This window comes from Rissa tridactyla, chromosome 22 (assembly GCF_028500815.1).
Source record: "Rissa tridactyla isolate bRisTri1 chromosome 22, bRisTri1.patW.cur.20221130, whole genome shotgun sequence".
Classification (NCBI taxonomy): Eukaryota; Metazoa; Chordata; class Aves; order Charadriiformes; family Laridae; genus Rissa; species Rissa tridactyla.
The window spans coordinates 809,828-878,190 of record NC_071487.1 but is presented as its reverse complement, the minus strand read 5'-3'; the positions used below and the strand labels follow the sequence as shown (position 1 = coordinate 878,190).

Genomic DNA, 68,363 nt, shown 5'->3' with positions numbered 1-68,363 from the left:
GCCCTCCCTCCCCCCAAGTTTTGTTTTCTTTTTTTTTCTTTCTACCAATGTTTGCTCGAGCTGCCCTTTTCCTGGGTTCCCAGCCTGGGGGCTATGGCACAGCAATGTCTTTTTGTGGGGTAGATTCATCCTGGGTCTCTAGAGATGCTCCTTTGGCAATCCAGCCCAAATGGCCGTGCCCAAGGAAGCTCAAGCCTTCCTGAGACGCTCAGAATACTCCAATACAGGATGACAGATGAAATAAAGCATTTTTAATGTTTCAGGATGTATGGCTTTGTCTTTAGGATTTGGATCTGGGTTTAATCAACATAGTATCAAAGTATTAAATCAACCGTATGAGCATTAGCTCTCGGTTTACTCTAACGGGACATTCAATTCCTCCCTTCTGAGGTGCACCAAGACAGGAGAGAAGAAAGCCTCCAGAGAGAGAAAAGCGTCCAGGTTACAACAAAATGCCATCTGAGCATGAGACTGAGCTACGTGCACATCCCTGGTCCCATTTCCCTGACCCTCACCGTGACACAGCTCCAGCTCGGCCGGCCGCAGGCTGCACACCTGCTCCCTCGCAGCCGCCAAGTAAATGAAAGTTGTTTCCCTCCCTGCGCGCAGCGAGTGAGAAAGCTGCCTGTGCTGGCCACGGGTTGGGCTTTGTTTTTCACTCAGCGCTTTCTGCTTTTCTATAAAATACTGTCCTGGACAGTACATATGAGGTGCTGCAATTGTTAATGTTAGCTTGGGTCCAGTTTCCTGACTGATGGAGATTTATAACATCATAACTCATCTTTTACTGGTACTTCGTTTTTAGAGCAAGCACAGTTAAGTCATTGCATTCTGACTAAATTACATACGTATAACCTCTCTCTATATATAACTTATATTTACATGCGTGTGCACACACACACACACATATACGAATGCAAGGATTTTATCTGAGCGGCGCACTGGAGGACGGTTACCGTAGGAGAAGGGCTCTCGACTCTGTAGACAGAGACCTGTATGCAAAAAGAAGCTATTTAGCCATAGTGCATGTTTTCAGAATTAAATGTTTCAATATATTTTTTGGGGAAAAAAACGCCACAACCCCCCTTGTTGTATGTGTAAATATGTATCATGTGTGTATAACTACCATCGCTAGCTGAGCAACACATGGCACAAAACAAGCATGCTCCGATTAAACCTCCCGAGACAGCCCGGCCAAGGCTCCCGCCTTACAAAGGTGGGAGATGGCAGCACAAGGCAACTGCCCGCGGGGTTACCCCACCGCCGGGACGCTCAGGAGCTGGCTGTCCTGAGTTCATCTGGATGGGTTTGTTTGATTGGGCTTTTTTCGCTTGGAAGCCAATCCCATGCCTCCTGGGATGCTGTGGTGCGGGGAGGGTTGCTACGAGATGCGATGCCGACGCCGTGCCTTTTCCATCATGCCACTGCCTGTGCCTTTGGCCCTGTGGCGGCGCTTCCCAAGGAAATGGGCTCGTGGCAGCAGAGGAGCAGCTCAATTTTTCACCCCAGATGCTTCGGAAAAGGGATGATCCTGCAAAGCGTGGCCCAAGGAGCCACTGGCACCAGTGTGGCCATGGGATCTCGGTGGCAGGGGGAAAACAGGCAGCTTCGGGGTGATAACGAGTCTTCTCAGGGACACGGTGCAGGCTAAGCACTGCCTTGTGTATCGGCTGTTTGGCTTGGGTTTTGCCAAAAGCACAGCTGAGTTTTAAACTCCTCCACATTTTCATATCAACTGAACAAGTCGTTAGAAACCACCGAAACTCAAACCTCTACGAAAGCAATGGTCCTGTGAACCGTGAGCTGCTGTTACAGCACCTGATGCAGGAGCTGAGCTGACACAGCGTAAATCGGCGTGACTATTAGAAGTACTCCTTCTTCCTTTGGATTTGGTGGGTGCTGCTGTGGCTGGGCGAGATGCTGCTGGAAGGACATGAGAGCCCCTGTCCTTGCAGCGCCTGGGTGCCAGGCAGAAGGACCCTGGCGTCACCTCCTCCTGTTGGTGTCCTGAAAGTTCAAATAGCCTTTCCTGCAGAAAAGGAGTTCTTTGAATTTATTGTCCTCTTTGAAACTGCAGTCTGAGCACACACAAAACTCATTGCATGTCTCCTTGAGCTCTCAGCCTTTGCTGTCCCTGGCAAGGCGCGTATCGTACAGATGCTGGCCCTACAACAGAGATTCAAACCCCGCCAGGTTTAAAGGCGAGTGGTACGCGAGCTCTTTAGGGCACGGACTGCCCTGGGGTTCTCTTCGGCACTTGTCCACTTTGTGGTGCAGGGGGGGCTTTCCTGTGCTTGGGACTTCTCCATATACCAGCGCAAGTCAGTGCCAATAAAATGATACGAATCAGGGCAGGTCAATACTAGGGCCGTTTAAGCAGCGCGTCATGCCGTATCGCCGTATGCAATAGCGTATCTCAGCTTTGCAGCGCAGGAACCGGCGGGTGAAACTCTCTGGCCCCTCTGGTGTGGGTCGGAGCAGGAATCACAGCGCTTTTCCCGGGCTGCAGAATCTCTCTCCCCCTCCAAATTACTCTTGGCTTCTCCACTCGCGCAGCTGGTAAGGACGTGCTATGAGGCAACCCCTACAGGCACTTTGGATTTTGAAATGTGCTGCTCAGTGAAGCAAGTTAGTTGTTGTCACTCCCCCACCCCCCCGCAAAAAAAAGTCCAGGAATAATATCTTAGAGCCAGAGCGAAGTCTGCCAAGGAACGAATGCCCTTGGGTGGAGATTACTGATATTGTATTTGTTATATTAGGCAGGAGATGTCAAACCATTCTTTAAAATAAGCTACAGTAAACAAGCTGGGTAGCTGAGCCCTTCAAATGTTTCATTACTGATGAGTTTTAACGTTAAGAGCTTCTATCGTACAAATCTTGATCAAGGGAAAGATAAATGTGCTGTTTTTTAGCATTTCACTACAAACACGGTGTTTGTGCCAACTGACACAATGATTAAATATGATCCTCTCTTCTCAGAAATGAGGAGAACTGTAACCGCACCGAGCTCTCCGCCGCTGATAGGAGATAAAAGAGTCAAATCGTGTGTGGTTTCCTTCAGACCAAACTTGTGGCGTAGCGTTTCGTGAATGATGGTGTCCAAAGTCAAAATAATCTGTTTTGCCCAAAGGTATTTTTACAGAAGACTGTAAGAGTGTATTTTTCTACAGAAACAGTTCATTTATGCTCTGCACCGAGCTCAGCATTGGCTCTTTGTTAGCGCAAATGGGGTTAAACGCCCCAGTACGGGAATGGGTATTAACAGGTGCCCAGTTGCTTTCGGTCTAACGATGTCTAAAAAGGCAATCCAGCTAAAACAAGCTGGAGTTGTAGGGGTCTTTTTGTATTTTTTTTTTTCTCATAAAAATTAATATTCAGGACATTTTCCCCCCACCGCGTCCCAGCCCCTCTCCCCGCTCCTGGGTGCTTTTGGCTCCTGCTGAGCGGTGCCACCGACAGCCCAGAGACGGGCTCAGCCCAGCCCCGAGCACCATCGCGACGGCTGCGACAGTGGCCCCGTGGCTCGCCCCTGCTGAAGCCACCGTGCTGGTCAACACAGAAAACGAAAAGCAGCTGTTTGTTTCTCTTCAAGAGTATCAGAAAAACAAGAAGATGGTCTCCTCCCCGTGCGGGCCAAAGGCCTTCAGCCTTTTCACTTTCAGCCACGCTGACGGCAGTCCTTCCCTGCCTTTCTCTAAGGAGCTTTTCCAATTTATTTCATTGATGCTCTGCAGGCCCGTGGGAATTAGCTACAACTATCCTTCCCCTGTTGTAGATCAAGATAAAAGCAGTGACGGAGCCACCCAAAAAAAAAAAAGAGGCGAAGCATCGCAGCCCCAGACACCTCGCCACCCTGAGGGTGCTACAAACTTTGTGCTTTGCAGCCTCTCGAAGCCCTGCAGAAGGTTTGGTTTGCTCAATCTAAATAGGGTGCCTCACCCTTCTTGTGAGCAAAGCGCAGCCGTACTCGCGTTTCCTTCGGAGACAGCACCGACTCCGCGCTGGTAGCTCCAGTTAACAGCAACAGCTTTTGCCAGGCTCCACCACAATGCAAACCTTTGCTCGGCACAGCTCGGTCATGCCCCATTGCACAAGCTCCAGCAGGTTTATTCCAAGCCCTTTAAGCTCTGCTTTTTAGGACACGGGCTTGGTGCAGTGCCCTGCTTGCAAATAGCCTCTTCTGCAGCAGCTGGGCAGCCTGGGGACCAGCACTCCCTCCGCCAGAAAAAGATCTTGGTGCAAATTTGTTGTGACTGGCACCTGCTAATTCCTCCTGCGCCCTGAGATGGCCCCGCATTTGTGATACAGTCTTGAAATGTTTCCCCTGCTTATGGCGCTTTCTAATGGCTCTGAGCTGAAGGCTGTGGCTGATGGGATCCAGCATGGGGCACGATTAAATGTTGGACCATAAAAAGCTTCCCTTCAGAAATGTACTAGGGATGCAGGGAAAAGCAGCTGTAACATTTACGTTCGCTCTCACTCTGTGGGTCTGCAGAGAGGAGGTGGTCGGAAGCCAGCAGACGTGAGGCCAGCATCCCCCACGCAAGCACGAAGCCAGCAGCTTCTAACCCATGTGTCAAAGGATAGGGTGACCAAAGTGCCGGAGGGGGAAAGGGGAAAATACCTGGTATTCAGTCCAAAAAAAGAGGCGATATTTCCAGCAGTGGGCTGTGTATGTGGACGGAGGGCAGAGAATGGAACGTTTTTGGTACCAGCTGCCCAAGAAGGCATGGGACATACCGTGTGCCGTCATGCCTTCCCACGCCGCTGGCTTCCCCCGTGCCCTCGCACGACCGCCACTCTCACCCGGGATTTGTGCAGGAAACGTGGGTGAGAAGTTCTCCGAGAGCAGACGTAATCCTGCCGCGGGCTGCCCACGGAGGCACCCGGGCACCAGCCTCCCTCCGCGTTGACTCAGCGCCCGGTGCCCCGCTCTCAGCCGGGGATGTCCCATGGCACCTGCAGGAAATTCAAACTGAGAGTGGAGGTGTGTGGCTTGTTGCGAGGGCAGGAGCTTTGATGAGCTCAGCAGGGGAAAAAAACCTCGAGGAAGGATTACTCTGAAGTTTTGGAGGCGAGGGACCACTACGGTCCTTTATAGCATCACCTTTAATAACATGCACCGCACAGAGCCCACCCCACGGACACGAGCCGCAGCTCCGGGACTGCAGCTGTTGGAGAAGGTGCATCTTTTGGAGGAGATACCCCCATCTTCACGCAAGGACCTCTCAGCTCTGCCCCACATCAATTCTTCCAGCAGCAAACACGCGCACGCAAACACACACACTCTTCTGGAAGCAAACGCTTCTTTTCTAACTTGACTTTGCTGAGCTTTAACTTCCAGCCATTGCAGCTGCTGTTTCTTTTCTCTGCCGAATTCATGTTCCTGCCCCAATAAAAAAAAAAAAAATTAAATCTTGTGCTTGCTACAAAAAAAATTTCACTTCATTAATCTAAACCCCTCTGGCTGTACTGTCACAAAACACTGCTTGGAGAAAAGAAAGCTGCTTCAAGAGTGCTGCCTCGGAGAGCTGGGGTACTCAAACGCTGGAGTCAGGAGACCAAAACGTTCCCTCCTTCGCCGCCACCTCCATCGGTGTGTCGCAAGAGTGAGCCAGAGGGAGGAAAAAACCCTCTTACAACGTCCCATCTATGCACTGTGTCAGTCCCTCGGAAATAACTCCTGTTGTCACCAGCCCCTGATATTTTTGGTATTTGACACAATACACGGAGATAAGTTTGGGGACAGAAGTTTGCAGAGCAATCCAGAGCCATGGCATGGGCCAGGGATGCCGCGGTGCCACGTGGAGCTTTGTGACCAACCAAGTGCTGAAATGGAAAACAAAATCCCCACTTTCCCCGTGGCAGAAATCAGTTTTAGCAATAACAAAACCGATCCCTTCGCCCATCTCTACCAAAGGATTTGCTATACAGCAAGAGCAGCCATTTCTGAAGGCAAGGGATGTTTAACAAAAATTGTAGTAAGAGTGAAAGTTAGAAAAATCTGACTTTGGGAGCGCTAGAAGAGCAGCCATGGGTTAGTGCAGTAAAGGTTGCGTAGTGCTGTTTATTCTGAAGGATTAAAACAACCCCCCAGTTATTAAAATGTCTCATTATGCACTTTTTAGGACAAATTTTGGGTTATCGTCGTGCTGGGGGTTTGCTGTTGTCGTTTTTCCTTCTCGGTCGTTACAGTTACTTTGGATGAAAACAGCGACGGCAGCCACGGAAAAACCGCTCCAGCTTTATCAAATGGTCCGAATGAGGTTTGCTATAATCAGCGAGTGGTGTAATTCTGTACGGAATATTAATTGCGATATTGGCCCCCTTCCAGCTCAGCTCTTTACAGCTCCATTTAAACGCTATTTGCTCTGATCTAATACTCGTTATAGCCGTTGCTGGACTTTTTGCCGTGAGACAGAAGGGCTGTTCCTTTCAACACATAGATCATTCAGTGCATGGAACGCTTCTTATTTCAGAGCCCAAATACAACATTTTATCATCTAGTGAATCTGAAATTTGCTTGGAGGGAGCTCAATCCCGCACCATAGAAGTCTGCGAGTATTTAATGAAAGCTAAACAAGGCCTGCATTGATATGATTTATGGATTCGTTGTTTATTTGCTAAAGGCTTCTTTACAAGGCTTGTATCACCACGTTCATTACTTTAAATATGTCCATCTGCACTCAAATAATAAAAATATACGTACGAACTGTAACGAAATACCACCCTGAAGCATGCAGGGCAAGAAAAATCATTCATGCTGCAACTATAGCAACTACTAAAATAGCAAAGCACACTGATTTCTGCCATGAACCTGTTCCTAATGTCCAAAAGACACTGTGTGCTGCGAGCTTTATATACCAGCTCCCAAAATATCCGAGTCCTGATAGGATGAGAAAATACTGTCATGTTCTTGCACCAGGCCAATTACAAAGCTGTAGTTCCTGTGCTGGTAAAGATGTTTCCTGTTGATAACGCAGAAGGACAACATCGCACTTAGCTGCTAATGTTATCTGGGACCCTTGTGACCTCTTGGAAACTTTAACAATTGTAGAGTTCACAACACGTAGAAGCGCTCTGTCTTGTGCTTTTGTTTTAATAAATAAGCCAGCAAGAAAATAAACACTCATTCTGGAGCCATGCGCTCGCTCTTGGCCTGGGAGCAATTAGAGGTGGCCGGAGCCTCGAGGGCTCCGCAGTATTCGCAAAGGGTTCCTACCTCCGCCACGGGGCGCTGCTCGACTCGCGGGTCCTTTTCCAAGCAAATGCGGTGAAAAGGTGGAATTTTACACTGTAATATTTTCTGTTGTCAGTTTTAAACATTCCTTTTCCACGTATAGACTGGCTTTTTATGTTTGAAGATTAAAAAGCAGATTTCATTTGTTTATAAGATTGGCATTTCTAAACAGACCTCCTTATGTCCCCCAGACCTTTTATCCAACTTTTACACCGAAGGCTCTTCACACTCTTGCTGTCTGCGTAGCTTTGTGGCATCTCCTTGGCCAGACGGCGGCAGCGGCCGATACGCAGCCTGGAATGCAGCACTGCGGAGCTTTAAGGAAGAGCTTCTTGAAAATACAAAACTGCATCTGGATTTGGGTATTATGTCACCTCTTAACAGTCTATTTCTAATGCACAAGCGAGATCTCCCACCTGACACCCAACTGGTATTTGCCAGCCCACTCACAAAGCCCTTATGGTAAAACCTCCTAAATCTTGACAGGACGAGAAACCCAGGACCTCTGCTCACTCCTGGACTGTGTGGGACGCAGGGATCTCTCGTCGCCAGCAGGAGCAGGAGCACATTTACGCTCACCAGAACATGGGGAGGAACCAACAGCTTCTACAAGCTCTTGAACTAAGGCTTAAAGTGGAAAAAACCCGGAGTGATTTGGAGCACAGGCTTGACTCCTGGTTTGCCAACAGTGCAATCCAGAGTCTGCCCCTCAGGAATCACTCTGCGGAGCCTTCCCTTGCGACCCACCGGGTACGTCGTGACTTGTAACCCAGTGGCTCGAAGATTCGTAAATAAGAAATGTACGGGTTTAGCCTAGTCTGCCTGATTTCCCTAGATATTCCTCTGTCCTTCAAAAGCCATGGTGGAACCACCATGCTGCTTCTGAGGGTGTAAGAAAGTCTCAGATCAGAAAAGAGTTCTTCTTAGCTTAATGGAAAAACATTTTTAAAGCCTTATAATTGAATACTTGGGCTTTAGTTCTGTGCTAAGGGCGAGTCCTTTCAATGCTGCTCTTCACCTGTACCTGCCCAACTGGAAGAGCAGAGATAAAACTAGTCAGCGCTTTTTTTCTTGCTCAATTGTTATTCCTGCTGGAAAGAGGCAGAACTTCTTGCAATCGTTTCCTTTGAGCAGTGCTTATTCACAGCAAGTCACAGTGGGAGAGGGTGGGAGGCAGAGTTCATTCATTTTTGTAGCATAACATAGAGCAGATTGTGTTTGGATTTCACTAGATATTTGTTGTTCTACATTTCTTTGCTTTATATTGGAGAAGGGCCTGCAACAAAACTTTGATCCAAGGTACAAATCCACAGCCAAGATTTGAACTAAGCCTACAAAACTTTCTCCAGAACAGGCCGTAGCCCAGCACGCTGACTTTGGGAGCGTCTTGTTCTTCACGTTGCTGATCATTTGATTCGGGCCTGTTTCTGCTTATTTATATGACCGTCAGCCTGCAAATGCACTTGGAGGCTCCAGGCTCTAGTCCGTAATTTTTTTGAGGATAACCCAGAGTAATTCCACCTCCAGCACCACCAGTTGCATCAGCGCAAAGCTGCAACTGCCCGGGCCGCCAACAGGACCAGAATGAGCATAAAGAAACGCTGGCAGCTTCGAGGGAGAAGGGGAAGGAGAGAGAGGTCATAAGGTTAAGCTGGGCATCGTTTCTGATATTAAACTCAAAATTATCCAAATCCTCTGGTTCAGCCCGTCTGCCAACAACCACGGAGCGGCAGAACAGCTGAAGTGGGAGAAGTGGCTTTCGTCTTCCCCTGCGATGCCATTGATCTGGCAGGGCTATTGACGACCCCCGTCTCAGATGGCCGTTTGCACCAAGTTCCTGTGAACTTAGCCCGGAACACCTCCTAATAAAACAAGAATCCTTCATTTTCAGAACAAACACAACAGAGTTTTGCTACAACTCCCCATCTTTACAAACACATTACGTTTTCCCATTTAGGAGCTGGTGCGCAAGGAAGAGAGCGGGACACGCTGCTGCCCCGAGCAACGGTGACGTCCTGGAGAGCCCAGGGCCAGAGCTGGCCACGGACCCTGCGCTGCCCAAGCCAAAGAGGTCGAAGCTCCAGCCCAGTTCCCCAGCCCCGGGAGGGGAGGAAATACAGAAGGACCCGAAGTCTTTAACTATTGCGCTAATAACAACGCGAAATAACTACAAAAGGGAACCTCCTGCATCTGACTGGGGCGAGCGCTGTGACTAACTGTGCTTTCCTAAACGCTGAGTCAAGACAACGTGCCGTAACTGCAAGAGAAACAAGTTCTATCTGTGTGCCGGGAGGGCATGACTTATATGACACTCCGGCTTGCACAAAATTCACTGGAAAAAAGGTTTACGATCGTTCACGATTTCAGAACAGGTTCTCCTGTAGCATAAGTGACATCGGTGTATAATTAATTACCACAGCAATTAAGATTATGCGTATTGTCCCTTAACTTCGCTCTCTCACGCTATTTTCTGCAAGGCCATCAACCCTCGCAGTGCCAGGGCCGCTAAATTACAAACAGCAGTGGGTGTCAACCACAGAGGGGAAAAAAAAAAGGCGCTGAACGAATTGCAACATACTGCGCTTGGCACAGGACCGAGAGAGAGGTGCCAAGGTTTAGCCCATTTCTTGTCACAAAATACAGTCAGAAACAAACAGGTGCAAGCGCTTAACCCAACCCAAACCCACTGTGGCTAAAGTCACACTGTCTCTCGTTCCGTGTAAGGATGTTTTAGAAGACAAAATCAGCTCAGATTAGAGTCGGGAAGTAAATATAAGCAGTTTGAACAGTATACAGGCATAAAAGGCTGGCAATGAGGAAGAGCAGAAACACATAAAAGAAAAGCAATGAAAATCTTCCCAGCTGGAGGACAGAGGTGGGACGAAGCTTTTCCAATGCACCCGTTGTACGTGGTTGGGTGGTAGGTTCTGGCTTCTTCTATTGAGACAAAACTAGTTTTCTCTAGAGGTAATTAAGTGGGGGGGGAAAAAAAAGGAAAAAGAAAAAAAACCCTCTCTCATATGTTGTATCAAACAGGAGCTTTCAGACCATGAGCTGTCTTAACTCGCGCCCCAGCAACGTCCACCACCACCAGTGTCCGACTCGAGCTGCGCCCGTGGCGTGAGCGTGGCCCATCCCTGCCCTTTGCGCCGACGGCCTCCGCTCCGCAGCGTCGCCATCGCCAGCCACGCGAGAGCAACCCGAGCGAGCGCCTTACGAGAGAACTGTCAAACCAAACTAAGTTGTTACAGAACTCCAAAAATCATACCGCATAAGCCTAAAAAAATAATATAGAGAGAGTTTTTGAGTTTTTTTTTTTTTTTTTAAATGAGCTCACCGGCACTAAAACGATACCTTCCAAAATCCAGAGACACATTTTGTACCCAGCGTTCGAGTGAGCGACTGCGCTAAGTGACGGGCGCGCTCGCGATGCCATCTGCCGGCAGAGCCGGCCGCGGCGGGGAGGGGAGGGCAGGGGAGGGCAGGGGGGGGGCCCCGGCAGTGCTTTGTGCCAGCGCTCACCCCGGGAAAGCCCAGGCGCCCGCTCCGCGCACCCCGCTGCGGGAAGCCCCGCTGCCCAGTTCCTCCGGGGGGAGCGCCGCTGACGCCCCCAGGGGAACAGTTACCTGAGCAGTTCGCGATTAAACAACGCGTACGTGAGCTTAGTTTCGCATGCTGGGGAGGGAGGGGGGCGACGCTTCCTGCTGCTGAAGGAAAATAAGCTGCTTCCCAGCCGATTGCAGAAAGAAGCCGGCGGAGATTTAATCACTGCGGGCTTAGTGCTAGAGCGGAGATGTGTTTTCGGAGCCACCGAAGAAGTTTAGTCTTTTACTGTTCCAAATTCCAGGTAACAGAGTTAGGAAACCACACCGGGCTGAAAACACAGATGAGATACTTTACCACTTATTTGAATTATGCAAATTGTCTTTTAAAAGTATTTTATATTCGGCACTTACCTGTACCATAGTGGCAGACCATCAAATTTACATTTTTCCACATTAGGCAGAGAACAGAAAGGTTTAGCAGTTGCTCCAAGAACAAAACGTACCAAACCCAAAGTTACTTCTTGAACAAGAGCTTGTGCTGGAATAACGTCCCACCTCTCCATTCCTGCCCTCCGCCTGCGGGAGCTCCCAGGGACCCCCCATTGCTGCCCGCTGAAATAGCACCAATTTTATGCTGCATGGGCAAATTTTGGAGACAACCCACCAAAGAGCAAGTGAGGCACAACTGATTCCAAGAGGACTTTTTGCCCTTTATTATTTCCTGGACAAGCACAGCTGATGCCCCATCATCTAAATCAAGTCAAATTGCAACAAAATATGAGAAAAACACTGTTCTGGTCTGCAAGATACAACTTTCAACAGAAATATAAATGAAGCTATTAAAAGTCACATTGTACAGGCAAATAATTAAAGCGAACACTTTGAAGAACAGAGTCATCAGAAAGCGATTTGTCAACCAGTTACAGTTTTAATATAAAAGTGTTGAGTCCAGTCATAAGCTTAATCGTTCAAATGAAAACGAGTAGCGGAACCAAAATCTCGAACAAGACGATTTAGTTTGTTTCAGCGTCAAGCTGGTGGGGTGACAACTACAGTAACCCTCCTGCAGAATCGCCGCGTCCACACCTACCGTTGGCCAAGCAGCTCTGCTCGTTGCCCAGGGGCCTTCCGAGGTCAGGCCTTTCCGAGGCAGGTCTTCCTGAAACGTTACAGCAGCTGCATCTCAGGGCATTTTAGTTGATTTTTTGCTCATAGTATCTACTGTACGCACAGATATCTCTACATAGCCTACATGGATTTTGTGGGGACGAGGACTTCTCGATCTTGAGGGAGAGTCAAGGACTGTCAGAGTGGTGTGGAGAACCCTGCACACGGTGTATTACATCACGTTTGTGGACATATATTTAGATTTCGGTGGTTTAAGTTTAGCGTGTCAGGAGTACTAAATTCAACCCAAAACATTCTAAAAAATTGTTTAAAGAAAATACTGATAACCGTCAAAATTTTTCTGAAAAATCAAAATAACTATGTACACCCATGCCAATCTTAGCTTCTCAGAAAAAAATGAAACGGCATGTAAAAAAAAAATAATACCTTTAAGTATAACATTCTGAACTGTTACCCATTCTGCCAGGAAGTTATAATACTAGTTGCTAACAACTGGAAAAGACTGAGAAAGCAAGCATCCCCCTTAGGGCAAACAACGTTAAACAATTCTAGCAAACTATAGCAAAAAAGGGAAATATTTACCCTAAATTAACACAAAGGCAAGCTGGAAGAAAGATGGCAACGGTATTTTTATCAGCCTTTTCATAAACAACAATCAATTTCAGGAAGAGGTTGGAGTATATTACTATTATCTGGAAAAATAATAATAAAAGCCCCATCTTCCTACCAAGTTTCATCACCTCCAAAATTGTTCGGTCTTTTTTCTTTTTTAATTATTAATCTAAGGTCTTATGCCTACACATCACAGTTTTGAACTTGCCTTACGAACAGAAATTAAAAAGAAAAAAGCAAATGCTAGTCAATCGGCATGGGGTTTGCATGCCCCAGGGGTATCGGAGGGTTGAAACTCTTCGGTCTGCACTTCGACTGCCTCGAGCTCGCAATCATCGTGCTTCCACAGAGATGTTCCCAGAGACATTTACTTCTGCGCTCTCTTGTTCTCGGTTAACTTAGTCTTTAACACACCCATATTTTTGTTCCCAAACCCTTCAACTTGAAATTGTTCTGTCAGATTAACTGGTTTGAAACCATGCAAAAAGAGCAAATAGCATTTTTCGACTTCAGATAGTTTCAACTCATTCTGTAAATTTTTATAAGTTAACAGCTTTGAATGAGTTAAGGCACCCATATGCCCAGAAAAAAAATAAATACCTTGGGCTAAATACAACTAAGTGTTCAGCAGTCATTTAATTGCACAATCGTCTCCCTAATTTGTAGCGTAACGCTGCCAACGTCTTTAGAGATCCTATAACACGAATAGGAGAAACTTTGCGAATGTAACGGACGAGGCATTGACAAGACATTCTCAAGGTTCGGTCTGTATTCCTGGCTCCTCAAGGTAACTGCTACTCCTAATGTAATTAGCATTTAGCAGCAAGATCAGCATGTTCTAAGAATGAAATAAATATTCACACAATCAACACTAATGGTTCAAATGCTCAAACACATTATTGAAAACAGTAAATTTCCAATCTTTCGCCTGCCAATCCAAGACTGCAGAAACGAGACCCTTGGCAACAACATTCACAGCTCTCAGGACCACAGAGGCTTCTGCAAACAAATTCTAGGCCTGAAGTTTTGTCGTCTGTGGTGCTTGCGAGGTGCTTTACTGTGTTCGAAGCTGGTAGTCTGTAAAGGGAGAAAAACCCCAAAACCCCAGTTTTAGTAAGTTGTCTCACTGAGGGCAGTAAAGCAGATCAGCACGTCGGGACGAAGCAATATGAAATAAAACCAGATCTTTGTGTAGAATGGCCATGAAAACGGGCTCTAAAGCTACCGAGGTAATTGCAGGCATTCATGCTTCCAAGTCAGGAAGAAGTTAATTAGCAAAAACAACAAAAAGCAAAGACCTCAAACCCCCACTGCTTTTACTTGCAAACGATTGAGTATCTTTTAGTAGACAGTGTCTTACACACCTTAGAGCTGGCAGAATGATACGTGTGAGCAATTTCTTTTTAAATTCATACTCCAAAAACCTCACTGAATCCCATCTTAATTACAAAATACTTCAGCAGCATTACTGAACTATCCCACTGGGTCTTTTATTAAGACACCAAAAAAGGTGACTGGAAAAAGCAGCACACCTTAATCTAACATGTGTCTAAACCGTACAGTTTAGTACTCAAGAATACGAGCAAACCGGTTTTGTGTGTTTCAGTCTGTAGGTGTATGCTGGAGAAACAAAAAGCGCAAGTGGGAGACGTCTACAGCTTACTGCTTTCCATTTACCTCCATTCTGGGTAATGTAACGGACCCAGGGGAGAGCCTGATAGCCGCTCTTCTCAATTATCTTTAAGTAGCGAACCTGGAAAGAAAGAGATGTTAAGAAATAAAGTCAACTGGCAAAAAATATTTTTGGGGTCAAAAATAATTTTTATGGATAACATTGAACAGGAATCACCAAGAAGATGAGAAAAACTCGTGTGTTCAGAGCCTTGCATGTTAACTTCGCAGCATTTCTATTGCCAACTACTAACCTGGATTCCTGAAGTGGTGAAATATGGAATCTCAAACTTCACACTAATGGGAGGTTTTCCTTCCTTATCTTCAGCTTCAACACTGGGAAGTCCAAAGTGAGCTCTCATCAGGTATTCTTTTCCACCCTACCCAAAAGGGACAGATGTGGTGTGTTTTTTTTTCCTTCTTGAAACAGAAAATAAAAACCCTTGCAACGATACAAATGTCAAATTGCTGAACTCCACTGTTCACTTCAGCTCTTCTCTAGGGCTTAAAAGTGAGCGCTTGTTTTTATTTTAAAAACAAAACACTTATTTTTTTTAAGATGCAGATCAAATTAAGACCAGATTCGTACTCAAAGACAAGAGGAAAACAACAACAACAAAAGTTCATTTTTTTGGTGCCACTGATGCAATGCTGACAGGGCGCTGCACTGCCGCACCACGAGCGTTTGGAAGAGCTCATGCTCATGGAACCACCCAAGAAGCACAGCCTGACAAACGAAAACAGCTGCTGCTAGATCTAGGCCAAGGAATTACACCATCCACAGACACAGCTCAAAAATCTGCTCCCTAACCCAGTTCTGAAAAATCATCCCAGTTAAACAAAAAATATAAACAGTTTCTTAAACACGTATTAGCGAGTTCCAAGCCCTCAACCAAGGGAAAAGAGGAAGAGGACAGTACTACTCCTCTGATACCATTAGAATTTGCTTTAGTCTGAATGTTCACAAAATATTAACACTAAGTAATTATTACACTATTAGGCGATAAGACTAAAAATAACACTTACTGGAAAAGATTTAATGGACCAGACGATTTCGCTGTTCTCTGGAACCCATTTGACACTTCCAACAGTGGTTTTAAACTTTGGCGAGTCTGCATCATTTGGAACTGGAATGTGAATCTCCACATTGTTGGCCGTTGATCTACGCTTAAATTGACTTTTTGCCTGAAGAAGAAAAATCGGAAAAGCAGCATTATTTCCATAATACTGGTGAGTTCAGAGAGCTGCGAGAGACACAATTCCCCTCCAGCCCTATCGACACTCTGAGAAACAGAACCGTAACGCAGAAATTGTAACTTACAAATCAAGTTTTCAAAAAGATGTGAGTCCCACAGAAGTACTAAATACTTGTACAAAAATACACATAGTGCTGGCCAAGCTTTGAAAAGAAATGAAGAGAGAAGACTAAAATCAGCCATAATGAGTTTAGAACTTCTGACCTTGATCATGTACTCGATGCGGCTGTGGGAATGTTTTTCAATCACGGACTCAATCCAGATCAGTGGTTTTACCTAAGGGGGAAAAACACCTCACAGCTGTAGGTTTTACTTTGACACAGTCATTAAAGTGTTGCTTCTCCACAAAGCTACACTCCACACGTGAACCCCACAGAAAACAGAAAGCCTGTGGTGTTCGAAATGATAAAACAACTTGTGTTTTTATTAAAAAAAAAAAAAACCCAAAACACATGAACAAGCATTGATGTACCAACGACCAAGTGTTATTACAGGAATTATAGGCTTAAAGAGGTATGTCTCAGACTAATAACAAACACTTGCATTCCAAAATATTTGGTAATTTAACACACTAGGGCTTGAACTATCACAAGCCCTAAAAATGACTCTAATTCAAACCACCACTCTTAAAATAAAAAATTAATCTTAAAATTTTCATCTGTTGTTTCCTGTCATGGTTGCATATTATAGACCTTCTCTGCATTGAATTTTTGCTTTTCTAAAAGGAAAGCTTATCCTTATTACTGTGGCTAGCAAGCTCTAATGAAATTAAATGACATAAATACTGGTGCTGTCAGTGCAGCAATTCATTGTGCTTGACATTTCATCATGTAGTTAGCTTAAAAAAAAAAAAAATCATCACAGGAACAGTATTTCAGAACCAGTTTCAACAGCAGTTGAAAAGGCAGAGAGTTAGTGCCAAGTTATTTTTAAACTCATTCTTACTTCCTCCAAAAAGAGTGAGCACAAAGCTTTGCTATGAACGGTTGAATTGAAAACTACTCTAAGAAAAAAAATATAAATAAAATCAAGAAAAAGCTATTAGCAATTTTGCCTACAATCTAAAACATTCTCATATAATAGAATCCTACAGTCGAGATCCATACATCCAGACTTACGTGGGTATTGAGACGATACGACATGAGTTCAAACTCTCCATCAGGCGGAATGAAAGAAATTGTCCTGTCGTTTTCAAAGCGAGAGAGACGAACACACTGGTGAAACTTTACATCTTCCAGTTCTACTGATTTACTTTTGCCACCTAGCAGAAGATACACATTTCAAGGTGCTACTCAATTTACGCCCAAAGTCTCATCCCAGCCAGTTCCACAGCAAAGCAGCCGTCTGCTCACATTCCTCTCTTTGGCCAATATCCTCTGTAGCTTGCTACGGGTCTGTAGGACTAGAGAAGTCCCAATGAAGAAGAGATGAGGAAGCCTAGATGGTTTCCATGTATTACCATGGTATTTCACCTGTGCTTGGTACTGTCACACAAGACCTAATGTGGTTTTCTATACTGACAAAGGGAGTATTTCTATCATCTTCGAACAAATCCTTTCAGCTGAACCTCAAGCATCCCAAAATGTAAGACTGCAGATAACATCTTTCACAATTACTGAGACATCACCGAAATACTCACGGCCTGTATTATCAAAGAGAACTTTGTCGTTTAAACCAAGGCGCAGCTCTGGCATTCCCGAGAGAAAGACTCGCATTTTAATGGATCCAACTATCTCACTCCGCAATACGTTTCCATTGGCACTGACCTGAACAAAATAGAAGAGAAAGGTAAGATTGCTCTGATGTGGTATGTCGTGACACCAAACAACACTCCCACCCCATCTCCACATCCCAGGTTTTCTTGGATGTCTTTCTTCTAAGAAATTAATCCAGTAGAGCAGAAATAGGTGACAGGCACAGATGGAGCAGGAAAGGAATCATAGAATCGTTTACATTGGAAAAGACCTTTAAGATCATCAAGTCCAACTGTTAACGCAGCACTGCCAAGGCCACCACTAACCCATGTCCCTCAGCGCCACGTCTATGTGTCTTTTAAATCCCTCCAGGGATGGCGACTCCACCACTTCCCTGGGCAGCCTGGTCCAATGCTTGACAACCCGTTGTGTGAAGAACGTATCAGAAATCACCAGTGCAGCCACGTAAGGCATTATCTGTCTACTGGATGTCCTTATGGGTACTCAGTCTTAATGACCGACACTGTTTGGAGCATCACAGTACACCAGCCACAGTCAGCCTGACTGTTTATTGTAGCCTTGCAGGTTTTCGGACAATAAGCTTTTCAACACTTCCTATTACAATTCTCGTTAAAAGGTACGCACCAAAAGGTTAACGGACTCTATAACATCCAGGAACACTTCATTTTTCCTGTATTTTATCCCTTCTGATCTCCATGAAACAGCATTTGTAACAGTGGCAGGCGGACGTGGAGCTCCAGTTTCAAGTTTGTGACCTTCCTGAGTGATGTACCTTTACAGCCGCATAATTGGCACGAAAAAAATGAAAATTATACTTTGCAACTTTTGCAGCACCTTTAATGTTAGATTCACATCAGCAATAAATAGAAGTTTGATACTACAAAGCTACACTTTATCCAGCATTAAATTTTGATAACTAGACTAAGCCAAAATATTTTTTTGTATATGGAAAAATGCTCAAAACTTTCCAAGGAATTTGGCACTGTGAGTGATACGGAATGATACTTACTCTTGTAAAATTTTACTATCAGTGGTTTGTGGGTAACCAAAATCCATAAGCTCATCTAACAACTCATAAATAATAACAAAATTATCCCTAATGCTCTCTTCTTCCAACTCCTTGAAATATTCAGAAAAAACCTGAAACAAAATGACAGGAGGGAGGGGAAGAAGGAGGACATTAACTGGGGAACTACAGCACGTTCAGAATGTATTCTTGCATTCTAAAATAATAATAATTAAGAAGCCCCAAAACAAACCCCATAATTCACAAACAGCATTCTGTTCAGAAGATTAGCCTCAGGAAACCCACCTCAATTAAAAGAGAGCTAGAGAATCCTACAAGCAACTCTAACTATTATGAAAAATATTTATTCTGGAGAAAATATTTTTCATGCCAGCTACAGATGAACCAAACATAGAATCTATGTGGTACGCCACTACTCATGCATCAAGTTCACAAGTCTCCTCTGTGTTCTCAGGTCTTGTGCAACTACTTACAGCATTGTGTCACATCCTTTGCCTACTCAGCTACAAAATACCAATTCCATTATTAGTGGTTAGGAAGATAGTTCTATAAAATAATCAAATATAAAGCAAAATTGCTATTACCACAGAGTTGTTGAACAACGTGAAAGCTCTATGTGCTTCTGTTTAGATCAGAGTTAGATTGAACAGAAAAGACAACAGAGTTACTTTTGAAAAGTCGGACTCACCTGAACTACTTTATATAAAAATGAAAACACCAGTGATACACAAGCATTTTTCTTAGAAGTTGCAACAACTGATAAAGGATGTTCAGGAATATGCATTCGAAGTTACCATTCCAATAAAATGTTTAGTAAGTGCATTTTTAAAAGCCTTTAGGCAAGTAGCGTCGGCCAAAAAAATTAAAAGTTAATTAATTAACAGTACTTCTGGCCTAATAAGATATGAAGATAAACATTCGAGAAATAGTTTATTAGGGTAAAATTAACACAAACACTTTTCTGCACCCTGTGCTGCTGGTGCACATGACACGATGTAAAGCATAAAATGACTTTATTTAATAAAGCTTGCTTATGTCACTTCACCCATTCTCTAGTTTTGCATTTAGACACGGACACCGAAAATAACACAGCAGCACTTGGTTTATCAGCATACATGAGCTATCTGCAGTATAAAGGATACGATATAAGTTGTTATGCTTAATCCACATAAAACGAACTCCTCCATGTGCTAGAATAGGAGAAAGTGTCCCCTCTTCTTCCTTTTCCATAAGGATTGGCATAAAATGCTCCACCTCGGACATGTCCACATCTCCACGGTAATTCCGACAGATCAGAACCTATAAAGAGAGAAACAAAATTGTTGTATTTTTTTCTTTCATGAGATGATGCTACCACGCAAGACCAACACACAAAATATTTGGAAGGCCTCTTTAATTAACTTTAAAATGTCACCAAGCTTCGCTGTAGCCTCTGTGCATACTATAAATGCCAACCGCAACCCCAAAACACTTTGCTGATTAGAAGGCAATTCCTAATCTTTCATTGCAAACTCACATATTAACGTTTCCCGGAGTTATTCTTCACCTATCGCTGCCCGTGCCCTAGTAGTGCTCTTAAGGTGCGAAAACACGCAACTCCCCCAAGACAAACTGCCTCCAATTACGGCAGAGATTAATTACCCCAGGCGATGCCCAAGGGCCGTGCTGGCACATCTGCCACCAGCAGCATCTGCAACTGCGGGGAGGAGACACAGGCCCCGACTCCCCTGCCACAGCTCGGACCCGCACTGCCAGGGGAAACCGGGGCTGGAGCGAGGGGCGGGGAAGGGGAAAGCGGCTCTTGCAGCCCCCGGGGGGGCCCCGCCATCCCGGGCCCCCTCACACCCCGGAGCGCACCCGACCCCCGCGGTCAGGGAGGCCCCGGCGCTTCGGCCCCGCGGAGCCCGCCGCGGCCCGGGTCTCACCTTCCCCTTCAGGTCCAGCACGTAGACGGCGCTGGCCGACATCGCCCCGCCGCCGCCGCCGCCTCCCGCCCGGCCCGCCGTCTCGCCCGGCCGCAGACACACCGACTTCCGCTTCCCGCACAGCACTTCCGGCAGGAAGTGACGAAACGAGACCCGGCTGCGGCGGGGAGGGATAGGCGCAGGGCTCTGCCGCGGAAGAACACCTGAGCTCACGCAACGCCGGTTAAATAGTCCCATCTTCCCCCCTCCCCCACGCTGGAAAATGTCCCCACGGCGCCGAGAACAGACCAGGGTCGGGGCCGGGCGCTAAAGGAGGGGGCTCGGACAGAGGCTGCGCACCCAGGGCCCAACTAGTGACAACAGAGGGTCAATATTCGGGTTTAAGAGACACATTAGGATTTTAAACATCAAAATATGCATCATGTCACGAAGGGAGCAAGAATTGCGAAGGCCGGCCAGGCAGTTCAAAACCTGTTCCATCAGTGCACTGCCCCTGGTTTTATAGGTTAAGTCAGCACCAAAAAAAGGATGAAAGCAGCATTTTAATAAGTTACATCAAAGTTACAAGTTACAGCAGACCCCCCACCTCTGAAAGAACTCTAGATAGAAGGAAATTACACAATTCCCATAACTTACAAGAGAAGCTTACGCTATGTGAGACTGTCAGACCCTTCACCTCTAAAAAGAACTGTTAGTATTAAACAAAGGCATGTTTTCCAGCTGCCTCACAGCAATCCATCTTGGCCTTAATCTCACTTTAAGCAGTAAAAAAAAAAGCCCTCTGCGCCTACATAAATCAGAGCTCATCCGCCAGGAAGAGACTTTGTTGAATATTTGCTTTTAAAAAACAAAACAATGAAATAAGACAGTACAAAGTCATAAACGTTCAGAAGATATATTACACTCTCAGTACGGAGCAGATGCAGGTTTACATGGCAACCCTGCTCAAACCAAACAAAACACAACTCCTGATCCCCAGCCTCGGAAAGCAGTCCCTTCACTTAGTCCAGCTGACTTTCGGAATGTCGTAATGCTCAGTCAGAGTATCCAGGTGCCTGTTGAAGTCCTAGGGGAGAGAAGGAGAAAGAAAATGTTTAATGCTGGGTGCTGACATCGCCACCGTAGAACCACAAGACCCTCTGCCGCCCCGCTCCTCTTTGGCGGAGGGGAAACGGCTCCTCCGGCCCAACAAGCCTGAGCAAATGGGGATGATTTAGCTTACCTCCACCCTCTGCTTGTGGGTTTTGGAGGCTTTCTTCAGGATCCGCTCCATTTGCTGGGGGAAGACACAGGAGAGGCCGGTTACTTCGGCACTCGTCGCCCCTCAGCGGCCGCATCTGAGGCGTCCATTGGGGTTTTCGAAGCCCCCCCACCCCGAGCCCTCGGAAGGGGCCTGGCCCAGGCAGGGCAGCCCTACCCGCTTCTCCTGCATCTTCTCGTAGGCCACCTGCGCCGGCGTCCGCTTGTCCAGGCCGCGCTTCTTCTCCTCCTCCTGCTTCTTGCTGCTGACGATCTGCTCCAGCATCTGGGCCTTGTCCTTCGCCTTTTTCTTCTTCCTGCGGGCAGAGGGCGGTCAGCGCCCGGCCCCGGCCCCGGCGGCCCTCCCCGGTGTGCGTGTGTCCCCTCCCCGGTTCCCCGCCGCCCCCTCCTCACCGCTTGCCGGCGCCCAGGGCCCCGCCGCTGCCCTTCAGCCGCAGCGGCCCGCGCTGCACCGCCTCGTAGTCCGCCATCGCGCCGCCGCCGCCCCGCCGCGCCCCCCAGCGGCCGCTCCGCGCCGCCCGTGAGGGGAACGTCCAGAGACCCGCTCCGCGCCGGGGAAAAAATCCAGCCCCCCGCCCTCCCCACGCGCCTTGTTCCGCGCCGAAAAGAACAATTCTGAATAATTTTTGATTATTTGAAGGCGCGCTGATGAGTGAGGCGGGCGTTTCTTCCCTGAGGGGAATAGATTTTCCACCGGACAGAGGGGCCCACCCAGCCAGACGGTAGGAATGGCCAAGAAATGAAGATGGTCAAGGGACTGGAGCGCCTCTCGTGAGGAAAGGCTGAGAGCCCTGGGGCTGTTCAGCTGGAGGGGAGCAGGCTGAGTGGGATCTCATCAATAGCTAAAGGGCGGGGGGCAAGAGGATGGGGCCAGGCTCTTCTCAGTGGTGCCCGGCGACAGGACAAGGGGCAACGGGCACAAACTGGGACATGGGAAATTCCATCTCAACATGGGGAAAAACTTCCTTCCTTTGAGGGCGGCAGAGCCCTGGCGCAGGCTGCCCAGAGAGGTGGTGGAGTCTCCGTCTCTGGAGACGTTCCAACCCCCCTGGACGCGTTCCTGTGCCACCTGCTCTGGCAGGGGCTGGAGGAGACGATCTCCAGAGGGCCCTTTCCACCCCAATGTTCAGTGATCCTGTTTTACAGCCTGCCCTGATCAATAAGGCAGCTGCCACGTGCTCTGGTTGTGCAGTCAGTTCCTCCTCCTCCCCTTGATGGCCATATCTCATACAGCCTGCAACATCACGTTTCTGTTTACACGTATGAGCTATATACTCACATGTATTTTCAGTGTTATATGTATCACTATATGTACCATATCACGCTAATAATCATTAACTAGTGGCAATCTGTGTTAGCAGATAATGCAGAATAAAGGGGGTGAGTGAACTTTATAGATACTACCTCCAGTACAAACTACCATTAGCATTAGTGTAAATGTCTATTATAGGGAAAAGTGAAGAGGAAAGGACGAGGGGTTACCATCACTGTTACTAATTTCTAGCATTTGGTGTTACTTCTTAAAGAAGAAAGACACGACTAACACTTTTTAGTTAATTTACCATACATACCTGAAGGAATGAAGAAGTACGGCCCGTGAAGCCTACCTGCTCCCTCAGAGACACAAACAAGCAGCAATTAGTTGTTTGGCTAAATACTGTAACATGAGTCTCTGTTGTGCTCACAGGAGACAGGTGAGCGATGCTGGAGAAGAGCCTTAAGTAGCCAGACTAAAGATTTGATGAAATGCTCCTATTATGATACTTCGCAGCCTGTGGAACAGGGAAGCTGGTTACTTGATCCTCTGCTATACCTGAACCTCATTGTTGCAGCTTTTAATAACTAAATATCCAGGCCTCCTATAAAGGTGCCTTTGAGGAAAGAAAGATAGGACAAGAATCAGCGTTCAGAGCTAGAAATGGGCAACAAGCAAACCATTTTCACTCCAGAGCAACTGGATGCATACCAGGTATAAAACAAACTAAATGGCTGTTTGGACAGAACATTGAATAATGCTGAGGATTTTTTTAAAAACAATCTCTTTTAAAAATTATTAAGTAGAAGTACTAAATTACAGCAAAGATTTTAGTAACGTAGTTTGATTCTTACATCAAGAAGAAGGGTTATAAAATACTCCTAATTATATGCCAAAAAGAAAGAGTGTTAATGTTTAGCCACGTATATTACAATATAACTTCATGCTAAAAATTGTCATTACCTGTTTTTTTATTTCATAGGACTGCACATTCTTTACAAGGAAAGAGATTCTGAGGTGAGTCTTGTTTTTGCATTTTGTGGGTAAAGGACAGAGATTGCTATAAAGACAGGTTACATATAGGGTGAGGTATTTTAAAAATTATTTTGAAATGGATTTACACAAATTTAAAGCAATACCTTTGGGCAATTTGAACATTTTTTGTTACTTTTTTATATACAAATGAAATTTTATATTACGGTACCAGTCTCTCTATCAGAAATAAATGTAATGAGTTATATTTTAGTACATACTTTGCCAGTGACATCCATGTTCCCCTCACCTTTTTTATGACAAATGCTTCAAAGTATACTGTTATTCTTTGGGATACTTTGCCTGTTTTATGAAAACCTTTATGGTCGTGTCAAATATTATGCATGTTTTGTTTGTGTCTTCATGTAAATAATTATGCTAATACCCTAAGGTGCATTTTCCCCAAAGCCTTCATGCACCTCATCAAACCCTCAATCTCTGGCCAAAGGATCCGATAAAGACAGGTTCAGTGTTCTGTTCATGAGTGGCTGAGAGCCTTCACTGAAAACCTCAACTTGTTCTCCTCTCGTAAAGACGAGTTACCCAGATAGTAACGTACATCATATTGAGTTGCGTTTGCCTTTCCTAACCATCGGGCACACTAACAGAAAGGGAAGCGTTCAGTTTCTGCATCTCTCACGATGTCATCGCACATTTTTTGCTAATTTCTCTGAAGGGCAGAGCCCAAGTGACAATTTTGTATGGAGCGTGTTCCTCTCTAGAACCTTGATGTTTGTGTATGAATTTTATACAGGCTAAAATATGAATGGTTCTTTAATAACAGAAATCTAAATCTGTCTGCCTTTCCATGTAGTAAATAGAGGCCAGAACCATAACTGCGTCATGAATAAGACATTTATTATTGATGAGGATCCCGTTTAAAATTCTGTCCTATTGTTTTGTCAATAACAGCTGTGAATGGGATCCTTACTCTAGCACGAGAACTGAAGCAAATAGCACGCTGAAAAAGTGGTGAACACATCCAAATTATTATGCACATTTTCTGTCTCTTTAACCTGAGTTCTGTGGAAAACGAGGAGGATACTTGGGGTGGATAAAAACCTGATAGAGTTGGTCCCAGCTCTCTCTCTTCATGCCCATGGCTTTAGGCACTCAGGGTTTTATGCTGACATTTGAACTGAATCTTTCATGCTCCAATTGAAGCCCATTATTTTTGGTGACATTTATTGTGGATGTGGAAAACAGACCCCTTGTGCCTTGTAACAAGATTTGGTATGTTTGGAAACTGATTAGGTGGACCTTCAGGCTGAAGGTCTTGTGCCCTGTTATCATAAACACATAAATCATAACTACACTATGTGCCTGAATACCATTGGTGGCAACGTAGAAGTAAATCTGAAACTTTGTAAAAATCTGTTTTCAGATACCAGGGTGTCTGGCGGTTTGGCTGCCTGACCTGTGTAAGCATTTTCACCTGTTGTGTTGTAGGCACGAAGGCTCTGTATTTCTCACCAGTTACGCTATGTTGTTCTTTTTAACACTGTCTCTTCTACCCACAACTACAGAGGATACTAAATGTTATTTAGCGACGGATATCATCCATCTGGTAAAGGATGCAAAGTGTGAAGAATGATACGGAAAAGGCAAACACATTGTTCGCGGCGTTCCCCAAACAAGCCTGTCTTTCTATTTCAGACTGTTCTACAGATACCGAGACCTAGCCCCACAGCTAGTTCCACTCGACTACACAGATAAACCAGACGTGACACTTCCCTATGAACTCATTGGCAGCATGCCAGAGCTGAAGGTACAGAGCAAGGAGCACAGCTAGAATCGAGTGACACGTTTCCGTTTAATCTATTCTTTTTTAATAATTCATCCAGTACTAATTGCTGGGAGGCTGAAATACAAATAAAAATTTGGCTATTGAAGTCAAAAGTCTTTCTGGAAGCTTCAAGCAATTTCCTGAAAACACCCTGAAATTGCACAAAGGTTAAAGAAGGCTACAGCCGTGTCTACCTCTGATACAACATTAAACAAGAACTTAATAGCAGAAAGGGGAGTATTTGCCAAAAAGGGATTACAACAGAAATAATCTTGCTCCAAGTGGCTGGAAAGCTGCCCGGCAGAAAAGGACCTGGGGGTGCTGGTGGAGCCAGCTTAACATGAGCCAGCTTAACATGAGCCAGCAGTGTGCCCAGGTGGCCCAGAAGGCCAACAGCATTCTGGCTTGTATCAGGAACAGCGTGGCCAGCAGGAGCAGGGAAGTGATGGTGCCCCTGTACTGGGCACGGGTGAGGCCTCACCTCGAGTGCTGTGTTCAGTTCTGGGCCCCTCTGTACAAGAGGGACATTGAGGTGCTGGAGCGTGTCCAGAGGAGAGCGACCAGGCTGGGGAGGGGTCTGGAGACCAGGGCATGTGAGGAGAGGCCGAGGGAGCTGGGCATGTTTAGCTTGGAGAAGAGGAGGCTGAGGGGAGACCTCCTTGCCCTCTACAACTCCCTGAAAGGAGGGTGGAGAGAGGTGGGGGTTGGCCTCTTCTCCGGGGTGAATAACGACAGGACCAGAGGAAACGGTCTGAAGCTGCGGCAGGGGAGGTTTAGGTTAGATATCAGGAAGAATGGCTTTACTGAAAGAGTGGTCAGGCACTGGAACAGCCTGCCCAGGGAGGGGGTTGAGTCACCATCCCTAGAGGTGTTTAAGAAACGTCTAGATGTGGCACTTCAGGGCAGGCTCCAGTGGCAGAGATTGTAGGTTGTTTGGTTGGACTCGATGATCTTAAGGGTCCTTTCCAACCATGAAGATTCTGTGATTCTGTAATTATGTCTTATCTGCACTGAAATAAATGCTAGTAAAGATGACTTTCCTTTGCTCCTGTCTTCTGTTTCCCAGGACAATCCATTCCGCCAGCGGATAGCAGAGGTTTTCTCAGAGGATGGAGACGGCAACATGACTTTAGATGATTTTTTGGACATGTTTTCAGTGCTGAGTGAAATGGCTCCCAGAGACCTGAAAGCTTATTATGCTTTTAAAATTTATGGTGAGTGAGACATGCATAAAAAGTAAACTTTGGGGAAATCCTGCAGCTTCATGTAGGGATGCAAAATATTCATTTTGCTGCCATAATGATTTCTAGTCAGGTATGTTTTTAATACGGCTTTCCTTTCCTTTTAATTTCATTTGAATGCCAGTTCTTTCTCTTAGAAACTTCTGGTCATCTTTATCCTTTTGTCTCTACCCTTCTCTTACTTATTTAGGATTAGGATTTACTACAAAATTTGCAACCTGGCATTATCTGCAGTTTTCAAGAGCTGATAAACATTTAAGAAATACTTCTGTCTGAGGGGCTGCTTGGAAAAGTGCAGCACAAGGGATTTGGCTGCCCATAAATCTGTGGGTGGTTTTGGTAGGGGGAGGCGGGAGGCAGGGAAGCTCACTTCTAGCATTTTTCTCCAGGGACAAATACAAAGATTTATTTTTACAGTACCATTTCCAGTTACTTTGTTCATGATCAGCTAAAGCCAAACAATATATCAAACAAACCAACTTTTTTTTTTTTGTGTGATTTAAACTTTACATGATTCAGCAAAGATGTTAAAAAAGTCAACTCTCACCAAAGCTGAACAACCCATTTTGTTCTTGCGCTTAGTTCGGTAGTACTGATTGCTAGAATGATTTAATTATGGCTAGACTATGTTTAGCCATTAAGCTATTTATAATTGTTACCCTTAGGGAAGATAAGAAGAAATAATTCCTGGATTTTTATTTTGTTATTGAATTTTTGTGCAAACAAATATGGATAACTGCAAGACTTCACTTCTGATTTGAAAGTTCTACTTGTACAAATACCTTATGGCCTGGGAATCAAACCCTTCCTATTAATTAGGTCTTGGCAGTCAACCATATAAAATGCTGACTTCCGTCACCTTGAATTCCTTTTGTTTCCTTTGACAGATTTTAACAATGATGATTACATATGCAAATCAGATCTAGAGAAAACTGTTAACAAATTAACCCGAAATGAACTTACCCCAGAAGAAGTTAGCCTGGTATGTGAAAAGGTGATTTACGAAGCTGACGTGGACAATGATGGCAAGCTGTCTTTGGAAGACTTTCAGCATATGATAATACGAGCTCCAGATTTCCTCAGGTAATACTTGCTTTTAACTTCTACCACAAAATTGCTCTTAGTTTTCTTGTCAGAAGTCTCCGAAATGTGTGTTTTGCATCTCCTCAGCCATTACAGATCATCAGTCTTCCCTGACAGTTTCTAGTAGAGCTGCCCACTGCAAAGGCTGGGAAAACAGATGCTCAAAAAAGCGTGGAGGCTTCTCGACTTGCTTTTTGAACCTCCGATGTACTTCTTACATGACAGATAGTCCTCGTAACTTAAAAAGTTCACATCAGCCCTTAGGCTTCATTGACAAGTATATGAGATTAGCTCACCCAACGTTTAAGTCTTAACGTGATTTCTAATGCCTTACACAAAGCAGCACTCAGATCTTGCATTAACGTACCTATTCTTTGCAACTGCTTTGCAAAATAAAGTTTCCAATTTACTGTACAGTCCTGGGATTAACTGTAGTGAGTCCCTTTGACTAGAGTGATATATAAGTGATCGTTAATTTCTCTTTTTAATAGCACATTTCACATTCGAATCTGAATCTAGTGAAACGTGTAAATGGAAATGCTTCTTGAACCTTCAACGACTGTTACTTCACCTGAGATTACCATCCACGAGAGAGCAAAATGAGAGGAGCAAAGAGGACAATTTCTGGTAACCGAACCAGTCAGAGAACTCGGTCTCTTGTTCACCTCTTTAAAAGGAACCATTCCTTAAACTCTTCATCGCGATTTCCCTGTAGTTTAACAAAGTTTCCCCACCAGCTAGTGCAAATCTGGCCTAGACAGTGAGATGGGAAGTACTTTTTTGAAAGTTCAGACACCACCAGGTAGTAAAGGCACTTGTATCAAATCGTAGCTTCTAAAAAAACGCCTAAGAAAATGCCTTATTCAGTAAACCCCCCCGAAAATAGTTTCAAAAACATGATGGTTAATCAAAATTGCGTAAGCAACTCCTCTGATCAGCTTTAACACTCTTAACAAACGGTTCAGTGAATCAACTTGCTGAAGCGTTCTCCTGGTGTGTCACAGAAGCCCAGTACAAGTTCTGAGAATACAGAGAAGAGCTCTCCATTTCAGAATTTATAACGAAAAGTCAACACGCTTTAAAGGACAAAAGAGCCCACCCTGGGTTCCTGTTCCTCTTTTCTAGTTTTAGAAACACCCTATTTTCCACGCAATAATCTACACACACGAATGATGAACAAGACGGACAAACCAAGTTCGTAAAATGCTCTTTTCATAAGAAGTTTATTTATGCAGTGCTTAGGGTCCTGTACAACAGAGTAAAAACATACACACTGTAATAAACAACAGTTTTGTTTTTAATACAAACATGACAGTCAATGAGAAGTGTTTAAGAAAGCAGTTGTAATGTGGGAAGGGGGGCAGCCAAAAGTGGTCATTCTAAAGAACACAATTTACAGTTATTTTTAAAAATACTGGGATGCATTAAGTTCCCTTCAAAACAAAGTCCTAAGTCCCAACTCACGCTCAACGTAGAGCATGTGATTCCTGCAGAAAGGCCAGGGAGACCAGCCTGCTAAACTCGTGTCACCTACAGAAAGAAAAGCTCCGGTGATCAGCGAAAGAGATGGGTCAAAGACTAAGGCAGCCTGAAACAATCGGACTGCACGTTACCATTAGCGTTCAATTGAACGGATCTTTATTTAATCTATAAACGAAGATGGAAGTCAGTCATTCCTTCCCAACCCCTACCAACTTCTAGTACAAACGGAGACCATCCTCTACGCAGCTGTTTGTCCATTTCCTCTCCAGCACAAACACCAGCCATTTCAAGTCAAAGAGAACAAGAAACCGTGGCAGCTTTTGAGCGGGATCATCAGCCAAAGACACCGCCACCACAACAATAAAACCCTGCGCAATTGTCAGCGAGATGATTAGCATCTCACGTGGGAGACCAAATAATTTTCAGCAGCAGTAGAGAGACTTACAACAATCCATAGGATTTATAAATCTGAGGCTGAAAGTCTGATGCTGGCGTAAGGCTCTGATGCCACGGAAGATTAGCTGTGCCTATCAGCAGGGACCGAGACAACGCGAGTGTTAAAATGGCAAAGTGTTCACACAGCAGTTCCACCGTTTATTGACAGACGAGCTACTGACAGGGCTGCACCCGAGAGGGTGAAGACTATGAAATATCGCACCCAGCCTCGAAAATAAGGACAACCACAGAATTCTATGATACTCATTAAAGTATGGGAATTTGAGAACTTGCTCAAAAATGAGTTTGTTTCTCTACAAACCAAGTGTTAATCGATTACCTGAAATTTTAGTGGCATTTAGACACTGAGAATGGGTAGCGAGCACATTGTTAGTTTTTCATATCTACTTAAAATTCCTCAGTTTTACACATTTTGTATCCAATTTCAGATTTTCCACTCCTTACTTAAAGCAAGCTTACATATAAACACATCACTGTATGTACGTGCACAGTACTTCTTTTGATCATTGTGTTTTCCATAACATTCATACTTAAAAACCACAGTAATTTAACGATGTGATGGAAACATCAACTACGTATCGTACTTCTCCAAGATCTGATGTCCGCATTTAGCGACACGCAGCCAAGCACAGCTGCAACCGCAGTGTCCGTAGCCTTGTCCTGTCTTACGTCTGCATTTTAGGTTTCATATTGCTCACACGGATTTGATTTCTGTGTAGTCTGTACACCCTCGAAGTAGTGATAACTGTAGTCACAGTAACTGCGTGAAACTTCCTGAGATCGGGCAATAACGTAGTAGTTCATGGAGTAAAACCAATCATTTTGTAAGAGGAAATCATGCTATAAATTAGGTATATAAACATGTGCAACAACCAGCCTAAGTTTAAACAAAAGGTATTCACAAAGAGTTAGCTTTGAACGCAGAAAGAGTAACTTGAGATTTAGAAAATGGGGAGCGAAGTACACAATTCCATCCTTCAGGTTTTAATCCAAGATTAATATGGTTTTTCTTTCTCGTCTCAAGATGAGTTATCGATTTACATACTGTCAACAGGCAACAGCCGGTACGGTGGTGGACGGCCCGTGCTATCACGTTTGTCTAACCACTTATTTTTCCAGTCACTTTGAAAAACATGCCTGGCTGCAACCCCTGGCTGCCTTACAGTAGAAGGATGGATGCGAGACAGTCCACGTTTACTGCTAACCAGAAACAAATCATTAACCAGACCTGGTTAGGAAAGCAACACTCACCCCCTGCCTTAACCACCTCCCCAGTTCTGCCTCGATAATTTCCTGAGGCGCACACAAAGCCTTTAAAAGCGTCCTTTTCTGCAGACAGAAGCATCGCTCGTCCCACCTAGCGCTCGGCGTTAACGACACGCTGAAGCAGACGCTGACTCGAAGCACACAGTGACTGGGAGGCTCTTCAGTAGCTTAACGTGATTTTATCCTACAAACACAGATGTGTGTAATCCGCTACGGTGCGTGTTCACCAAGTCCTCACGCTAAAAAGCCACGAGGAAACAAAAAAACCCCCACCATAACGTTCTGGTTAGAGGAAAGCTTTACGTATGACTTTAATCACGAACAGAGCTCCCTGAAATCTGCTAGCTCGGTAAAAAAAAAAAGAAAGAGGCGGTAGCATATAAAATACATTTTTATGAACCAGTAAATTACACAGTAAAATTTCCTTTTTCCGTTTTAGAAGAACAGGCAATACTCCTGTTGAGACCAATTGCATGCTGCAGATTATAAAGTTTAATGATGAATCTGATCGATCCTTAACTCAGTAATACTTACGAGCGCTACTTTGAGGCCAGAATGTAATACCACAAACTTGAAAAAAACAAACCCGGTGAGTAAATTCATTAACTTTAAAATCAGCTTTAATTTTACCCTTAAGTGCAGTTGTCAATGTAAACAAAGCATGTTAACAATTCCAGTGAGTTGCAGGACACAGCCGCTACGTTCATTTGCATTAAATATCCCGTAACTCCCATCACTTGACAGCAGACTGTGAAGTAGATGGCTCCTCCTGGCTCCCCTTGTCAGCCTAACGAGGAGTCAGCCTAACGAGGAGTCAGCCTAACGAGGAGTCAGCCTAACGAGGAGTCAGGCTCACGGCCTCGCAACCGAGGGCTATTACCTACCTGCGAGCTTTACTTGGCTGTTACATTTTATACATCGGAATGTAATAGACTGTGTTTATAGGAATAAATACGTGGAATATTTCCACTGAGGACGAAACGTCATTTGCATTGATGCCAGCTATCAACAGGTTTGCTGCTGCGTGAAATCTGACGTGATCATACGCAGCAGCAAGGCAAATCTCAGCTTAAAAAAGTTTGCTTTCAGAAAGTGTTCATATGTGCAACATTTATTTGCATATGTGAGCAAGTGTGCATGAGAACACACAACTGGAAGCAGTGCAATACATTTTCTTGTCACGATTTAAAACTAGCTACTGCATCCTGACAGATCTGGAGTCATTCTCGACCGGAGAAGGAAAAGTCGCCCATCGTAACGTTACAGATGTCGAGTGAGTGTCCCTACCCCAACCAGGGTCCGTTTCTCCACGAGGAGAGGACTGACGGTTCGCGTGGGACTCACGTAGCCGTCGTCTCCCGTTAAACGCGTCTAAACGCCCGGAGTACTTCATTAAGCACGTTCAAGTCTAACATGGATAAAGTCATTCCTGATGGCAAGGATCCGTTATATTTACAGCACACTTTGGTTTTTTAAAAAAATAGAGATTCCTTTGAGGAGGATTTTTTTTTTTTTTTTTTTTTTTAAACTTCAATTGTACTTGTGGATTGTCTAGAATAACGCAACTGAGTAAGGAACAGGCAGACAAAGGATTTTCTCCGTAGTAGCAAAGCGATGGAGATCAGAACGCTTCCCTCCACCTTCTGGAAGGCGTACGCCTGTACTGCTCACCGGAGTGCGGTTACTGATGGCTCGATGCGACTGATCTAATCGCATCTACGGATGTGCACATCTATCACGGACACATACCTGTATTTATTAGCATTGGCGTTTCAGTTTCTTATTCTGATCATAACTTAAATCTTTCTAATTGGGCTACGTTACAGATACGAACACAAAGATTGAAGCCTGTCAGCAACGGTGCTGTATCACAGGTTTGGTCTGTACCCCCTCTGCTAGACAATACACGCGCCCGGTGGCAATCTGACAAAAATAAACTTGTTTCATCTCCAAAATTGAAGAGTCAGACAATTACTAAAATAAACAATTTCTTATTCAGATGGTCACAAAGTGACAAGGTATGCTGGAAACGCTAAGTCCACAGACAGAGGAACTCTCGCTCAGAACAGGCACAGTCCAGTTCAGCTGAGCAGCTGCTCAGATTAAGGCCGTGTCCCTCACAGAAGAACACATCGGAAAAAGCTGCTTTTCTTTTGCTGGTCTGGTGTGATTTTGACGCCCTGGTTGCTGCCTTGCGGGCTATTGCCTTCCTGAAGAGGCAAAGAATATTCAGTTACTTATTTCTACTTGCACTGCACCTACGCTTCGTCCTTCTATAAACTCAAAGACAGCCGAGATTTTTAGAAAGAAAAGTCAGACGACGTGTTTGGCTCTTGCCGAAACAGGAATCGTCAGCAGGAGCCAAAGTATCACAGCTCCGTCAGCTCGCGTCTGGTCACGTGAAGGGGGAACGCTCAGTAGGCGCAGAAGGAACCCCCGTTACCTTCATTTCGTAAGGAACAGAGTGACATCGCTGTACGTTTGGTTGTTGTATGAAAGAGAACCCAATCCTTTCTCAGAACACTTCCGCTACAGTTATCGAAACAATTAGCTCTTCACCTACGTCTAACCATACTGGTTTGAGCACTACCCTGACGCGCGCAGTGGGCCTCCCGCGTGTCTCATTTATAGGATTCCGTTTTTCAGACTGCAAGAGCAGGAAAATACCATTAAACTGCTCTACCACTCACTCGACTTTCAATGAACAAATAAGATGCTTTTATTTAGAAAACCTCAGCCATTGCAGCTAATTCCTGAACCGCAGAGACAATTGTTTGTAAGCCGAGGTCAGAGCGTAGCTCGACAAAACTAAAAATAAATGTCTATAACCTTCAGTGCTCCCCCCAGGAAAGAGACCGCACAGCCCTTTTATACGCCGCGCATCAGTACTTGCTATTTGGCTCGTGCTTGGGTTTTTTTCCTATTTAAATGCAGCGTGGACCAAGTGACGGTTACTCACCAACTTCTTGTCCATTTTTGCTTTGATATCTCTTGCAAGAGTGAAAAATGCCTGTGACAAAGCAGTTCAGTGTTACATGGTTAATAAAATATATTCTAATATTTTTGTTTAGCAATAAGCTGCTTTCCCGAGTTTCCACGTATATTGAACTCCTGAAGAATGTCAAGTTTTCCAGTGTTTTTTCCCCCCTTCCAGGTTTTAATGCTCCTTTTCCAACTCCGCTACCCCCTTTCCAAGCCCGAGCCCCCCAATGGCACACGGTGCCCACGGCGGGGCATGTCCTGGGTTCAGCGAGTGGGAAAACGTGACCCTTCATCAACCACGTTACTGAATGCAAAGAGGCAGCTGAGCTTTTGTTTGCTCCAACACCCCTGTGTTACGCTCTAAGTGCCAAGATCAGTTTAAAGAAGCGATATGCACTTAACAACCCAACCGCGGGATCTAACGACCGAGTTTTGCATCCAGCCGGGACGGGCAGGTGTCCTCAGGCCTTGTTTGCACAAAGGACACTAAGCGTAGCAGAAAGGCTGCAGTACTTACATTCTCTATGTTTATATTTGCTTTCGCGCTGGTCTCCATAAATTTAATCCCAAAACTTGCAGCAAGCTGAACAAAAGCAGGATTCACGTTAGTTGGAGAATTGCGGGAACAGCTCTACAAACAACCACCTGCGCAGGGTCTGCCCCGGCGCGAGTCACGGCAACGTGGGGATTTACTCAGGCAGAACAATTAGTAAAATTCAGGAACTAGATCTCATTGCTATTGGCAGCTCTTCTTGCTGGGCCCTGTTCTGCTGTTTCACACCCCGCACACGTTGGAATCTGCTCCTTTTATTTTTCCCTTGCACAGAGAGATATCTTGTCAGTCTTGTAACATCTGCGGCGCACGGACACACCGTCTCTACCTTGACCAAGGAACATCTGACGCCAGAAAAGACAATCCCGTCTCCCTTCTCTCAGCGGCTTTTAGCCAAAAAGAGACAGTTCCTAAATGTCAAACTCTAGCATGCTTTTTCTTCCTTTTTCTAAGAAAAAAATCCAACTCCGTGCTTTGCACCCAACACATCTCGACCAGATCATTCATAAGAATTTTTAATGCAGACTCGTTTTTTTAATCAGAGCGGGGAAACGTATTGAACTACAGCTCGGGACATTCAGCAGTTCTGCTCAGACACCCCCGGAGTGCCAGCGCACAGACAGTGACGGCGGCGAGTTTTATACTCTGAAAAGCCTGAGCTGAAACACGTTAAAGCGCCGGCACTTACCTTCTCCCCTTGCTCTCTGGAAACTTGTCTTTTGTCATTTGCATCACATTTGTTCCCGAGGATCATTTTTTCAACATCTGGAGAGGCGTGCTGAGACAGAAACACATCAAAGCAAAGACTTGGGCTTGGGTGTTTTTAGAGAAATATTGTCAGAGAGATGAGGCATGCGGCAAGTGCGTCACACGAGATGCTGCTGCTGAGCACCTTCCGCAGATTTACGGGCTCCCCAAAGCCCAGCGCGGGTCCTGCACACCGACAGCTCTCAGGTCACTTGTCGTGGCAGGAGAACATCGACTTTGAGGTGCCCTCGTCACCAGGAGGGCTGCAGTCCCCACAGCTGGTGCTCCCTGTGTGCGAGCGCAGCAAGTAACTGTGAACCGGCACATTCCAGAAGGTGTTACTGGTTTTCATTGAACTTATTTTCCAAGTTCCCTCCAGTACATGAATTCAAAAGAAACTTCCGAACCAATTAAGTTTCAACTACTTTGGGAGGAAAAAATAGTGCCTTCAATATAGAGTAAGTAAATAGAGAAATTACCTCTTCGATATTCCGGACCCAGTTCCGAATATTTTCAAAAGACTTTTCATTGGTGATGTCATAGACTAGCATAATGCCCTGAAGAACAAGGAGGAGACAGAGTGTTTCAGTCAGTTTAAGCAAGAGTTAAAGACTCGTCTGCAGCAGAAAGGAGCGACTCAACGAAGTCTATTTTTAAAGCAGCTGGTTCACGGTTCTACATAACATTTAACCACCGCTTGTGCCTCGCTAGATAAGGCGCGCGGGACGGGCATCCACAGCGCGAGTCGCGGAGGAGACCTGCCCCCGGAGCTCCCTGGAACTCCCGGCTCCGCTCCGAAGCGGAGCACTGCTCCAGGGACTTAGTGCGGCAGAGTTTACACCTGGCCGACAGACAGTTGTGCGCGTCCCACGTTAACCCTGGCCGATGTGACTGTGACAGCCCAACCGCCCGGGATCGGTGTAGCGTCACCCGTCCGGCTCCTACCATCGCTCCCCTGTAGTAGGCGGTTGTGATGGTTCGGAATCGCTCCTGCCCCGCGGTGTCCCTGGAACAGACAGAACACGGGGCTCAGCCAAACGGCCTGCTCGAGGCAAAGCCACCGAAAGTTCCAGTTAAACATTGCCGAGCCAGTCTTTAGACGCACTAAAACTCCCTCTTAGTGTCTAAGCTGTTGTGAAGCGCTGACGAGCACAACTGAGGAACGGCTCGACGGTAACAGCACCCCCCGCCGCAGACGCCCCGTCGGCAGCAAACTCCTACCAGATCTGCAGTTTGATTCTCTTCCCATCCAGCTCGATGGTCCGAATTTTGAAATCGATACCTGCGAAGAGAAGCAACTGAATTACTCCGAGTTTCTGCCCCAGACCGAATCAACGCTTCCCTCCCCCCCAGATTCACCGCGAAGCTTTTCAGTTCGTTCTCTCGGGCGGGAGCGCCCGCGGCGCGCCCTCCCCCCGCCCGCCCGCCGAGCCCCAGCGGCGGGGCGAGAGCGGCCGGAGCCGCCCGGCCGCGGGCTTTCGAGAGCCGCTCGAAAGCCGGGCCGCGAATCCCCCGGCGGGCCCCCGCAGCCGCGAACGCGCCCCCCGCAACCGAGCTGCCCCGGGCGGAGCGAGACGCCGCCGGCGGGCCCGGCCCGGCCCCCCCCGGCCCCCGGGGCGCGCTGACCGATGGTGGAGATGAAGGTGGCGTTGAAGGCGTCCTCGGAGAAGCGGAAGAGCGCGCACGTCTTGCCCACGCCCGAGTCGCCGATGAGCAGCAGCTTGAAGAGGTAGTCGTACGTCTTCGCCATGTTCCCGGGCGCCGCCCCTCGGCCCGCGCCCGCCCCCCGCGCCGCCCCACGGGCCGCCGCCGCCGCCCGTCACCGCCCGCCGCGCGCCCATTGGCTGAGCCCGGCAGGAAGCGCGCGCGGCCGGCGCCCCATTGGCCGGCGGCCTCCGCCCGGCGTGTGAGCGGCGGCGCCATTGGCGGTTGGGTCGGGCGTCACTTCCCGCGGCGGGCGGAAGGCGCGTGGCGCGGCTTGGCGTGACGTCACGCCTGTAACCGCCCCCGGCTTGGCGTGGCGGTTCGTGACGTCACCCGCAGAGAAGCGCTACAGAAAGGGCGGGAGGCGGCGCGGGACCGGGAGAAAGTGTTTAATAGGAGCCGCCCGCGACGGGCGGGGTGACGCTGCGGCCGGGCACAGCCGGCGCCGGGACACGCGCGGACGGGCGCGAGGGGCTGGCGCGGCCCACGCTCTCCCCACGCTCTCCCGCGCCCCGCGGAGCCTCGGCCGCGCTGGGACCCCCGCCCGGCTGCGCATAACTTAGTTGGTGTTGCAGGAAGGGGGCGGGGGGGGCGGGGAGGGTGCCGGTCCCCCGGCCGCAGGGACCCGTCGGCAGCTCATATACAGTTCAGTTCGTTCAGCGTCTGGTCCAGTGTCTGATGCAGCCCCAAGTTCTCCTCTTTGGCTTGAGCGAGTTTTTCTGGTGAGAAAAAAGAAAAACACACCTTAAAACTCATCATTTTACAGCCTTTTCCCCTTAAATAAAACCCCACGATTACTTACCCTCGTGGTCAAGACACCACTATGCATCCATGAAACAGGGCCAATTTTTTTGGTAATTGGTGTAATTAAGTAAGGTTTTGGGACACATCCTACATCTAACGTGACAGATTCGTGCTCTGATTTCACGTGTAACTGACAGGCCTCTGGGCAGACGCAGCGCCGCAAGCACGCACCGAACACGCTCAAAGCTTTCCGCATCCTCGGGAACACTAAAACCCGCGCGGGCCCTGCCCCGGCCGACAGGGACACCTCTGCTGGCTGCAGCTGCCCGGCCCCGGCCGGAGGGGCTGAACGTACTTCAGCTGCGACTGGTGTATTTTAGGTGAGTTGTAAGGAAATAAACCCCGAAAGCTGAAAGGCAGAGGTATCTTGTTTTTATTGAGCTCAGTCCTTACAGAGGAGCTTGAGGGATCACTTGTGGAAGCTGCGTGAAGTGACAGGTATTACAGGCAAGAAAAGCTTAAGAGATGCGGGGAGGGAGAGCGGCCCCAGCACCGCTCACAGAGAGGTCATGTCATTGAGAGCATGGTCAAGCTCCTCACTGATCGCTTTGTACTTCAGCTTCTGAGCGTAGAGCTCGTCTGTCCGTCCCCAGGGCAGAGGCACGTTCAGCAAGAAATGCAGAAAAACAGTCCAGAGGAAGAGGCGCACAGGAGGAGAGGCGCAGACAGGCAGAAGGCAGCAGCCAGAGCAGTTGGGGCAGAAAACAAAAGAAGAGAAGAGATGCGTAATTGAGTAGCGGCATGAAAGCAAAAAATCCACACAGCTGCCAGGTCAGAAGCTTCATCTACGTTTTTTTAATCTCACTAAATTATTTTTCAGTAATTACACGAAGCAGGGTTATCACCTTATTATGAATAGAAAGAGCCCTTGAGTCCGTGTACCTGTGAGTTGGCCAAAATCAGGTTATTGTTACCAGTTTTTCAGGAGAACTTCCTGCGGCCAGGAGGTACCACACGGGACCGACGTGTCCAGTGGGCACATCCCGCCCATCTACCCGTACGCCTTCTCTCCTGTCCCAATAAAATCTGATGCCCCTCCTAGAATTTTGTTTTCTGATTTGAAATCGATCACTTTTAAACAAAACTCAAGTAATTTCATACCTTCCAGGTCATCAATAGACTTTTCCAGTTTGGCAACTGTTCTCTCCGCAAACTCAGCACGAGTTTCAGCCTAAAAAAAATTAAATAGAGTAACTGGATGCTGTTAAAAAAATGATGCCAAAATGCAGTCTGGGGACGGATAAACTTACTTCTTTAAGCTTGTCGGACAGAATCTTGATTTCTTCTTCGTATTTATCTTCTTTTTCCGAGTACTGTGAAAACAATAAACACTCTTTAAGGGAAGCTGTAGCAACAATAATAGATGTTTATGAAACCCTGACCTATTTGTAACCACTTTTCCTTTTACAGTGGCTGCAAACACCCTTTCTGTCCGTTGCTCCTCTTTGCCAAGACGTTTCAGACTCTGGTTCACAAACCATCATTTTAAGACTGGGGATGCCCAGGCTCCTTCGTGAGTCATCTTAGACCTTAACAGGCTTCAGCACAAACTAGCGGAATGGGCAAGAGAGCAGGAAGCCTTCCATACCGGTTTAGACTAGCCAGAAACGACTCTTTAATGAAATCAGGAATTTTAACAATTTTCACTATGAAGAGGGCAAAACCCACAAAAAGAGCAATCTCAGAAAATCAGGCTCAGTCAGCACCAGACTGGTGTGGGAAACGGAGATTTAGGGTCTGGCTTGATGGTTATCAGGTTACTGACTTGGGTTGGGCAGAACGGATTCAGCGCTCTCAGCAGTCTCTGTTAAAGAGCAAGTCACTTTCACTTTCTTTGTATTTCTGGATTATTTCTATGGACTTTAATTACAACTTCTGACTTTGCCCCATCCCTTAGTTTATGGAAAGAACCAACCTTTTCAGATTGAGCTTCCAAAGACTTCAGGTTGTTAGTGACGTTCTTTAACTCCTCTTCAAGGTCACTACATTTACTACAGGAAAAAAAATAAATGTATAAATTACTACTGCCCCTGTTATGACTTAACTTAATTTTCAAGAAGTCTAAAAATAGAAGCGGTGAAGTAATTATAAGTCTGAAAGGAGGAAATTGGGTACGCAGGGTACAAAAAAACTCTTCCACGTATGCTACACGCCTGCCTCCCAGTACTAGATTTTTCTAATGAAATACAGCTTTGCCCTTCGCTGTGTTCTGAACTGCCGCCGTGTGTCCGGAGTTACTCACACTTCGGACACCTCTGCGCGCTCTTCAGCTCTTTCCAGTTCACCCTCCAAAATAACCAGTTTACGGGCAACCTGTAAAGAGACAACAGCTGTCTCGAGCCAGTCTGCAGTTTCGTAGACGTTTCTCTCAAAGCACCGCGCTCGTCATTTCCTTCTCAATGAACAAATTAGATTAAAACATACACGTACAGACACGAAAGACTTTTCCCCCAAATAAGTTAGACTTGGCAGTGTTCTTAGTATTAAATATCTAAATATCTACTAAAATTGCCCCTTTTTGGGAACGTTGCACGTCGAACCATCACACAGGGAAAAGCATACAAGGAATGACTAAACTGGAGAGTAACAAAGCTGGTGCCAGTTCTCCCATACGTTTAAGCATCTCCTCATCCCTTTTACCTCTTCGTATTTGCGGTCAGCTTCTTCAGCAATATGCTTGGCCTCCTTCAGTTGCATTTCCTGAATTTCCATTTTCTCTTCGTCTTTCATTGCTCTGTTCTCGATAACCTTCATTCCTCTGCAGAAGTCAAGGCAAGTGTGTTTAATGCAGAAGCATTTTAGCAGTTTTATTTCAAAGATCCCACAGTGGGTTCAGTATTTGTAACCAAAAAGTGGCCCATTATGACCATACTATCATGTTCTTTGAGGATAACAGAATTACTCATTTAACCTTATAAAAAAGGCACCTCTAGTTGTGGGTCTCTGGCCTGCAATGTGCATTAGCAGATACTAAGTTATACAGGGATACTTTATTCATATGTATTCAAATTTTTACCAAAAAAAAAGAAAAAGAAGAACGGAAGGAAATGTACCTCTCGCTCTCATCCGCCGCTTTCTCGGCCTCCTCCAGTTTCTGCAAGGCTGTGGCCAGCCGTTCCTGGGCACGATCCAGCTCCTCTTCCACGAGCTGGATACGTCTGTTCAGCGCTGCCACCTCACCTTCGGCCTGTACGAAACAACCGCCCAGAACTCGGGTTACGCACAGCCAGCTGCCGGCCGACACATGTTCTCAACTAATCACTTCCCTTAAAACTGCAAAGGCTTCTCCTCGGTACACGCAGGGAAGCTCTGGGAACCCCTCTGTCTCTGCTTGTTGTTTGTTTAAACTAAGGCATCTCAGGAATCTCAAGGTATGGAGTATGTGCTTCTCCTTTCTTTATTAATGGTACTTATCATTCCTGCCGCACAAGGGATTCGGCAGGGATTGCCAACGGAGAAGTATTTTCAGATCACTTCACAGGGCTGGGTCTACCCATAGGATTCCAAAGTTAAAAACTGAACTGTTTGGGTAAGGGCTTGTTCCAAAAACTTCACAGTTGATTTCCCCGGTTTTGGTTTCATCACAGATTGCAGCAATATCCTGTCACAGCACACTGCTGGAGTTAAAGCTATTTCATTATCCATTCTGGGCTCCTCAGCCTGCAAACGCTACATAATCTTTACGCGGTCAGTTGGGCAGATGCAGTTGGCCCCAGCATGGGAGAATCGGTCGTCTGCGTAACATAAATAGGGCAAAATTGGCTATGTTCTTAAACTAAGTTCAGTTTCCCTTTTCATTGTTTCCTGTGGTACTTAAGGGATTGGGCAGAAAGCATTTCTTAATAATAAGGTCTGTTTATATATTATTGAATAAACTGCACAGTAATTGGGCACACTATTAATATTTTAAAAAAAGACTAGATAATAAATGGAGAGATTCTTGGGAAAAATGCTCACATACAGACAATAGGAACAAATTTCTGTCCATAAATACATCGTTTTTATTAAGATATGGATCCTTTAATTGTTTGTTATTTGAAGGAAAATAAAGCCCTACTTTAACAACTGCGCACTCAATAGTCCGCAAATCTGAGCATGATTGCCATATATAAGATTAACTTTTTATTTATTTAAAAACCCCCCACTTTTATGGGCTATATTGTTTTATGCTTTGTGTTAAACACTTTGAAAAAATATTTGTTTTCCTGCAGCTTTGCCAATTTGGTTACTGACCGCTCCTCCCAAGCTGGAGGAAGTGGTTTCCATTCATAGCTGTACCATCTTGGAAAGGATTTCAGTGACTTATCCAAATGGAAGTTGACCCAGGATTCCTCTAGTCACAAATTATCCTGTATTTCATTTGTTTTCTACCCAGTGCCATGTGTTTAACTTTCTCGATTTACATCGAGGCATCAATCATGTAGAAAACTGGCATCTGTTATGTGGCAGCCTGCGACTCCTTCCATAGCCAGGCCACTTTTAAGTCATACTTTAATTAAGCAAGATTCCAAAACTATGGAGCCGGGGCCACTGGGAAGCCGGAGTTGGGGTGGCTCCACCTCTCCCAGAAGCAGCCCGCAGTCCTTATACGGTAAAACTAACTCGCTGACATGTGATAAAATAGCAGGAAGATGCCGGGAAGGCTGATCACACACAAATCTAAGTGAAACCAGCTGTCCAGCCCCGGGAGAGCCGCACACTAGTGGAGAGTTCTGATTTCTCTGTGAAAAGCAGGAGGGAAAGTTATTTTCCAGCAGTTCGGACATTTCCCAGCTGTGCTGGAGCCAGCGGTGCGGCGCCGAGGCGGGAACTCCCCGCTCGTTGTCATGCAGCGTTTTTTCCTAATTAACCAGCCACTTCCTACTCAACTCGTAACCGCTTCCCGATGCCGATCGGTGCTCGCAACGCTTTTTTTTCCGAAGGGAAACGGCCCCAAAGCGCGATAAGCAGCGGGCGCCCGGGACGAGCCGCCGCCGTGCCCGGCGCCCCCGGCGGCCGGTGTGGGCGAGGCGCTGCGGCAGCGCCAGCGGTTTCCGCAGGGGGGTTGCGGAGCGGAGGAGCGAGGGGGACAGCGGAGGAGCGAAGGCAGCCGGCGGCCGAGCCGTCCTCCCGGAGCAGGGGAGAGCCAGGCGCGCCCCAGCGAGAGAGAGCCAGAGACAGGAAGGAAGGAGCAGGGCAGCCCGGGAGAGAGCGACCGAGAGAGGCGCGCAGGCAGCCCGGGCGGTCTCACTTTCTCCCGCAGGTCCCGTTCCAGGTCCAGCTCCCGCTGGAGGACCTGGGCGCGATCCTCCGCCTCATCCGCCTGTTGCTGCAAGCACTGGATCTTCCTCTTCACCGCTTCCAGGGAGCTCGGCGCGGCCATGGGCGCGGCGCGGGCGGCGGGCAGGGCGCGGAGGTGCTGCACGTGGCGGCGCGCGGCCCCGCGCCTTTCAATGGGCCGATGACGTCACGCGGCTGGAGGTGGAGGTGGGGGTGGTGACGTAGCACCCAGGACTCGGCGCAAGCAGCGCCGGGACGGCGGCGAGCCGGGGCCGCCCCGCCCGCTCCCCCGGTCCCCGTCCCGCGGGGTCCCCGCCCAGCCCGGCCCCGGCCGCCGCGGCGCTCGGTGATGCGAAGCCGGCGGCGGGACTCCCGGGCTCCCCGCGCCACCCCCGCCGTCCCCAGGACCCCGAAGGTGGGGTGCAGCAAACCGCCGCCGGCGTGTGCCCGCCGGGTTGGGGCCCGGGCAGGCAAGAGAGAAGCCAAAACTAACGATTCTGAGGGCAAACGGAAGGGCTGCGTGGCTGGGGAGCTGGGACTGGTTTTTCCGCCCGAAGGCAAACTGCTGCCTTACGGCACAGCAGATCCCTGCTTTGTCCCAGCCTCCCTCAAACGCCACCATTTTGTATACGGAGATTTCACCTTTCCTAAAGGATTTCCACCCACAAACACTGCCCCCCGTTTCAGACCCCCCGGCATTCCCCTGTGGGTACCCGTGATGCCCCGAGCGGTGCTGGCTGCCACGCGCCTGGCGCAGGACGGGCAGCCCGAGCCCACCTTGGCAGTGGGGACAGCAGCTGTACGTATCTGAAACGTACCGCTGCCCTCCCTGTACCGCGCTCACAGTGCTGCAACACAGACGTCCTCAGTGGGTCTTGGCACCAGTGTGCTACACACAAACCAGCCAGTAGTTCCAGGCAAATACTAGCCGTAGGTACGTACATCAGTCGCCTTCTTTTCAGCCTGCTCTAGTTTTTCCTGGGCATCTTTGAGAGCCTCCGAGTACTTGTCCAGCTCATCTTCAGTGCCTTTCAACTTCTTCTGCAGAGCAACCAGCTCATCCTCTACCTTTCAAGAGAGGAAAAAAAAACCCAAAGTGAGCATTTTGATATATTATCAGTTACAGCCTATTATGGTTAAAACCCCTCTTTACTATTAGTTTAACATAACATAGAAAAGAGTCATGAAAGAGCAGATCAAAGTTCTGCTGGGGCAGGTAGCCTGAGCGTGACTGGTAGCAGTTGCCCGGCAAAGATCCTTAAAAACATCCCACCCTTAGGACAACGCTTCCTGCCACCGTACACACAGCATCTGGTTTAAGGCGTAACTGGGTACAAGGCCTTTGTCACCTCATTTCTATTTTGGACTCCACAACACCCTGCAGCACCTAATTCTACAGCATAAATGTTTTAAAATGGCATCCTTGTGTTTTTTCTAACACTATTACCTGATGATTTATTAGGAAAATATTAAATTCCTGTATAGTGAGAAAAAACGAGTGGTCGTTCCCCAATCATCTTTTTTATGTTGTTGAAGACACTTCTAACCAAATGCAACTCTGGAAGCCGTAGGGACCAGGTCTGGCCCATGACAGACCCTGCTGTAAGCGGGAGGTGGGACGCGATGGCTGGAGGTCCCTTCTGACCCCAATTATCCTCTGGCTAATTGTGGGCCAACTATGCTCCATCCTACCATGAGGTTCAGACTCTCTCCTCCATACCATATAAATCCATATTGTACGCTAGAACAGTCCTATTTATAACCTGCCGGGAGACTGTTTAATGACAAACTGTCTCATGCTCCCTGAAGAATTTACATTATCAGGAGGCTGCTGATAAGGGTGCGCCTGCAAGCCCATCTGCTCCATCATTTCATTTGCAACACAAAACAGTTCAGTCTGTAGAGAAACTGATTTAACCATTTAGCTCCGCCTTCACATAAATTTAGTCTATCAAAATAGTTCACTCAAAATAGTTTGTGTTTTAGTGCACTGACTTTCTTCGTTCTAGCTTCAAAGATAGCTTTAACGACATTTTTGGTAGCGTGCTATTCTGGAACATTGTTATGTTTCTATACTTTTACTCAGAGTAACCAGTGTGAGAGAACAGAATACGCTTGCTTGGATGCTTTAACAGAGGGCCAGTAAGCAGGATGAAGGAGATGCTTCCTTTGTGTATGATATTAAAATCACTACTTGACTACTGTGCCCACATTAAAAAAAAAAAAAGCTGAAAAATTTTAGACAACTCAGAAAAGAGTAAGATCAAAGATTTTTTTTTTTCTCTTTTAGCTTTTTATTGTGAATTACCTTCATATAGATACTTGAAAATTCCCAAAAGTGTGTCATTTATCATGCCGTAGGAAATCACCTTTGATAACTAAACATAAAGGAAGGGTAGGCATTCAGTCACCATTAACTGAGTAACAATCTGCTGTGGCTGTTAGTGAGCACAGAAAGATTAGCCGGGGAAACTGTGTGTCCCAACAGAACAGCATCTGATCAACACCTCCGAAGCTAGGAAAGAAACAGGGACTACGTACACGGGGCGATGTGTGCAGCTTGTAGGAGCTCACTGTAATGACACAGAAGGGACAAGGAGTTTTCCTTACGCTGGGGGGGCAGAGGGAAGACAGCAGCAGCTGACCCTGAAAGTTTATTACTATCATCCAGGATCTCAATCTGAACTTGAACATAAGACACATTTGGCCAAATGAATGCTAATAATGTATTCTAGCAGTCTGGAAGATGTAGTAGAAGCAGCCACATTTAGAGGATGTAAAAGACATGGGAATTTTACACAAAGTGCTATAAGAAACCTGAGCGTAGCCAACTCAATTCAAGATCATTCTGAAAATACTATAGCTCAAATATAAGGTAGATATTCAGAATAAAGAACACTGAAAAACAAAAGAACACGATAATGTTATCACTAAAACTCAGTTAAAAGAAGAGCTTTCAAATTAAGATATTTCTGATTATTCTTAACAAAAAAATAATACAACATATCTACTGTTGAGTCAGAGCTGGAACCTTGAAGGGGCACTCTCTATACCAAGGACTAGTCACGTGAACTTTATTAATTCACTTCAAGGAGAGGCTCAATTAATGTTTAGGCGCAGCTGACTCTTCAGGAGGTATTAACACTAGTCCTACAGGTGTTCAAGGTACGCAGCTTTGATTTGGAGCACGTCAGGCCTTTTCCAGGGAACCACAAGCACAAGAAAACTAAGGCAATTATTTAAGATTCAGGAAAACTTAGACAAAGTACTCTTAATAATGTGTAGATCATGCTAATTTCACAAAGACTTGGATGGCTGAAAAGATAAGTTCATACCTAGCCCTGGCTGCATGGAGTGTAACATCACAAAAAAGCAAAAGACTTCAAAAGAAGATAAACAGAAAACCCGACTTCAAATTATTTTGCTTTCTGAATCAGAAAGCTGCAACAGAGTATTTTGTTACACTTATTTCTGCAGTGCACACACAATCTGTGACTTTATTTCTACTTACCTGTTTGCATTTGTCCTCAGCTGCCTTCTTATCCGTTTCAGCCTGCTCTGCTCTGTCAATGGCATTCTCCTTGTCTAACTTCAACATCTGCATCTTTTTCTTGATAGCTTCCATTTTTGCTGAAGGATAGGTTGTATCTGTTGCGCAACTGAAAGAATTCCGAAGAGTAAAGTTCTAGATTTTTAACAGCTTGGGCAGTGAAATGAGTTGTACTCAGTCAAGCCACATGGAAAATGAGCTCAAGTGGTTGTAGAGAGCTTTAAACCCAGAGACCCCTGGACAAAACCCAGATCTACTGGCCTCTTCTCTGATCTTTCACACGCAGCCTTTCTAAGGAATGAGCTGGAACAGGCTCACTAGAGGAATCTTCAGCACTCCATCATCTCCTTATTTGGGTCCTGTTTTCTTAAAGAGAAAACTGTTTCCATTTTTAAGCTTCTGACAGAAGCAAAAGTGTTGACATATGAACACATGCTTGAAAGAAAGCTTATTAGCACCCCTCCGTGTTTGCAGAGCAATTAAACAGCCCAATAGATCTACAGGGATGGCCTAGCTTCTTATAATAATTGCATAAGACTAATGAAGGAAAGGGAAAGATCTTTTTGGATTACTCCAAAATAAATCCATGCATAAAATAAAATAAAAAATCTACACTTAAGAGGTAGCTAAATTTATGTTATAAGAAGATGCAGGATATGTTATGAGACAGCAGGGTTTTTTTGCTGTGAAAATAAGCACTGGGATTAAGGAACATAACAGAAGTCAGATTTAGATCTCAAGTTCAGGCTCAAAGGCATTCAGCGAGTTCGAGTGTCTGTCTTTGAAATTTCACTCACTAAATACTTTGGGAACTGAACAATGCACCTGAAGCTGCAGTCGGGTGAGCACTGTAAATTATTTCTTCTGCTTTATGAAGCAGTCACCTTCTCTCTGTCAGGCAAGGCATGAGTAGGCTCTGTGAAGATCATCAGAAGCAGCTCCACTGAGGACACCAACAAGAGCATCCAACGGCCCTGGGATGAGCCCTGTTTGCTCTTCCAGCCCTGTTAGACACATGCCCGTGCTCCAACTGCCCTCTCCCATCCCTACGGATGCTCCAGCTTAGCTTCACAGCGCCCATCACCCGCTTTGCCCTAACTGTAGCAAGGGCTTAATTACTGCACCTCTCAGAGCAGAATGAAAGCACTTGACTTTGCTACACTGGGACCTGCATGCCCTCACATTCCCCCACTTTTCGAGCAAAACCACAGGAGTTAGATTCACTGGTGCCTTCCCAAAGGAGTTACACTGACACATGCTCTTCCTTATTTTTCTTTACTGATAAAACAGATGCCCCTTTTCTGTTGCCTAAGCAAAAACCAGCAATATAAATGATGATTTGGACTTGATGATCCTTACGGGTCCCTTCCAACTGGAGATATTCTAGTCTAGTCTATTCTTTCCCAAATTCAGGTCCCATTAGCCACCTCATGATACTTTCCCACTGATTCTGCCTCTGCCCTCCACTGCCCTGTGTTCACTCCCAGGCCACACACAGGCCCAACTCCTTGCACACCCTCACAAACCCTGCCAGGCCTTCTCTCAGAAGTGCTCGCAGCATCCCCAGCATGAGGGGTACCAAAAGACTGAGCACAAGACACAGGAACTCCCTCATCCTCTGGAGTGAGCTGGCATTGCACCGAAAGGCCTTAAGAGAGACTTCTAAGGAAAAACTGCTCTTTATTTATCTAATGGTAGAATGAACATGGAGCCAACACCAGCACAATGCCTATAAGCAAGGCCAGAACCCCAAAAAACATCCCCAAAGCACCTCTGTGCCAGTCAGAGCGCTCGCTAGGCTGCTCAAGCTGCCTTTTGTGAGAGATTTCCTGCTGTATCGATTCAAAATAAAACCAATGCTCACACTGCTACTAAAACCAAGTCCTCAACCCCCGGCGGCCCCACCCGTTCCCTGACGCAGAGGGCTTCGGCCCCCCAGCCCAAAATGGCCGCCAGGAAGCGCCCTGGGGGGCTGCGAGCTGGAGGCGCCAAGATGGCGGCGCGCCCGAGGACTACAGCTCCCAGAGGGCTGTGCGCGATCGTCCCGCCCCGCCTCAGCGTCCTCAGCCCCGGCCGGGCCCGCCCAGCACCTCCTGTACCTCCATCCCTCGTTAGCGGCAATTAAATGACCCCGTTCTGCGTCCCGTCCCCCCCCACCCATATACGAAATAATGCTATGAATTTTTAACAGCTGTAAGTTGAGTGTTTGCTGGGAAATCGGTGCTTGCTCTTCCCCACTCAGATCGTGCCCATACTCCTTGGCATGTCTCACGTAATTAAACATGCTTTTCCCCCCAGAAATTGCCATATTTGCCTTTTCTACTCTGGCCCGCAGGTCCTGCTGCAACAAGATGGCCTCACGGGCATCTTTTGTCAGTTTCTGATGATTTGAGCAGTGAAAGATAAAATCTGCACATTAGGTGGAGCAGTCCCCTGTGCGTCCGGTGCCGCAATAAAGAATACCTGCCTAATAGTCACCAAGGCTACTGAGTCTTAACTTCGGCATTTCACTGCATCAAGGTCCTGAGCCTGGGAACTGGTTTAAGAAGTCGGGGTCAAGCACTAAAATTAACAGCGCTGCTGAACCTGCAGAAACGGCATTAAAAACTAATAAACCATACTGATGACCATCACGGCTCGCGTTTCCCCTTGCCCTCTTGCCCTGCAGGCTGCTGCTGGGCCTGGCCCCGGGCAGGGGGTGCTGGAGGGGTCTGGGCTGACGGTGCAGCCGTGGTGATCTCCACTAGCCTTCTTTGGGGCAATGTACGCCTTTAAAAACTTTCTTCTGCTGGCTGTGACCCGGTGGTCCATGTCAACACACTACTCCTGTGAGTTCAAACCAGTCAGCCACATTTTATAGCTCCTTTGGGGCATCCTGCGTCCAGGCCGGACCCTGCCCGGGTGTTCCTGCTCCACGCGAGCCAGGGGGGTGGATGTGCCACAGCCCCTCTTTGTAGCTCTTTTTCAGAAGGAGCAGGTTTTGGGGCGCAGCTTTGGAGACACATCAGGTGGGGGAGGACCGTGTTAGCCCCGTCTGACCTGGCACATGTGGGAACTCATGTGATGGCGGCAGATGCAAGACCATGCACGCCTCTCCCCGGGACTACAGCTGCGTATAGCCTTAGGCACATGTTTTGAGCTGTTTCTATGGCTGCTCTCGCAGCCTCTTCATAATTTCTGATTATTGAGATGAGCAGAGGTGGCTTTCCAGCCAGCTCACCAGCCCCTCTCCCGCTGCAGGCTTGGGCAGGCCCAGAATCAGTGCTGGAGAAGTGAACACTGAACAAGACTCTTTTGCCTTTGTATTTCTACTGCAGGAAGATAATTTTTCTAATCAACTCTGTATCATGACTCAGAGCCACATTTAGAAAGGAACATCAAGGAACACGTCACCCTGTGTAGCCCTTCAACCAGGTACATTCCCTTCTTCCCCTCCCTGCTTCACGAACTGGAGAGAAGTACCTGAAAAATTCACTCTGGTCTCTCGGCAATGATAACCCTGTCACTCCCACAGCCTCTGGCTTTCATTAGCTTGGGAAACAGTGAGAAACCAAGAGAGAAAGAAGAGCCCTCCAAAGCATTTCTTATTTTCCAGGCGGGCGGGAGGGTGCTCTAAGGAGTTCCTTTGTTTTTCCTTTTCTTTCATAAGGATTGTTTGGGCCCAGCAAGGCTTGGCAAGGTTGGGTGCATAAATATGAGAGGATACCAGAAGGAAATGAAGCTGGATTGTTCAAGAGTGTGCTCATTTCTTTGGCAGCACGCTGCATGGGAAGCGTGTCGCAGCAGGCGTTTGAACAGACTGGGGCAGGGGGGTTGGACCTGTGGCCTGAAGTCTGGCAGGTCTCAAAATTTTCTATGCTCTCAACCTGTGCTCCTTTTTTATTGCCCAGGAGTTAGGTGGGACCCCACCATGTCCCATTTCACTATCTGGGAAAAGCAGACATTTTATATCCCCACTTTCTCCCCCAGCCCCTGCTCCGCTCTAAGCTCTTGGTCATAAAAGATCACCTCCTCTCTCTCCCATTGACTGAGCTCCAACTCCTCCTCGTATGTAAAGCTGCATGTGTCAAGGCTAGAAATGTTTCAAAACAGAAGAAAGAAGCTGTTGACAATCCTTTACCAAATTTCTATCAGTTTCCTACTATAAGTATCTCCTAATAGTCCACTCTCGTAAATTTTCTGTTCTAGAAACTATATAATATGGTGTATCATTAGCAGCACACTGTAGCAAAGGTGGCACTAGAATGAACATCAAACTCGTCTCTTCCTGGCGTTTCCTTTCAAATGACAAAAAATCCGTAATTTCTTTGTGGGTTCTCCCAGCAGAGCTGTCTCCCAGCATGATGCGTAAGGCCCAGCAGTAACAATCTGTAATACTCCTTTTCTGATCCTTTCTCATCCATTACTCACCACAGGTGCAGACAAGGTACTGGGCTAGGTGTGACCAAAGTGGTAGATCTACTCTTCCCGTGCCTAGATCCAAGGGGAATTTACCTCTTTTCTTAAATAATCCTGGTTATCTGCATTTCCCAGTGGGGTCCTGAACACCTGAGATGCTGAACTTGACACTGTTTTGAATAGGTTGGCAGAATTCACTCAGCACCTGAAACATGCACCTGTTTGGGAAGCCCGTCTCACTGCCAATGTCTAGTACACCAGAAGAAAGCAAATCCCATCCTATATGCATGTTAACATTCCTGGCTAATATAGAATGGGGTGGAGAGCACCAGAAGAGGAGGAATCGGCAGCCTCTATGCCAAGACTTTGGCTGCTCTTCCTTTCTCTGGGCTGGCTGCGTTGCCTTCACCGGTGAGACCGTTTGTTTTGCAGAGAAGGATTTGCCTTTATACCGAAGGACAGTCATCTCTCTGGACCACCCCCTCTTGAGTTACTTTGCCCATTTCTGGGCCACAGTGAAAGCTTTAAGCTCTTCCTTGCCATTAGATGGCAATGTAGATCCACAAATTCTCCTTCTTCCTTGAGCCCTGGAAAACCATCTTGCTGCTGGTGGAATGGCTGGTAAAGACTCAAATCTTCTATTTCCGTCTACCTCACTTTTTAAGACAGAGGCATCCTTAATTTCTTTCTCCTGCAAATAAATGGAGCTGGCTGCCTGGGATACCAGGTCCTCAGTGGCATAAGCGCTCACTCTCTCTCCATCTAGGGCCCTCCTTTGTGCAGAGAGGTTTATTTTTTTGCTCTTCCAGCAATTAATTTGTTTCATTTTGCTGTTTCCACAAGACATTTTGCTGCCTTGCTTGTTTCTCAGCTTACTGCCAAACCTGGTAGGCGAGTGAGTCATGGGCTGCCGCAGGCCAAACCCTGGAGGATACAGACTTCTTCCTAGGGTCATGAATCTCCCATCTGGGAAGTTATAAAGAACTGCAGTGAGAAATAACTACCACCGCAAAATGCTTTCCCCCATACCCATTTTTCAGTTTTTCCATTGTCTGCACTTGACTGGTTCATTTAACATGTGCGTTACTGTTTTTTTTTCCCTTCACATTTCCCTTTCCACCAGAAAATGTCACCAACTCACATCCAACTTTTGCTCAGAAAACGTGCAGGTTCATTTGTGTTCCAAAACTAGGCAAGCTTGCTCCACCAAAGCTGAATATACATAGCTTTTTTTCTGGAGCCCGTTTTAAGTTCAATCCCATGCCAAACAGAGTCCACCAGCTCCCATTAACGCAATATTGATGCTGGGCAGCTAGCCAGGGAAGTTGTAGGATCTTTTGGAGTCCAATCCTGCAGCAGGATCTGTCTGGCTTGGTAACTTCAGCTGCTTTAAGTGGCAGAAATCCTCATTTGTAACAAAAACAATGAGAGGGGGATAAACCCTCCCTTTCTGAGATATCTTTTTTTAAAAAAAATCTGTTATGTTGCCAGAGCAGATGGAGAACTCCTGACTATTGTCTGGAACGGGGCAGGATGACAGGGACCTTTTCCCCTGTGCCAGGCAAGGATGGGAGATTGTGGCTGGGAATTCAGTGGAACAGAAAAGCCATTTGGTCTGGGAGCACAGGACCCTATAGCTTGACAGGCAGATGACAGGACAGGGTCAGGACTGTCACTTTCCCTCATCGCTCACACCTCCCGTATATGTTAATATAAGCACCTTCCAGCGTGTCTGTATTTTAAACGGCCTAAACAATGAGGATTCTGCCCTAATCCGCAGGAGAAGTGCTCTTCCGTCATAGAAAGGCTCTCTTTATTTCTGGTGTGCAAGAAGTTAATAGTATTCCTAAGCACTCTTGCAGATGTGAGCGGTATGCTGTACATAAGTTATATCAGGAGAAAGCGTTATCGCCTGGGCTTACATATTTTGTGCTTATCCATTGGACTCTAAAAAGCTGTTGCATTTAATTACCCATTTTTCAAAGCATTTATTAATCATTTATTAGCTCTTTGTTCATTTGCTGTAGATGTAACTTGACATATAAAGTGAGCCGAGTCACTTTATAACCAAGCACATCTCAGGAGGAGGAAAGCACTGGGTGATAAGAAAGGTCTTACTCATCTTACTTATCTGTAAAGCGCTCGGCACATGGTGGCACAGCTCTAGATGGGGCCTCTGGGTACTTCAGGAATATAAATACTAGCGCCTTAAGCTGCCCCATCACCTGAGCTATCTGGGGCACTGGATGAATTAGGTGGCAGGCTGCACATTGGACTGGAGATTTCTAACGTTAAGTTATCACTGTCAAGCCTGATGATTTGTCCTGCATGGCCGTTCACTCCCTGTGAGCGAACCTTTCCCAGCCCCGTGCTCCCCAGCCCCCAGCGTGGGTCTCGGAGCTCACAACGCTGCAGCCTTCCCTCCGCACCATCAGTTATCAGAGCAGAAAGACAATCGCAGGGTAGAGAACGTGCCCATGAGCAGAATCGTGTGCCTCGGGGAGTCCTAAGGCCCTCTTTGGTAGCCAGTGCTGTAGAGTTGCAGGTACAGCACGGTCAGCCTGACAAGGGCAGCCATCTTCACACTTCATCCCTTGCTGTCTATCTGCTCCCAAACACAAACTCACCCCAAACAAACATCAGAGGAAAATCCTTAGTGTTCAGCATGACTGACCGCAAGTCCTGGGATCAGAGAGCGTCAGGAAACAGCTAAGTATCTTCCTTGCCTGAAAGGCCAGCACTGTGAGAGTGGTTTCCCCAGACTTACAGGCTCTGCCAGGGGAATTAGGGTCAAAATTTCCACAGATGTTGCAATTTCCCTATGGTTGTAACTACGAAATAAAGGTTTCTTTATTTCCTTATAGAGCAACATCCCAGTTCTTTGTGTCCTTTGCAAGGAGAACAGCACAGCAAGCAGCAAAACACAGCCGTTGCCAAAAAAACCCCCCAAACCCACCTAAGAAATAAGTGTCTCTATTCTAGCACTGTAAGAAGACATTATAAGGCCCAGGATCACCTCAACCAGCTTGAGGCATCTTAATGAAGCACCTACTTCAGGCAGGTGTTTCTCTTTTGCTCTAGTCAATGCAGTAAGGAAGCTTGCAGAACAGAAGAGGAGACAACATTTTATAAACGCTGTTGCTTTATTTTTTTCCCCACTAAAAAATCATAGCCCACCTGGGTTTTAAATTGCTTTTCAGGCTTTCCTAATGAATGTTTCTCTGAATGTTTGCACGTCCTCTGTTTGCCCTCAATATGGGGAAAAGCTTAAGTCAATAAGTTTTTATTTGATTTGTAAATAATGCCAGAGTGACACATTATCAGAGATTCTCAGAACTCTGACTCCATGTCTTGTCCTCTAGATATGACATGCCAGAGCCGTCACCCAAGTAGGCTGCATGGTGCAGGGTAGGGGATGGAGATTAAAATAACTTTGAGGAAAGACCATCTAGAACTTTATCCTGTACCTCTGTTTAGCCCACAAACTGTCAGGAGCTGGTGAAATAATTGCTTTGGACAGATAATAAAACATCCTCCAGCAAAACTAAGGTACTTAATATACTGCCCAAGTCAATTTCCCTTATTTCGTCTGTCCTCTTGCTTTTAATAATGGTTTAATGAAAAATTCAAAATTAATTGGAACTGGCATTAGACATTCACGTGTTCCAGTGAGGGTTTCACTGCTTCAATATTTCATAACCTGACTTCGCTGCTATGCTTCTCCTTATCCTGGCTTCCACAGGCTAGAATATCATCTCTTGTCATAAAATCAGGGGTCCCAATATGGGCGGATGTGGGCACATGAGAGAAGTTTGCAAGCACATCATAGGCAAAGAAATAAAAATGATAGCTGTGTGTTTTCTCTCTGCCACCATCCCCCCTTTCTACGCAATGATACACATCTGAGCCTTGACTGGAAAGAGCTGTCCTAAAAATAAACAGGAGCCGTCTGAAAGGTGTCTGAGGGAGGTATTTGGCAGCTGTCAGGCTGTCACGTATGCTTGAAGGATGGAGCTGATGGACTCGCTGACACCAGACGGGCTCTGCTGAAATGAGAATGCCTTATGCTTCCTTTGGCACTCAGTGGGCAGATTCTGTTGGCCGGAGCCATCAGACCTCAGCACGTCTGGGGCCTGATCCAGTTCTGGCTGCCGTCAATGAGAGTCTGCCCTTGGATGGCAGTGGGACTTGGATCAGACCCTTGCTTTACCCCTGAGACTCTGGCTTTACACCAGGGACGGATTTTGGCTCCCCAAATGAATGTCACCCCAATGAAGAAGGATACACCAGGCCCTAGGCTTGTAAGCTTCTCTAGCTCTCTGAACACAAGACCTCTCACTGGGGTGCCCAGATATGGGGAGCAGAGCCTAACCTTTGGTATTTTTTGTTATAACCGCTTTGCACCACTCCGTGCCTCAGTTTCTCCTGCTCTAATCAGGGCGGTGGTGTCCTGTCTTCAAGAAGATTATTGACGTATTTGTAGAGCCAGGCATTTTTAAATGCTTCCAGACCATGACTCTGCTAAAAGCTGTTCCTGTTTCCCACAAGGTGCTTAATGGACACGTGTTACACCATGCAGCAGTCATGAGATGAGCAAACAGAAACACGAAGGCATGACATGACTCATCTCAAGCCTTTGCAGCAACTCAGTGGCAGAGCGAGGACCCAAGAATCCCAGTCCCCACCAAAACAATCATACCTTTACACTGATTGACTCTGGAAAGAAAATCTTGGTAGCAGAAGCTTCAGTTCTTCTCGAGTGCACAGGAAAATCTCCATGGCCTGTAGTGTAACTGAAGATATTCGCTGCTCTTCTTGGCAGAGACATACTGTGCTGGAGAGGAAAAAAGAAGGGAGGTGTGAAGACAGGATGGAAACCTCCTTGTTTGGCAGTGGGATAGGGGACACCTCTCTTGGGAGGTGACCCTCTCAATGGGAGCTGACTGCTACCATATCTGAAAATCTGACAGTTTGTTTTGTTATCTAATAGGCAGGAGCAGCCCATTTTTAGTGAAGAGCAGACTCTGAAGTCAACTATCCTGCAGTACTTTGGTCTGAAAATGCTGCTCTGCGTTGAGGAGAATGGACAAGGGAATTAATTCCTGTAATATGGGCTAGAGGAAATTACCTACAAGATAAAAGGGTGACTTGATCTTTTTGAGAAAAAGAAAAAAACAGGACTTCCTTATCTTGATGATGTTTGCTCTGAAGTATCATCTTGTGACTGCCAGAGTCTGCCTTGCAGGATCATTCAATTACAGCCAGCTCCCACGGCTCGCATCGCTTCCTTCCTTTCGGAGGTATCGTACTTACCGAAGTATTGCTTGTTCCTCTTGGTATTCGAGGCCTCTGTTGTCGCCTGTTTGCGTGGTGTGTCTGCAGCCCCGTGATGCTGTCCCTGCTCACGTGCTAGAGCAGGATACGACCAGCCCTTCAATTAGGCAAGGATCTGAAAGGAAGAGGAAATCAAGATGATGAACCAGTGAGGAGCACGTGTGAGTCAGTGTTAGATATCTGACAGTATGACGAGCAACGACTGAGTCCCACTCCTTTTGGAGGGTCCTGGCCTCTTTGCCTACAATAACTGTACACACCTCCTCGAGGGAAACTGCACTGCACTAAGGAGGGGTGTTCCCACCAGCCAGGCTCTGTGTCTCCTTCAGGACGCTCTGGCTCTCCCCCATGAGGAATTTTTCACTATGCAGAGTACTTTTCTTCATTAAAATGGCCATGTTAAATAGCTGTGAGGTTCCTCAACGCCTACTTTGTTGAACTAATCTACCCCATAGCTGGCAGCTTTTTAGAGCAGGAGACAAGAGGTTACTAAACCCCTTCATTTCTCACATGCACCCACGTTTCTAATGGCCATCGAGATCCAGCTTTAAAGTCCTCTGAGAGTCATTGGAATGAAGAGCACTTTGAGAAGACGTTGTAATTATTATGGGATTTAGGGGTGTGTGGAAATGATTCATGGAGACGTTTCCCAGCCAGCAGGCTCTTGGAGCCAGGTGAGCTCTTCCCTGGAATGTGAAGCACGCAGCACGGCAACTGGGAGGAACAGGTTTGGCAGGACATTTTAAGCTGTTCACAGCAGACAGCCTCTTCAGAGCCACATCCCTGCTCTACCAACCTCCCAGCTGGATGTTCCTCTCTGCCACACTGGCCTTGCTGAGCTGGAGAGGATGGACACGCTGCGAAGGAGCCTTTCTCGCTGGAAGAGGTACCACATTAAGGTGCACCTGGCTGACGAGGACCTGATGATGCCCCTGACGGTCAAGCCTAGAGACACAGTGATGGACCTACGGGCTCACTTAGTACGGGAGGGCGTCACTTCCTGGAAGAAGACATTTTATTACAACTCCAGGCAGCTCGAAGAGCACGAGACTCTCAAAGAAGCCAATATCCAGAATGGCTCTGTCCTGCTTCTTGTCAGCAATAAAAGGTAGGCAAGGAGCTCGTCTGCAGCAGGGGCGGTGCAAAGGAAGGGGAATGCTCGGCGTATCTCAGCCCTTTGGGATGCTTCCCTGTTGGGTTTGCAGAAAGCAGATCAGGAACTCAAACCCTGCAACTTTCAGCAGGCAGATTGAGATTCAAGGCGCTTCAGCTCTAGTGAAATAAGCGTGTAAGAGGAGGAGGAAATCTGGTTGATGCTGCCTGTCCTGTCTCTGATCTCCTTTCCCAACTCCGTGGCCAAGCACAGAGGGAGAGAAGACGTGCAAAAGGGCAAGGGAGATTTTGTGACACAGGGGAGTGCTCTGGGAGCCTCTCATCCTCATTCTTTCCTGCTATGCCTGGCTTCCTCCTTTTCTTTGTTCTAGATACTTTCCGCAAGTTGGTGGGGGTGGCACAGTCCTGCTTTAACAGGGGGCAGCTGTGAGCCGCCAGCTCGCGGCAGAGCACCAGGAGTGCTGGTGTTGGAGAGAGACGGCAAGAAGCTGTAACTTCCCCAGATGTGGCCAGAACATGGCGGAAAGTACAGTGAGACTAGAGACTTCCAGGATAACCAGTGCGAAGGAGATCAGTCAGGGCAAGTATTGTGTTCCAGTGGGAATGAAAGCTGAGATAAAGGACCTGAGACCCACTGGCCCACAGGATGATTTAGATTCAGTGGGGTGAATTTATGCTCACCTGCGCTGTCTTTCCTAATGCCTGGTCGTTGCTGCCAGCATGATAAATTCTGTGAAGCATTTTGGGGATAGCGGGTAGAAGAGGTGCACAGCAGAGCGCGGGTGCACTGTGTCTAATTCAGCTTTCTGAATCCTGAGCCCTCCGAGTTACGTGTCTATGCTGATCAGAGCTTCCACTGCAGAAAAATCTGCACTAAAGACTTCAGTTCCTGATTATATGCCACATACTGGAATGGTCCTATTTTCCAGTCCAGAGGCAGCTTGAAATCTCACACAAAGAAGATTTAATAAAGCATTTCCTTTCAGAGCTCAGCCAGACACAAGAGATTTCACATCGCTCAGCTAACTGCAAACCCCAAGTCACCCACGGCCCCTTTCTCCAACATCTCATTTCAGCTCTCTGATTAACTTGGCTCAGCTCCTCCTTTTCACCTTGTTTTTAATGGCAGGAACATTTCTATTTGTTGTTGTTTCCAGTGTTTATTTTCCTAAACTGCAGAGCCTGAATTTTCGAGAGTAAAAAAGGATTCTGAGGGACTCTGTTGATGGAGCGCACGTATTGACGCTCTTTTGACAGATGCCTGATTTCCGTAACGTGCAATGCACCTTCCCACATGCTGCAAAAGCAGGGCGTAACTGCGGCAATGCCAAAATCACCAGGAGATCCCGTCCCCAGTGTGCTGAGTTCAGGCTGCCCACTTGGAGTCATGGCCATTTTTGAAAATTTAGAGCCTTTTGCTGAAAGCTCCAGCTCAATTTTTGTGACTACATGAAAAAGGAGTGGGATTTCTAATATTTTTCTCGAATTTCATCAAAACCCTCCTGGCTCTTAAACAAGGACCTTTGTCCTATCTCTTATTCCTTTTCCCAGGGCTGGGTGCACTGGGGGGCATGTGAAGAGTCTCTCTCTGAAGTCATGTCTCTCCTCGAGTTCTTGGACATGAAGGATTATTGGGTTGTGACAACCTCAGCCACTCCCAAAGTATTTTGTGTGGCAGGAGCGATAAACGCCCAGGTATTGGAGATACGTTTCTCTAAGGGCTCACGGGGGTGACCGAGCTATCGTAGCGTGGTCCCCCTAGATATTTCTGAGACATGCTTGTGCGTAGCTTGGCCCTGCTCGGTACGTGGTGCTGGGCTGAGCACAGCCTCTGTCACTCAGCTCCTTGCCAGATCCTCAGCATAAAGAGGGCTAGTTTTTATCACTCTATCACTTAAACTGGGAGTTAGGAAATACAGAGTGGGAGAAGGCAAGTGCTGCATTGCAATTGAGATTACAGCACCATTTTGAGCCTATTTGGCCAGAATCTTTAGGTGTTATAAATCCACGTTGCTCCAATAGTGTCCGTGGAGATGTGCTGGTCTGTATCAGCTGGGTAACAGTGCGCAGCCTTGAGGAATAGGAGGAGAGTAGCCTACACAGTGTTGGGACTGTCTAGGAGGCAGAGAGAACACGGTGCTGGGTTTGGCCAGCAGCCCTGAGGATTTAAGAGTTGGTTTTAGTACTTCACCGTGAGGTACTAGTGAGGTGGAGTGAAGCACTCCACTCCAGTGAAGTACGGACCCTCTCCATCAAAGGTCAGCATCTGCTTCTTAAGTTCTCCCTGAAAATCTTGGTGTCTCCTACTTACTCTTTTGTATTGAGATGCCAGCCAAGCAGAGCTGTGTTAATTCCAAAAGTGGAGTTGCTCTGATTGCCAAGGTCTGCAGCTCAGTGTCGTGCCTATAAATATTAATGGTCACTCTGTATGCTGTGTGTTCCTACAAGGGGCTCACGGGACAGTTTACTTTGAACCAGAAAAAACATGAAAATGACCCTATTTTTCATCTCCCCCCCGCCCCTTTAATGCCTTTGTAGATAATTGGCATTTAGCAAAGGCCAAGTCAGCATTTCTACTTCTTACTCGTGTTTTCTGGGGTTTATAACTTAGTCATAAAAATTCACTTAAGGCTGCAGCTTGGCAGGAAAGGGATCAGCATACCAGCTAATGCCGAAAATTTATTTGGACCTTAGTGTTTAAAAGTTCAAGCAAGCCATTCTGGAGTTCAGTCAATATGACCTCTCGCCCTGGGAAAACACACGGGCAGGCCAGAACTGGGAATATCACATCCACTGGGGATGCAATTCCCCCTTGTGCAGGGCTTGTTAATCACATTACTGCTGCACTGATTGAGATTGCAATCCTGTTGCAGTAGAAGCTGAGCAAAGAACGCGCTGAAAAACAGTTTCTGCCCTAGAGAGCTACATATTACAATAACATGGTTTGCAAGTGGGTAAAACAAGCAAAGCAAGACTTGAAATGTGAATGAACAAGCAGAGAGAGAAACCCCCCAGCTCAGTGGCCTTGGGCCAACCTGCGGTGTTCAAGCCGTTGGTGCCCAACACAAGGAGACCACCAGTGAGTCTCGACATGGAAAGCGCAGCCAAGCAGCACAGATGCAAGAGCATCCACAAGAGCAGGCAGCAGGCTGTCCCAAACGCCCGAGGCGTGATCAGTCCTGGCACTGTGGACCACGCCACGGCAGAACCTGTTTGGCTCGCTCTGGAGGCGGTGCAGGGCCCCAGAGCCAGGTAGCTGCTCAGCTGGTCTGGTGGTGATGTGGGAGTTCCTGAAACTGGCACGGCTGTTCCCAAATTTTGTCTGCTGCAGTGAGCCACCTGGATGCTCTTTGCTGGCTGCACGTTGTGGAATGGTGTAGTGAGTGGCAGTGCTGGATAGTGGGTGTACAGCATTAGCTGCTCCTCGTTGACAATTTGTTGGCTGCATTTTGAGGTTTGATGTTAGGTGGAGGGATATTGTCTTGAACTGGCGAATCCACCACTTAACCCACGAACTATTTCAAATAGAGGATGTAAATGGGTGATCCGGAGTAATTCCTAGATGTGCTGTCTGCCCACCACTGACCCTTCCTAAGGATAGAGCTCCAGCTGGCTCTGGATGTGGTACAAACACAGCACATTGACAGAGTCCTCGCACTTGGAGTCAGGCTCCTTTCTCATGCGGTCACCTCTAGCACCCAGTCAGACACGGTTTGTACTAATCAATTCACCAGTGCTTGGACTGCTCTATGTTGGAGTATCGCACTACGGTATTGGCCCAGTCCAGATGCATTTTGGGAGCTAGCATGGGCCAGGGACTGTGCCTTATGGGCTGTCTGGATGCGGCCATGCAGGTTTGGAGGGTAAGAATTTAGTAGGAAAATATTGGCCATTCTGTGCCAGCTGTCCTCCCAATGCGGAATAAAGTCCCAGGCACATTTAATTTACTGGCACAGGCTCAGCCCCAGCACATGGGATCCCCTCAGTCTTTTGGAAGCCGAGGTTCATTGAGGCCAGGCAGCTATTGTCATCATATATAGCTTGCCCGGAGAATGGAGTTCAGTAAGTCATTGGTGAATAGGTTAAATAAAGTAGACGCCGGCACTGAGTTTAGCAGAAGTCTATTATCCGGAATCTATTGGTGTTGATTTTCTGGCCTGGAGCCACCTGAAAACATCTATCTCGGGGCATTAGCTCAGTTACCATAACAACTCATCTAGGAACAACTCCTGACAGCTCGAAGAGCAGACCAAGCTCCCACGTGGTATATAAGCCACTCTTAGGTCAAGATAAGCATGTCCAGGGTTCTCCCTCTTCTGCAACCCAGCCTCAGTGTCCCTGGTGAGCGCCAGTGCTTGTACAAGCTTTAATATGCTTGCGACCCTGTTTTATCCTTCAGAGGCTGTTCAGCCTAGTTTTCCAAAGGTCCATCCGCTCAAGGAGCTACCTCCTGGCAGAATAACAAAACCATCCATCTTTGGGGAACCTGGCTAATACCCTTATTGGCATTCACTTTACAGACTCTGATTTTTGGCCTCATAAATGAAAACTATGACCAAGCCACTTGCATAAGGTCCAGTTTAGCTGATGCTAAGAAACTACTGCCTACATTTGACTCCCGTGATGACCTAAGGATTGGTGTTTGAGATGACAGATGCTCAGCAGTGGCTCTCTCCAGGCTTATATTACTCCCCTATCCTGTCACCCCTTCTCATTCTCACTAGAATGGCCTGAGTAGTCACCAAGCACAGCAGATGATGTTGGATCTCTAGAAAGAGAAGCCAGAAAAATAATGGGATCTCCACAGTTTGACCCCGCATAGAAAGCTGTCATTACAGCCCAGATGAATTAAGTCGCTTGCAGCAGCTCTCAGTGTGATTTTGTGATGCCTGCTCCTTGCACCGACCTCCCAGCTCCTGGGCTTGCTCAGCAGTTACTCCCCAGCATGGAGGGGAGACTTTTCGCTCCCATTCAACTACTACAGACTTGCCCTGTTAAGCTTAGGCCTAGCAGCAGGCTCCAAGGCATCTCACACTAGGATAACAATCCTTTTAATAGCAGTGGGAGTCTCTCTTCTCAGGGAAAACTAATTAAGTTCTTCAGCACATGCTTAGACATATGTTGACCTGGTACGGCCTTAACAGGCCCGCTTCCATCTACTGGATAAATAACACTGGCTTAAAAAATATCCTCCTAGAGATGCGTTACTTAGGCAACAGCCAGGTGCGGGACTGACTTCTCCATCTCTGTGGCTGAAGGTAGTATTTATGTGTATTACTCACGGGCCAAGCTCTCCGCTGGTGTAAACTCCTTAAAATCAGTTAAGTGATTTTTAAGTTCTGAAAGCACCCGTGCAGTTACCTCTGCTGACCTCTTGCAGAGTACAGGCCAGAAAATGACACCTGTATTAAGCTCAGTTACTTACTGTTCAGCACAAGAAGCTCATTTAAGCAAAGCAGAGGGTTGCATCAGCGCAGAACATGGTCCACAGGATCTGAATTCCTCCCCTGCGCAGTTGCATGGGATTGCAGTAGATTAAACTGAGCTGATGTGTCCCATGGGGGGTCTGTCTTGGCTCTAGGCAAAGAATTAATGAATGGAAAGTATATTCTAAAGCAGGCTCTTTTCTGGTGTGATATGGCACAGCTTCCTGGACTTCTCTGTAGTTGTGCTGATTTACACCAGGTGAGGATTTTGCCCAGTTGGGATAAATATCCTCTCCATGTCTTGGTATTGTATGTGGCAGATGTGCTACAGGGTGGGCTCACAGCAAACCCTGGGCTGTTACAATCCCCTGGAATTTCAAGTGAGGAAGGCAAGTGCTGGAATATGAATCCCATTCTGGGTTTTGCAGAAAACCCAACCTGCAGTTGATGTCAGCCGAAGCAGACTTACAGTGGCCTTTGCTAGGACCCAACAAAAAACCCCTCCCCATAAACTTTGAACTTCTGTAAGTCCTGATGAAATGTTTGCAGCACAGGCTCAGTTTCTTGTCTGCATAATTGCAAAGAGCAATTCACAGGAGTCGAAAGACTCAGCCCTGCACTTACTGGCTTGGCTGGGTGGGGTGGCTGCCTGGTAGAGCTGCTGCCTACGGGCCACGAGTATCTTGGTTGCAGTCCAAGGGACGCTAATGAGCCCTCTAAGCAAATGCTAGCCCTGAAGAGGTACCCCTAGAAACTCGCAAGAGCTTCAGCCTCTGTTCTGGAGACCCCAGGGGGTAGCCCTAGATGATTTCTAAGGGTCTTCAGAAGAGTAACTAAGAAAGTAATCCTACTTTTGCTAAGCTTAAGTCTTCTGTGCGGGGCCTGTACCTCTATCAGAAAATGTTTATGGAACCATAACCCCAGAAAACCACCGTTTAGTGCTAATGCACGTGGGTGAGTGTGTCTGGAGCAATTCAAGCTCTGTCTTACTGTAAACATCCTCAAAGTGCTCCTAAAGCTACAGGCTGCCCTGTTTTGAGATGAAAAATGGATTTCCAGGAGCAGGTACTAAAGAGGGAGAGCCTTGCCTATGGGAAAAGGGCTTCCAGACAGTTGCAGGTTATCTGGAGGGTGAAGGCATCTTTTGCGGAAGGATAAACAGGTCTGAAACCCTGCAAGTGGCTTTTCCTCAGCTGTACAGTGGGACTGAAAAGAAAAACCAGTCAGAGGATCAGGTTTACATCCTCCCCGCGCCAGGGTGAGTGCCTCCTTGGTCAAATGCCGTTTTTGATTGCATGTCTACAGTGCTCCAAGTATTTGCCTCTTTCTTACTCAGATGATGCCAAAGAGCACAGCCAAAGCCATGAGAGACGGGGAGCGTGACAAGGGCTGAAGGGAAGCAGATGGAAGAGAGCTTGGCTGTGGAGAGGCAGCCCGGCCACCAGCCTTTGGTAAGTCCCTCCCCGCACGCCAGCTGAAGGACTGTTCAGAAAGCAGCTCCGAGTGTTTTCAGCACAGTACCCATGAATAATTAACCCAAACAAAACAACAAATAACGTTTCCTCATCAGCGTGCCATGTGGTCTCAGCTGCCAAAGGAGAAGTGCGGGTAAGACTGCCTCAGCTCCTGAGGGCAGTGAATCAGAGTGAAATGCCCGTGAAAGGGTGACTTCTGCCTGGGTGATGAAGCAAGAAGGAGCTGAGGTGGACTTTGCTTAGGGCCCTAGATGGGGACGCTGGACAACTGAGACTCCTTCCGACTCTCTCACAGAACATCTCAGTAAGTTGCTGATCTCGGCCTTTGTTTTCCTATGTGTAAGTCTGACAGAATTTATTTTTCCCTTTCTCACACTCTTTGTCCATCCAACTGGAAGCGACTTAGGTCAGGGACTGTCTGGGCTCCTGAGCAGTTCCTATACAGCAGGGCCCTGATTTCTAGGTTGAAGGCTCTATACAGCAAATAAGCTGTAAGCACAATACAGACAGTCCTGGAGCTTGACAGCCTTTGTATATCCAAAAGACAGAGACTGGTTGGTCACCGTTACGGCAACTACCTCACCTGACATTGGGGACCCATCGTTACATCGAAACGGCCTTATTTTTGAGCCAGGGTTTAGAAGGTTTATAAGCTGTTCTTCCATCTGTGTGCCAGTCCCTCCGCTCCAATACCTTCTGAACCAGCTGACCTGATTCAGCCCAGTTTGATGGAAAGAGAGAGGTCTTACAGACCCAAGACTCCTGCAATTTTTGTGAAAAAACAGCAGCTGGATAGAAGAGAGACATTTAAGTTAATATCCTACTGAAGGAAAGGTAATTACACCTCTTGCTCCCTATCTATTTCGAGATGCAGCAGCCAGGTGACCAGCTGGCATTTAGATGCCGGCTGGTCAATCAGTACCTGTCTCGCTTCAAACCAGCTCCTGCCCTCGCCTGCAAAGCAAGAAGCTGTTGGAAGAGCTGAGGACTTTGCTGGCGAGGTCTGGAGGGGATAAGGATGCCCCGGGGATATTACAGTGAGCAGGGAGCACCAAGAAAGGAAGAAATAAAAAGCACCTGTAATATACAAATCACAAGGAAAACGGGTTTCACCAGTTCCCCTGCTCACAGAACAACTTGATTTTTAGGTTCAAACTTATTTTCAGGACTAAATGGATGTTTCTTTAACCACTACAGCACTTTCCCCAGAAAATTTCACTGACTGGCAACTGTCTTACCAAACCCCTCAAACCTGCATTTTCTGTTTTTCAACTGAAAAACATGCCTTTCTGAACTTTTTTTGGCAATGAGAAAACATTTGATTCTTTTTTTTTTTCCCCAACAAAAGTGTTTGAAGAAACACCATGGCAAATGGAATTTCTCATTTCCCAGTCTCTTTTTTTCCCAGGAAGAAAAATATTTCCCCAAGTATTTCCTTGGACTTTGTGCAGAAAGAGATTCTAGGACAGGCAAAGATGTGAACAGTCACAACTGAAGAACTTTCAGTACAGGCAATTGAGATGGACAAAGAGTGGGATGGGACTAAGCATGGGAAGAAGGAATGTGACTTTTCCAAGGTCAACCAAAAAGTTAGGCACGCAGTGGAGAACACGCTGGTGCTGTTGGGTCAGCATTTCTGCCACTTGACCGTGCGGCGCCTCTGCGCGTCTGTCTGTCCTAAAATAATGAGTTTCTTGGAGCAGGGCCAGTACTTTCCTGAGTGCTTGGAAAGTGCTTCGCGCAGCCCTAGGTACGGTCATAAATAATAATTTAAATGATAATAATAATATTAAAGTGGAGGCTTGCCACTGAAGATGGGACACACTCAGCAACAGAGTTCTAAATCTGTGCCCCTCGTCTAGTAAAAGGTACAGTTTGCCTCACCAAAGCCTGGGAGACCAGTATTCTCCGGACCTGATAATCACAGTCTTTCGCTCTGCAAAAGGCAAACTGACCTGAGTTGAATTAGGTCCAGTATCTGCTCTGACACCTCGTGCCTGTAGCTGGCAGCTCTGGTCAGCTCTGGAAGGCTTTTTGCAGCTCAGGAGGATATCTGGAAAGAATAAATTAACTGTGGTGGTGTGGGGAGCTGCCTGGACTAATGTTTTTTTCAGAGATAGGCTTTGATTGACACTTCAAATCTGCCTGACAATCTTTTATTCTAAGTGCAGTTGCTGCCTTTCTTCAGAGCAGGACGAGCTGGTTTGGTTGCTGTCCTTCAAACGATGGATTTTATCACATGGGAAAAAGAAGAAGAAAAAAAAAGCAAACCACCTGGAAACAGCCACAGGTACAGCATAAAAAGAGGTAAAACTAACTGGATCTATTTGAGATATTTCTGTTTTTCCCGCTATGCCATAATCCAGTGCAAGATACATGAGAAAAGAGGCTATGCTGTGAGGAACAAGAGCTGTTTTCTTTCTTTATTTGCCTGTTCATTATGTTGTTTTCCTTCAAGAGATTTTTAATGCTTTGCAGATAGGACTGTGCCAGCCCCGGTGATGAGAGGACTGGGAAGGCAGTGGGACAACCCTTTTACTCGCTTGTTCTACACTGTCTCTCCTACTGCCCGTCCTCCCCATGCTGCCTCTTACGCCTTAGTTTCAGGCATCCTTAATGCTCGCTAAATGCTGGGATGACACCGTTCAGCTGCTCTCAGAAGAGGGGACAGCCACTTTTTACAATCTAATTTAGACATTTGGGGTTTACCTGAGTCTGGTGAAGAAGAAGGTGGGGTCTCCAAACTGACAGACACATGCTTTGAATCCTCTTCTGGACACCCACTTAGGTGGCAAAATAGGTCTCATCTGAGATGTCCTGCCTCTCCTCGTTCATCTAGGTCCATCAAAAAACAGACAGGTTTTTTAGACTGCAGAGTATAGGGCTGTTGTTGTATGTCCAAATACCAGGAAAGATGCTGATAGTAAGAACTGCTCTGAAACAGGTGTTTCCCTTGTTCTCCATGAACACAGGTGTGGACAAGACCAAAGCTGAAAGGCGTGCAAGCTCCCGCCTGTGTGCCAGCCTGGGCGTATTGCAAGATGGAGACGTTTGCAACTTCACATGCTGCACCATGGATGGGATTTCTTCTTGTCAGGAGTGTTTATCTTTGGGATCCTGCTATTGACGGGGCATCACAGACAGGATTACCAAAAGCATGCTGTTTGCTGCTGCATTCACCTCCACCCTGGAGCCACAGCCAGGCCTTCCCAGACAGCTCCTTCTCCGGAGCTTCACGAGGAGAAGACAAGCCCAGGCAGGCCATCTGTGCCAGCCGCTGTGCTTCAGCAAGGCAGCTCAGGCTCGGGCATGTTCCAGCAGCTCTTCTGTGCTTCTCCTGTACCCGAGTTGGGGATGCATCAAGTGCTTCAGTTTACAGGGCCATCAGCCTGGCAGCTTTCCTCAGCACTAAATTTATTTTTTAAAGTTACATCAGTGTTGTACCCAGAGGGACTGGAGGAACAGATGCAGCCTGTGAAGTCTGGCTTTAATTCACCTGCCTCATTTAATTTCCTGCCCTGCCTTCTAATCAATGAGTCTGCACTAGCGACCCTGGGAATACAGAGGTTTTTTCATATAGAGGAGAATTCAACGCAGTGGCTGTGCTGGCTGAGCTCTCAGGGTCTCGAGCAGGCTGTCTCATCTCTCCTGTGAGGCCACTTCATTATGGATCTCCCTCCCGCAGAAGTGCTTGCACGCACTCTCCAACCCGTGGCAGCTGCTCCACGTTTCCTTGCAGGGGCCGGCTGGCACAGGGCAGCTGTGCCATGTTAGCCTCTCTTAGTCAGGCCGGCTGTGTGGCATTCCCTCCTGGAAGCGCCCTCCTTCCAGGTGTTCCTGGTTTTCAGCCACATGGCTTGCTTTTCAGGGCCACACGCTGCTTTCTGGGGCTCTGGCCCCATGGTGGCTCTGCTGTGCTACCTCAGACGGGCTGCTGAGGCCAAATGTGCCTCGTTACCTCCAGCAACATCGTGGGACCAGTGGTGCTTCGCAGGGGCTCCTTTCTCGAGGCAGCTGTGCTGATGCTCCCTCACAGGG

At 46.9% G+C, this 68,363-nt stretch overlaps 6 protein-coding genes across 10 annotated transcripts; 2 read left to right on the top strand and 4 right to left on the bottom strand.

Moving 5' to 3' along the window:
* Window positions 1–11,474: 11,474 nt before the first annotated feature.
* Window positions 11,475–20,259, bottom strand: AP1M1 (adaptor related protein complex 1 subunit mu 1). Its single transcript, XM_054182089.1, has 12 exons — window positions 20,120–20,259; window positions 19,337–19,493; window positions 18,883–18,950; window positions 18,177–18,307; window positions 17,792–17,939; window positions 17,092–17,218; window positions 16,571–16,713; window positions 15,657–15,728; window positions 15,223–15,381; window positions 14,451–14,576; window positions 14,203–14,278; window positions 11,475–13,602 (listed from the first exon to the last, which is right to left on the bottom strand). Exons 1-12 carry the CDS (start codon window positions 20,159–20,161, stop codon window positions 13,580–13,582), a joined length of 1,272 nt encoding a protein of 423 aa, XP_054038064.1. The 5' UTR covers window positions 20,162–20,259; the 3' UTR covers window positions 11,475–13,579.
* A 739-nt stretch (window positions 20,260–20,998) lies between these two features.
* On the bottom strand, window positions 20,999–21,875 carry FAM32A (family with sequence similarity 32 member A). The gene is made up of 4 exons (XM_054182090.1): window positions 21,773–21,875; window positions 21,537–21,675; window positions 21,342–21,395; window positions 20,999–21,185 (listed from the first exon to the last, which is right to left on the bottom strand). Exons 1-4 carry the CDS (start codon window positions 21,847–21,849, stop codon window positions 21,117–21,119), a joined length of 339 nt encoding a protein of 112 aa, XP_054038065.1. The 5' UTR covers window positions 21,850–21,875; the 3' UTR covers window positions 20,999–21,116.
* Window positions 21,876–23,223: 1,348 nt separating this feature from the next.
* CIB3 (calcium and integrin binding family member 3) lies at window positions 23,224–30,226 on the top strand. Its single transcript, XM_054181874.1, has 6 exons — window positions 23,224–23,348; window positions 23,617–23,651; window positions 25,323–25,434; window positions 26,519–26,666; window positions 27,581–27,776; window positions 28,268–30,226. The coding sequence occupies exons 1-6, from the start codon at window positions 23,298–23,300 to the stop codon at window positions 28,287–28,289; spliced, it is 564 nt and encodes a 187-aa protein (XP_054037849.1). The 5' UTR covers window positions 23,224–23,297; the 3' UTR covers window positions 28,290–30,226.
* A 1,356-nt stretch (window positions 30,227–31,582) lies between these two features.
* On the bottom strand, window positions 31,583–37,049 carry RAB8A (RAB8A, member RAS oncogene family). Of its 2 annotated transcripts, XM_054181872.1 has the most exons (8): window positions 36,889–37,047; window positions 36,484–36,544; window positions 36,208–36,268; window positions 35,742–35,819; window positions 35,204–35,293; window positions 34,480–34,545; window positions 33,940–33,990; window positions 31,583–33,190 (listed from the first exon to the last, which is right to left on the bottom strand). In XM_054181872.1, exons 1-8 carry the CDS (start codon window positions 37,010–37,012, stop codon window positions 33,098–33,100), a joined length of 624 nt encoding a protein of 207 aa, XP_054037847.1. In that variant the 5' UTR covers window positions 37,013–37,047; the 3' UTR covers window positions 31,583–33,097. The 2 variants fall into 2 exon arrangements, with proteins under 2 accessions (XP_054037847.1, XP_054037848.1); XM_054181873.1 differs by lacking the exon at window positions 34,480–34,545 and having other exon boundaries at window positions 36,889–37,049.
* Window positions 37,050–37,477: 428 nt separating this feature from the next.
* TPM4 (tropomyosin 4) lies at window positions 37,478–46,872 on the bottom strand. 4 transcript variants are annotated; one of them, XM_054181869.1, is made up of 9 exons: window positions 46,541–46,872; window positions 43,972–44,097; window positions 40,824–40,957; window positions 40,411–40,528; window positions 40,013–40,083; window positions 39,686–39,761; window positions 39,021–39,083; window positions 38,872–38,941; window positions 37,530–37,685 (listed from the first exon to the last, which is right to left on the bottom strand). In XM_054181869.1, exons 1-9 carry the CDS (start codon window positions 46,652–46,654, stop codon window positions 37,603–37,605), a joined length of 855 nt encoding a protein of 284 aa, XP_054037844.1. In that variant the 5' UTR covers window positions 46,655–46,872; the 3' UTR covers window positions 37,530–37,602. The 4 variants fall into 4 exon arrangements, with proteins under 4 accessions (XP_054037846.1, XP_054037844.1, XP_054037845.1 ...); XM_054181868.1 differs by lacking the exon at window positions 37,530–37,685 and adding an exon at window positions 38,109–38,349 and having other exon boundaries at window positions 46,541–46,870; XM_054181871.1 differs by lacking the exons at window positions 43,972–44,097; window positions 46,541–46,872 and adding an exon at window positions 43,001–43,210 and having other exon boundaries at window positions 37,478–37,685.
* A 10,287-nt stretch (window positions 46,873–57,159) lies between these two features.
* TINCR (TINCR ubiquitin domain containing) lies at window positions 57,160–64,250 on the top strand. The gene is made up of 2 exons (XM_054182323.1): window positions 57,160–57,419; window positions 64,187–64,250. Exons 1-2 carry the CDS (start codon window positions 57,160–57,162, stop codon window positions 64,188–64,190), a joined length of 264 nt encoding a protein of 87 aa, XP_054038298.1. The 3' UTR covers window positions 64,191–64,250.
* Window positions 64,251–68,363: the final 4,113 nt, after the last annotated feature.

Coding starts and splice junctions, on each gene's coding strand:
- TINCR (XM_054182323.1), top strand. CDS start 57,160: ATGGACACGCTGCGAAGGAGCCTTTCTCGCTGGAAGAGGTACCACATT.
- FAM32A (XM_054182090.1), bottom strand. CDS start 21,849: ATGGCGGACTACGAGGCGGTGCAGCGCGGGCCGCTGCGGCTGAAGGGC. Junction 21,676..21,772: donor GCCCTGGGCGCCGGCAAGCG/GTGAGGAGGGGG, acceptor CTCTGCCCGCAG/GAAGAAGAAAAAGGCGAAGG. Junction 21,186..21,341: donor CCCACAAGCAGAGGGTGGAG/GTAAGCTAAATC, acceptor TCTCTCCCCTAG/GACTTCAACAGGCACCTGGA.
- RAB8A (XM_054181872.1), bottom strand. CDS start 37,012: ATGGCGAAGACGTACGACTACCTCTTCAAGCTGCTGCTCATCGGCGAC. Junction 36,545..36,888: donor CACCTTCATCTCCACCATCG/GTCAGCGCGCCC, acceptor TTCTCTTCGCAG/GTATCGATTTCAAAATTCGG. Junction 33,991..34,479: donor CAAATATAAACATAGAGAAT/GTAAGTACTGCA, acceptor GCTTTGTCACAG/GCATTTTTCACTCTTGCAAG.
- CIB3 (XM_054181874.1), top strand. CDS start 23,298: ATGGGCAACAAGCAAACCATTTTCACTCCAGAGCAACTGGATGCATAC. Junction 23,349..23,616: donor AGCAACTGGATGCATACCAG/GTATAAAACAAA, acceptor TTTATTTCATAG/GACTGCACATTCTTTACAAG. Junction 23,652..25,322: donor ACAAGGAAAGAGATTCTGAG/GTGAGTCTTGTT, acceptor TTTCTATTTCAG/ACTGTTCTACAGATACCGAG.
- TPM4 (XM_054181869.1), bottom strand. CDS start 46,654: ATGGAAGCTATCAAGAAAAAGATGCAGATGTTGAAGTTAGACAAGGAG. Junction 40,529..40,823: donor GCGGCGGATGAGAGCGAGAG/GTACATTTCCTT, acceptor TGACTTCTGCAG/AGGAATGAAGGTTATCGAGA. Junction 39,084..39,685: donor TGGAAGCTCAATCTGAAAAG/GTTGGTTCTTTC, acceptor TTGTTTTCACAG/TACTCGGAAAAAGAAGATAA.
- AP1M1 (XM_054182089.1), bottom strand. CDS start 20,161: ATGTCGGCCAGCGCCGTCTACGTGCTGGACCTGAAGGGGAAG. Junction 18,951..19,336: donor TAAGCATAACAACTTATATC/GTATCCTTTATA, acceptor ATCCTTTATCAG/TTGTTGCAACTTCTAAGAAA. Junction 15,729..16,570: donor CGTATCGTCTCAATACCCAC/GTAAGTCTGGAT, acceptor TTTCCCCCTTAG/GTAAAACCACTGATCTGGAT.